The sequence below is a fragment of the Lolium rigidum genome, chromosome 3, assembly GCF_022539505.1.
Source record: "Lolium rigidum isolate FL_2022 chromosome 3, APGP_CSIRO_Lrig_0.1, whole genome shotgun sequence".
NCBI lineage: Eukaryota > Viridiplantae > Streptophyta > Magnoliopsida > Poales > Poaceae > Lolium > Lolium rigidum.
This window is the reverse complement of record NC_061510.1, coordinates 364,635,541-364,704,556: the sequence shown is the minus strand read 5'-3', so window position 1 is coordinate 364,704,556 and position 69,016 is coordinate 364,635,541. Positions and strand designations below refer to the sequence as shown.

At 44.1% G+C, this 69,016-nt stretch overlaps 3 protein-coding genes across 3 annotated transcripts; 1 reads left to right on the top strand and 2 right to left on the bottom strand.

The window, feature by feature from the left end:
- Positions 1-1,096: 1,096 nt before the first annotated feature.
- LOC124700463 lies at positions 1,097-1,550 on the bottom strand. Its single transcript, XM_047232589.1, has one exon. It carries the CDS (start codon positions 1,497-1,499, stop codon positions 1,194-1,196), a length of 306 nt encoding a protein of 101 aa, XP_047088545.1. The 5' UTR covers positions 1,500-1,550; the 3' UTR covers positions 1,097-1,193.
- Positions 1,551-9,017: 7,467 nt separating this feature from the next.
- On the bottom strand, positions 9,018-15,475 carry LOC124700462 (protein AAR2 homolog). The gene is made up of 14 exons (XM_047232588.1): positions 15,353-15,475; positions 15,195-15,277; positions 14,670-14,727; positions 13,946-14,005; positions 13,179-13,308; positions 12,831-13,057; positions 12,396-12,488; positions 12,233-12,304; positions 11,412-11,444; positions 11,144-11,284; positions 10,164-10,220; positions 9,714-9,800; positions 9,553-9,633; positions 9,018-9,398 (listed from the first exon to the last, which is right to left on the bottom strand). Exons 1-13 carry the CDS (start codon positions 15,446-15,448, stop codon positions 9,595-9,597), a joined length of 1,176 nt encoding a protein of 391 aa, XP_047088544.1. The 5' UTR covers positions 15,449-15,475; the 3' UTR covers positions 9,018-9,398; positions 9,553-9,594.
- Positions 15,476-36,934: 21,459 nt separating this feature from the next.
- On the top strand, positions 36,935-40,701 carry LOC124697351 (folate transporter 1, chloroplastic-like). Its single transcript, XM_047229956.1, has 11 exons — positions 36,935-37,046; positions 37,124-37,203; positions 37,515-37,591; positions 37,783-37,876; positions 38,098-38,188; positions 38,489-38,562; positions 39,267-39,377; positions 39,836-39,907; positions 40,001-40,021; positions 40,107-40,174; positions 40,569-40,701. The coding sequence occupies exons 1-11, from the start codon at positions 36,935-36,937 to the stop codon at positions 40,699-40,701; spliced, it is 933 nt and encodes a 310-aa protein (XP_047085912.1).
- The last annotated feature ends 28,315 nt before the right edge of the window (positions 40,702-69,016 follow it).

Here is a 69,016-nt window from a genome sequence, read left to right as displayed (position 1 = left end):
AGAACAATGCTAACCCTAACACATCTAATGATAACTACGTTGCTCGCCATCAAAAGCGCTTCGAGTACGAGCAACGCATGAACAACGTGGGGCTTGTGCTGCCTAGATCGCAAGATGCGATCTAGGCAGCATGTCGCTTACCCGATAGAAACCCTCGAGACGAAGGAGTTGGCGATGCGCCGAGATTGGTTTGTTTTTGGGGTTGAACGTGAGTTGTTGTTTATTCCATAAACCCTAGGTACATATTTATAGTCCAGGGGACTTTCTAATGTGGGCGTGCACTAAACCGTGCACGAGACAAACTCTAACTTTTAATCTAACATACAATCTACCATAAAGATACACGGGCAATTCAGCCCAATCCCTTCGTGTCAGGCCGCTTCAGGATTCCTCCACATGTAATCTTCCAAGCCCGGCCCACCTCTGGATTTGTCTAAAATATGGTGATAACACCTACCCATGCCCCAACCATAGCTGGAGTGCTGGACACACACAAAAAAATAAGCTTAAGATGAGTGATGCCATCACAAGTCTCTGCATAGAAACTGCATATCCGACCGTTTGCTACTCTCACCGCTCAGACAGCAAAGTACGTGAATCATCAGCTACCATTACCTTCATACCACTGTTAAACCTATCAAACTTAGATACCGGACAAGCCCGAAGATTGGGATAGAAAATCAAGCGTTAATACTGGTAGTATGTACTTAACCGAAGGCTCCACTAAGCCATGTGACGTAATCCTCCAGCCATGCCCAATGGAAGCAACCTCACCCAAATTCGTGTCAGCGGGCCAAATGCGTCAGGCCACCAGGGACACCCAGGAGCAAACGAACGCGCGCGGTAAAAAATAATTATTTTCGTGTCGACGGGTCGACGCAAATGAACACGGAGGGACCAACTATAGGCGTCCAATTTGCGTCCCCGCATTGAAGATGCCCTAATGTTTGCCGATCTTTGAAGAAGACTTTTTTTTTAATCCTCGAACAAGACTTTGGATGCTTGGTAGGTGCAAGCAAGAAAATCATGTTTATTTGATCAATTCCCACAAGGGCATAATAAACGAATGGTGTTACAGTTACAGACTTGTAGCTACTCGCCTACTGATAGGTCTCAAAAAATTCCTCGTCCCAAAGGTCTCTCCCGAAAAACTAACTCCTAGCTAGCCGTGGCTGCTCCGAGTCCTCAATTCCTCAGACGACCTCGTAGATGAGGACCTGCGCGGTGTCGAAGCCGAACCCCGACGGTTGCACGCCGGCGCTGAACCCCGTTTGCGATGTGGTGGCGAAGGGCCGGAAGGCAGCGGCGGCCGCAGCCTCGTGGTCGAAGCTGGCGGCGGCCTTCGGCCGATCCGTCGAGGCGCCCGCGGCCGAGGACGAGGAGGAGGAGGTTGACTGCGGTGGCTTGTAGTACATGCGGGCCGTCTGCGGGCAGTGGGAGTGGAACCTCGCCGCGATGCGCACGCCCATGTCCAGCATCTCCACGTACCGAGCCGCCATGGATCGGTCGAATTCCTGCTGCCTTTGGCCGTGTCTCTGCCGAGGGAACAAGGAGAGGAGCGGTGGCTTTGAGGTTGAGCTTGATCCGGCTGCGCTGCGTGTGTGCTTTGGTTTGGCACGGGGAGAAGGGGAGGAATGGAGGGATGGTTATATACGTAGCAGGGTTACGGCAGGCTTTGTGCGAGGAGGCACCGGGGAAACTGGGTTGGTGGTGTGTTTCGCGTGGCTTTCGTCTGGGGAAGCTTGACTTTTAAACGGGGTAGTGCTAGGCGTCGGTCGCCCGACCGCGAGCCCAAAAATCGGTTGCTGCTTTCACCATTGGATTAAGATCGTACGTCTGCAGTCAGTCACTTATTCACGTCGCTTTCCTCCTGTCCTACTTTCCTGCCGCACGTCGCCATCTACTGCAGGCTGCTTTTTTGGTGCACGTCGCCATCTAATGTACGCGAGAGCCCACCATCACGTGCCACTGCTAGATGTTTACAAAAAAAAAAGTAATCTAACAAGACGGGATATTTACAACAATACTCATGGTGACTTCAACAAAAGCAACACTTTAATCACTAATAATTTTATGGGCCAAAATATATCTTTACAATAAATCACCAATATATTTACAACAATAAATTAACAACAAAAGCTACATTTTTTTATTTAGATGTTCACAAGAGTTCCCATGCCAAAATATATTTACAACAAATGAAAAATATATTGACAACATTAATTAACAACAATAATAACAACTAATTTTGGTATTTACAACAATAGCTGGCAAAATTTTAACAAAAAAATTCCCATGCTAAAAATATGTTTACAACAAATCGACAATATATTTACAACATTAATCAATAACAAAAATAACAACTAGTTTACAACAATAGCCATCCACAATTTTAACAAAAAACAGTTACCATACCAAATATATATTTACAACAAATCACCAATGCATTTACAACAATAATTAACAAGAAAAACAACGATAAAACAAAGTTACCATACCCACGCCCCCACACGTCCTTTGACATCGCCACCAGTACCTTCGGCATCGGCGGTAGTACCGGCGTCGACATCACCACAGTGGTACTCGGTGGTCAGGGCATTGCGGTACCTGAGTAGTAGGAGGAGCATCGCCGGGGGAGGGGTAGGGTGCAGCTGGATGGAGAGCAAAGGCCATACTCGCCCGGAGGAGCTCGCCAGGGGAGGAACAGGGGTGGCGCGGTCGCCGGCATGCAGAGGCGCTGGAGCGGCGGCGCGACCGCTGGGGGGAGGGAAGGGCGGCCTGCTCGCCGGAGGAGGCGCTGGGCCGTTGGGGCGGTGCCGCGCTCGCCGGCAGAGGCGCTGGGGCGTTGGGGCGGCACCGCGCTCGCCGGAGGAGGCGCTGGGGCGGCGCCGCGCTCGCTGGCAGAGGCGCTTGCCGGAGGAGGCGCTGGGGCGTTGGGGCGGCGCCGCACTCAGGCAACAAGCTCGTCGGGGAAGAGCCGGACAGCCGGTGCTCGTCTGGGTATAAACTGGGACGGTGTTGGAGTTGGGATAATGAGGAGAGGAAGGAAGATTTATGTGGCCAGCATTAGGATAAGGAGCTGTGGGACCCATCCACGTGCAGGACAGAGCAACGACCGATTTTCTACCCTGTGATCGGTCGGCTGATCAACAGTGTTTTCCTTTTAAACGTGCCCCCGTTGCTCTCGGGTCGCGTTTAGGTCGGACGGCAGTGGTTGGGGCTGCAAAGTTAGCGCATGCTGTTTGACCACGCACGAAGACGCCGTGGCCCGACGCAACGACCACGTAAGTAAAAGGGCGCGTGGCCGCGACGCACTCAGAGCAATTTCAATAGTATAGCCAACTGTTGGCTATAACAAGATGTCATATCATTTGTAGTCATCATATACCAATACGTATACTGATAGTTATGCATAAGTAATGTAATCTTTACTTAATATATGCCACATTTCACTCTCATAAGGTGCTCTAGGAAGCGTGTGCAGAGCTGGCTATTGCATAGTAGCCCACCTCCCTTCTCTCTCCTCTTCTCTCTCCTCCAACTCATCTAAAATATATTATTTAATGTCTTATAGTCAGCTGACTGGACTCTATTGTACTTGCTCTCAGATGTGAACTAGTGAAGCCTTCCAGACGCACCCGGAGATGAACCGGCGAACAGACACTCTCCCAGCAAGTGCGAAAGGCCAAGGATGCGGTCGTGGCTGAAAGAGACCGCCTGGCCTCCTCACTCACTGGACCCGATCTTTGGGGACTAGTAATACTCCTACATAAGAGCATCTCCAGTCGCGTCCCCCAAACCGCGCCGGATTGAACGTTTGGGGACGTGTTTTGTTCGTGCCTCCTTTGGGGGACGTCGCTCCCCAGCCGCGTCCCCCAAACGCCGCCCCCAAATGAATATTGGTGCACAAAAATAAAGGTTTTCATTCAATTTTGATTATATATTACAAAGTTTGAATGAAAATGGCTAGATTTCATCTAAACCTAGACTATTGACCGCCCGGCGGTGCGTTCGACGGCCCCGCCCCGTCGTCGCCTCCCCTACGCGGCAGCTCCTGCTGCGCGCGCCTCCTCTCCTTGCGTTCGGCGGTGGCCAGACGGTGCCGCTCCCGCCGCGCGTCCTCCTCCGCCCTCGCTGCGGGCCGCACGGAGGGAGAGCTCGGCCGGCGCGACGAACCTGCGCCTCGTCGCGGGCACGGGCGTCGTCCTGGAGCTTCTTCTCCGACTCGAAGGACTCGACGAGCGCGCGTTGGCGATCGGCCGTCTCGTCCGGGTGCGGCCCGTCATCGTCGGACCACTCGAACTCGTCGTCATCGTCGTCCTCCACCTCGGTCTCCTCCGCCTCGGCCTCCTCCTCCTCCATTGGCGCCTCCTCCTCCACATCGCGGCCGGCGCCTCCGTCATCGCCGTCGCCAACACGGCGTCCTCCGCCGCCAACTCGTCGCCCGCCTCGCCGCACGCCATCGGCGCCGCCTCCCGCCGATGACGCTCCTCCGTCGCCGGCTGCTGGCCGGCGCTCGATCGACTCCCGCCGCCGGCGCTCTATCGACTCCCGCCGTTCACGGTACGGCGCCTCCCGCTCACCGCGCGCGGCGCCGGCGCTCGTCGGCCCACCGGCCGCTCCATCTCCGCCCGGTACCGGCACCGTCGCGCCTCCGTCTCGTCGAGGCGTCGGACACCGCAACGGTGGCGTCCTCGCTCGCTCCCTGCCACGCTGCTGCCGCCGCGGCCTCGCCGGCCGGCGGGGCCATGGGCGCGAACGCCGCCGGATCCGCCGCCGGCGCCGCCTCCCGGCTGGCCGGCGGGCTCTGTCGTTGCATCGTCTCCCGCCGCTGGCGACGGTGTGCACGCCATCGCTCTTCCCGGGCCGCTGCGAGGGGTCGATGTCGACCTGCGTTTCCGGGACTGCAAGTGGAGGGGACGGCGGTGGAGGGAAGTGGCCAGCCGCCGGGGCGGTTCGCCATTGCTGCCGGTGGTGGAGGAGACGGCGGTGGAGCGACGAGGGCTGTGTTTGTTGCCGGCGGGGTGTGGTGGCTACCGTTGAGCCGGGAGACCTTTTATAGACGTCGGCGTCGGGAAGAAAGCGCGGGAACAGCGCGAAGAGGCGGGAAGATCGCGCGGGAACGGGCGGTGGCCGGCGAACGCCGGCGACGCGTGGAGGCTGCGCGGCACCGACGAGACGTCTCGCCTGCCTCTCCGTCGCCATTAAGGCAAAGATGCCGCCGTGTGTCACTCGCGCGCGAATAACTTCCGTCGCGAGGTAGGCGACGGTTAGGTTAAAATTAACTGTGCCGCTGACGGGTTGGCCCCGCCACTCCCCGCCTCGCTTTTCGTTGTGTCCGGCGTCCCCGGAGCGTCCCGTGTGGGACGGGGACGGGCTCAGAGCGCCGGACACCGTATCGGGCCGCGCCGGACAAAAATGGGCTTAGGGGGACGCGGCTGGAACGCATTTTCTGTCCGACGCGCCCCAAATCCCTTTGGGGGACGGTTTGGGAGACGCGGCTGGAGATGCTCTAAGCCTGTCACTATCGTGTAACACTGGAATTGATTTCTCGCTGTCGCGCTCAAAGATAGCACGAATCACTACTCGATCGCTTCCGTGTGCATGTATCTCGATCGTGCCCTTAAGCAAACTTTTAAACATCTCTCGGTTTTTTCGGAAAGCTTTCAGCCGAGTTTGGCCTAATTTTTTATTCTTCTGAATTGGCAACTACTGAATGAACATTCATTTTCCACTGCAGTGCTTAAATTCCAGTCCGAGTCAGAAAAGAAGTCCCGTTCCAATGCGGCAATGCTTGCGGGTTCTAGCTAGTTTGGGTTCGGATCGGACTCGACTGACGCGAGGGTTTTATATACTACGTACTCGATACTCCTGCTGCCTCGCAGAGTCGCAGTACAACATTATATTCCAGCATAAGGCTCGATCAAATAGAGACATACGGTCGTGATGGAGGACGCGTTGATTCCGCCATGCATGGTCCGAGCTCCTTGGCCAAGTATTTGCCTACCTCGTAAACGCTGCTGATTGGGTCACCCGACTCCCAAGAGTTGCTGATTGTGCCCGTGCCCGAGCCGTCTGCCGCTCCTGGCGCTCGGCGATGCAAGACCACAATCCCCTGCCGGGCCAGCTACCTCCATGAGTGACCTTGCCGGACGGTTGCTTCTTCTCACCCGAAGGCTGGTCGCAGTGCTGGTCCAGTTCCTTCCCCAAGAACGCGAGGTGCATTGGCTCCACCGACAGTTGGCTCACCCTCGTTTGCGTCGATGAAGAAGACGAGATAATGCGTAGGTACGTGCTGCACAATCCTTTCAGTAATGTGACTATGCCGATCCCTGAGCTCGACACCATCATCGGCCATCTTCCTGAGTCCTTCAAGATTCGTAAGGTGCGCATGCGGTCGACACCTGACGATATCATTGTTCTCATGCCCAATTGTCGGAATTACCCTATCGTCTTGGTTCAGCGTGGGAAGGGTGTGTGGGTACCACCAGAGCAACCGACAGAGCCCTTCACTCGTATCGTAGATGTAGCCTTCCTTGGAGATACACTCTACGGGATCACGCAGGCGGAGGAACTCGTCTCTGTGGATATTGCCTTCGACCCTGACGGAATACCCATGGTTACCAATTCTCATTACGTCATCAAGTACAATGAAGTTGAAGATGAGAATAACAATTATGGCGAGGAAGATGTCGAGAATAAAACTGCGGATATTGATGAAATACTCGACAACGGGGTCCTTTATGAAAATGATGAGGATGACCACTGGTTCGTTATGACCACCACTTGGTACATCATCGAGACATGCGGGAAGCTTCTCATGGTGAGGCGGATGTTGCAATGCTCTGAATACCCTGGCGAGCACATTCGCGAGGTGGAGATTCTTGAGGCGGACCTAAGCTCACAAGAGTGGGTGCCACCGACGGATGGGCTAGACGGCCATGCGATTTTCATCAGCAAACTCTTTAGCAAATCCATCCCGGCTGGTGGCGAGATAGAGGAGCATGATGTCCACTTCATCGACACGGATTTCACATTCAACGTGCGATCCCAAATGATCACTATCGCACCGCATTACAACTCAGCCGAATATTGCACGCTTTTTCCAGCCTTGGAAAGGCCAACATGGATCTTCCCTCCGGAGTTAGTGGTTTGAGAAATTTCTTAACAGTTAGCTATGTATTTATTTTATGTCTTTCAAGAGTGAAAAAAAAGAGACAAGTAGATTATCCAAAAGGTATTTTTACGGTACATCAAATAATTCCGAGCTGTTTATTATTGGTGATCCGATAGTCTAAATTGTCAATACTACACTATATTTTATGTACTACTAGCTAAGTGGGCCGTAGGTTGCTACGGTCATTTTTTTACACGTAAACATAATGATGCATGTTAAATTCACACCGGAATGCTCTCACTATCACAATTGTCCATGTCCACCTCATGGACATCAGTGACATCCTCTTAGTATATCCAAAGTTTAGAGTATAATTTATCTCATATAGTCCGTAGTTGAGTTAATTCAAGGCTCCGTAGGGATTGAAGGAGTATATGTGTCCGGGAGTCAAACTGTATCTTCCTTCCTTTCATTTTCCTTTTTCTCATAGCACCTATCTTTCCGCAGGCGTATCCATATCAACGAGCAAGCCTGCCACTTTGACCTAGTTTTCCTAGCTATATCGTTTCCAGCTATAGATTGTCATAGCTCCCCCCGTTCCCAAAATGTTTTCAAATCCTAGATGGTAGCAGTACAAAAAAAAAGGAAAATCAATATATACTCCCTCTGGTTCATATTAATTGACTCTAATATGGATGTATCTAGACACATTTTAGTTCTACATACATCCATATTGAAGTCAATTAATATGAATCGGAGGGAGTAGTTATTTTCAAATCCTCCTCTGTATAAACCTCATTCTTTGGCATATAGTTCTCAATGGACTAATAACAGCAAATATCTGACCAAGCGAATATGAGTTCCGCAACAGCGCTCAATCAGAAACTCTTGCCTCTAACAAATTGAAACACTTCACCATAGGATCATGACCTGCATATATGATTGTTTTAGAGAAGATATCGAAATACCCAATATGGCCCAGGCAACGAAAGACCGTCGGCTGGTGCAGGATCAATGTAGAGCTTGGTCTGACCTTTTCTTTACGGAGCTTGGTCTGACTTCGATAATGAGGAAAGGAAAGACTTTTTTTTTTTTTTTTGAACATAAAAAGGTCCCGAAGGACCAGGAGACACTGCCTTATATATTTTCGGTGGGATTACAGCTTACAAGCAAACCAGGCAATGCATTTTAATTTGATTGGGCGCTAATGAGCGGGCAGGGTGCTCACCCTAGAAAGGTTGATTAGTTGGCCTATTTTTTTTTACCTGTTTAATTAGCCATTTAATTGCGCATGTATTTGTTTGGGTGTGTGGTCGTATTTTGAGGTCTTGCCTTTTCTGTGTGCGGAGAATATGTGTTACTTCAGATGCAGATCGACAGTACAGATGCTTTGGATGTTTGATGTCAAACATGTTTAAGGACGTCTATGTACTATCTATACAAAATTACATATGATGCTAGCCGTCCGATCTCCTAAACCATAATAATATAGTACTGAGGTGTATGTACTGTATAATTTATACACACACTCTGTAAATTTCCAGTACAAGACCATAGTCTGTCTACACCTCAGTCTACATGGATTTTTTCTACAGTATCTCAGTTGTATGACCTGGATCTAATCTCGATTCCACCCGACACTCAAAAGGATCTCAACACTCCGGGTATATTGATTTAGAGATAACAAAAAATTATAATATTTTCTCTTCTGATGTCAAGATGATGCCACTGGCCGGCAGAGCCGATTGTGTCAACCTACCTCAGTGTAGTAAGAAGCTAACTGAGGGAGTAAACGGGACAGCTTTGATGGGGTAGAGAAGAGCTTAAGCTTCTTGGGTAGAGAGAAAATAGAGTAAGGATATATCGCTGAAAAAAAGGTTCACTTATATAGGCTGCCCAAGCTTCGCACGCTTCAGGAGAAAAAGTTCAAGTTATTACTTTACACATAGGTAATCATCAAGGAACACAAAGAAACCAGAAAGTGAAACAGGGCATCTTGGTGATCAGAAAGGGAAGGCCTAAGGTCATTACAACGGGGGGCAAATATGGAAGTGAAGGTACAGGGTTCGACATCCGAACAGCGGAGCTCCAAGATGATACACTGTCTTGAGTTGCAGCTAGGATGTCTCAGCTCTTTGTATATTTAGAACGATAGTTTCAGGAACCATTAATGTTGCAAAGCAGGCATCCAACTTAAGAATCCCTTACTAATCTCCATCTCCAAGATCCAAACATGTACCCAGCTGATAAGGTAAAGCATGTCCTCCCATAGTACGCCACCCTACAGATTATAGAAGCAGCAATAAACCTTGGTTAGCAGCTGCCAACATCCCAAGGTTGCAAGAAGCAAAATAGACCATCTCAAGGTGCAAGAAGCAAAATAGGCTGCTTATCGAGTATCAGTGAAAGGCGATAGGCGCGTGTTCAGTACATACCTGTCATACCACATCCTCGAAAAATTTCACAGAATGTCCGTCCTACGACAACCCGTCCATCTCCACGACAACAGGAGCAAACTGCGTCAGGAAGAAGAGAAGAAACTCAGTCAAGTGCTGCAGCAGAGAAATGCTACTGCTCATTTGCTCTCCAGTTTTACCTCGTCATCTTCGTCGATAAGGTTCACTGCACTGTTCTCGAGGTCCCATCCGAACGTGGTTTCCAGGAGTGTCTTCAGCTTCCTAGCCTGGATACCAAGGGAAGACCTTAGAAACACCCATGTTTTTTTAGAAGTTCTGTGTGCAGTTCACAGCAGTACATGGTATTATCCAGAACATTTTTTCAGCGGCAATGGTGAGGCTACACTGGTTGAATGCACTTGTTATGTCCTCTAGATATTGATGTTGTATTTAATGATATTGGCACTGATTTCCAACTTACTGGTCTACAACTTCATCATACATGGATGTCAATCCAGTGTCTTAAATAGCTGAATCACAGTTCATGCATTGGCTAGTAAGATAATAGAAAACAAGGAGCCGGTCTCGCTTATGCTGCTAGGGTGTCTGTAAACAACTAAAAGATCAGAGGACAAGGTTCGAATGCTAACCCATGATAGAAGGTCTCCATCCACAACTGGGGCTTCAAGTATTACTGCCAAGAAATCCTGACAACAGCAGTTGAGAGAAATAAAGTTGCTAAGTCTCAGTTAATTGAAATTTTTGTAAGGCTAAATCGATTCGATAAGCGCAAATGTAGTTTATAGAAAAATGCACCTTGCACTTTCTAAAAAAGTTTGAACGAGTGGAAAAGTGTAACTGTAATTTTGTAAATAGTGTGAGCAACAGTTTAATGAAAAAGTGCAACTTGCTCTTTTAGAAAGTTCAACTAGGTGAAAAAAGTGAAAGTTACACAAGATGAACTTTATATTAGACTATGGTTGCACTTTTATGAATTGATTGAACAGTATAAGATATCAAACTTTGATCTGCCACTGCCAGTCATAATTTCAGAAAGTATGAAAAACAAAATTAAAATTGTTTTTCTTTTTATTTCTGTATATGGGCCAATTTAAAACACAAGGACATAATACAGTCAGAAACTAGGACATGATGAAAACTATCCATTTGCTTGGTGCATCTTACTAAGACGGTACTACACCAAAAGAGCATAAGCATGGCACAGTGATATATGACAATCACTCCAAAGTTAACTTATTTTTTTCCACCACGAGTTACATCAGATTAACCGCTCTACTAGTTTACAAAATTACAAGGTGTTGCAGTATGTCGGGCCAGAAGTTGTTGCATTATGAATTAAACACAAATGACAAAACTGGACAGTAACTATACTGAGCAATTAATTTCCCTATTCAGAACAGTATCAATATTCAATAGTGGACAAGGAAAAAAAACGAGACCCTGCAGTCATGAAACTAATAAGAAGCGAACAGCATTGCCAAAACAACATCAAAAGCAATGATATACCAGGATAAACAAATTATTATCTTCAGTGGTGTGTAAAACTACATATCGTGTTACCATCAGGAAGCGAACGAAATTGTCCAAATAAAGACTACAGTAAAATTACCTTGGAAAGACGGTACAGAAATATGTCTCTTGAAAACCACGCTTCATCCAGAAACAAAGAGTTGCCCTTGTCCTCACTACTTCTGGAATCATGTGTCCGTTGAAAGCCATGCTTGAATTGATAGTAAATAACCCTAATAAACTGCACGCAACAAATAAGTGGCAAACAGAACTCCTTTTAGTCCTTAAGGTTTGACTGCATTCCCTGATAACTTCAACAAAGAATACCTCAGGTACAAAAATAAACAAAAAATATGGTCACAGAATACCTTCACAAACATTTGTGTCCGTGCATGAAGTGGCTGCCAGGGAGAAAGAAACAAAGAGTCAACTAAGAATGTACTGGCATGTATTACATAGTGCAGATGTGCAATAGATTCTCATGAGGATCGCATGAACTATGAAGTGCAGTGCATCTCCTGATCTCTTTCATTCCATTTTCCCACAATCCCCGCATCAAAATACCCGGATTAATAATGAGCTGTTAAACTTGAACACAACATACTCAGTTATTTCATATAGAAGCACAATGACTCAGTTAAACCAATATATTCCCTGAGATGGTAGTTCAAACTACAAATTATGTTGCTTGCCTAGCCTTCTCACTTCAAATAGGAAAGAAGTAAAAAAGACCTGGTCGCAAGCAAATCACTGATCGATAATGTCAAACTAAGGGCAAGAAAGGAACCAAAAGCATTTAGGTTAGACTCACCATGATAAGATTTAGCCCAAGTATGAAGATATTTAGGTAACATTTATTCGTAAACAGACTGAATGCCACGCGGTTTCTAAACTGTTATGGGGTTGTATACCAGAACCTGGTCAGTACCAATTTTCACTCAGAAACTTGGTTTAATATCTCAAATTTGAAATTCGGTCATTCTTTAGTTTCCAACCTACTACTATTCCTTGAATAGAAAAGGAGGTCAAATGGGATCATTGGTAGCCAGCTGATTCACATATGATTTTCCGAACCCTGAATAGTAAATTAGTAATACTACAGAGGAATGGGGTATATACAATTTAACCATCAAGATTTAAGGAGCAAGAGTTACAACTCTGTTTGAGATTTTTTTAAAATAGTACTTACAGCTTCGCTACAGCTCAAAAGAAGACTGACTAATGCTTTCCACTGCATGAACGCCTCCAGTGACTGCCCCATCTACACAGCTCGCATACATAATACATTAGAGAATAAAGCTGTATCATATGTAAGACGTCTTCAAAATATTGTTTTGTTTGGTCTGTAGTACCATAAATGCTATGAAAGAGAACTGCAGCTCTCCCAAGAGCAAATCTTCTTGGTCTTGATAGCTTTTGGCCAAAACATTCTCCAGCAAGCTTGTCTGAGAAGTAGAACAGACATGTCAACAAATAATGGTATAATATGTTAACCCAGTGTGATGGTGATGTGATTGAAATGGGCAAAAAGCTGGAAACCATGTTTTTCCATGGCTGCTGGATACTGTACTAACTATAACTGCAGCTTGTACTATTCAAATTCACGTTGTATGTCCATATGTAGCGGCATCCAAGCATTTCAGTATTGAATTGTAAGATGTCCTCAAATCAGAAAAATTACTGCTCTAGGAAATTGATTGAGAAAAGATAATATACAAAACAAGATACATACTGATAAGATTAACTATGCCAGAGTATGATGCCAAATAACATAATAAGAACATTACTCTGTCCAAATTCAGCAAAGTCAGCTCATTCGCAGAGATATTCTTGTGCTTAACCGAAGCAGGGATAGTTGTGTAGTAGCATCCTCTCCGCTCAGGCTGTGCGGGAGAAATCTTTGCGAACTTGTCTTCTCTAAGTTGTTCCATCAATCGTCTCTCCATATCAGTTTGGGGAGCTCTATCCATCCATGATGTCTCCAATGCAATTGTAATTTCCCCTCCGATTGGCTCTGGACAAACCAAACACAAATAATCACTAGTTCATTAGTTGGTTCTATTGAAAATATCATAAGTACGGCTGCTCCATAACTATTGAGGATACAAGGAAAAATGAAAATGCATCACACATACCAAGGCGTTCAATGACACTTTGTGACACGTAGCTTGAAAGTTGTTTCCAGTCTCCAAAAGTATCCAAATTGTATGGTCCAAGATGATCATCAAACTCAAAACACTTCACTGCTTCAGAGTAACTGATTTCCTACCAGAAAACAAAATTTAGTATTCCATTCAAAGAGAAATCAAGCACATCCATCCCCACTTTAAGGGATTGTTATGCTATTTCGGTCAATAACAGGAAGGTCAATTATGTTGAATATGTTGCTATTTTGAGACATCCGGACACATACAGTTTGTGTAATCTGTATTTCATATACTATCAATACAACAGCTGCAGGGAAAACAATTTGAACATAACTTAGGTAAATTTTGTATAGTCTATCATATTAAATTATCATCTGGTGCAGAACAAGCGGATTAGGCACGTATTACTAATCCAACTGAGGCAATGCATCCTCTGAGTTCTTATCAAGTTATTTGTAAAGTTCCAGGTCTAAATTTACAAGGCATGTCGAACATTAGCACCTAGAGTTTTACAGTTACAGTGCATGACCCAAATTCAAGAACTACAACAACTGCTGGACTTGGAGCTGTCATACTAATATTTTGCAAAATGCAGTATGCTTATCCAGTTATCCTAACACAATATTGCCTTTTAACACCCGTTGCCATCTCATCCAATATAATCTCAACTGATGTACTATGCATACGTTACAAAGATATGGGAACACAAAACAATAATGTGGCCTAAACCGTATCAATGTAATCTGACATATAACCTCCTCTTCTGATAGTTTCACTAATCTCTCCTCTTGAGCATGCCATTTTCGAACGACCACCTGGACATATAAGGCAGGAGATGAGTACATTAAAGTAATTAACTGTGTGTAATTATTATAATTTCTTGACAGAAAAATATCCAACCACTCAAATTCAAAAACATAATGAGAATCCTTGTTTGGTTCTGATGCTTTACAAGTATAGTACTTTTCTATCTATTTTCCACCCCCACCACTCCATAGACAGGAAATGTGAAGCTTGATACATAAATAAACAGGAACATTATGCTTTATTTGAAAATGAGCTATCCGATTCAGACATGGATATACATATGTATAATATATCAGTTCCCAATTCACGCTAAAAGAAAGAAAGGCAAAACACTCGACATGTAGTATACGATAGAGAGGAACAGATGAAATAAATGAAATACAGTTATTTTAATATTACTACCCTTAAAAGTAGATGCTTTACATTGAATTGATACGATGTTCACTTTTTCCCTATCTAAACCAGATAAGATATTACTAAAGTAGAGTTTTACATGGATTTGATATTCTATTTATATTTCCCTACCAAAACCAGATAACAAGCCATGTGAGTCATTGAGCTAATAGTTCATCTGAATCCTTTCATCGAACAGGTCCCTTACAAAAAAAAAAATCTGACAGTAGGTGAGCCTTACGAAGTCACTGAACTTGCTTCGGGATAACAGGGGGATACCTCAGATGGGTGAGTAGTAAGAAAGAATCCGACAGTAGGTGCGAACTCGCTCCCGTGCCTAGAAGAATCGTAGATAGCAGCGAACCCATCAATACAGGAAATCAGAAACAATGGCATCATCCATACCAGAAACACGTTTACCATCAGAAAATATGTAAAACTGGGAGTAAAATGACCAAAGCGTGCACATAAATTTTCAGAGTCTAAACACAATCGACAATAGTTTTCAGGATGTCACAGGAACAGGTTAATGGATGGAACGGAACAACAAAAGGGCAGCATGGTGTTGCTAACCAAACACTCCATAAAGCACGTTTTTATCCTCCCTCGTATGAATATGTCGATACAACAGGTATGCATCATATCTAGACTGTAGCATATTCTCACCAAAACCGCTGATACTTCTCCAGCAGTTAAAACTTTCTGAGATAGTAGGAACAGCTGTGCATCAAAATCACTACTACCTAAAAAGAAAAAGAATTGACTGTAGTACGTATTACACTATTACTGAAGCATGTTTTCTACCTGCTGGGGGAGCAGTAGTAGACGAAATGCGGCCCTGGAGGCACCATCTTGATCCCTTTGAACCTGGGACCGACCGAGAACACCTGAAGAAGCACTTGGGTGTCAAGCCCTTAACCAATCGACGCAACCATGGACGAGCGATATCAGAACAGCACTACCTGCGTGTCGAGGCCGAGGATGGTGTGCTGGGGCACGTCGAGGAGAAGGAGGGTGACGCCCTTCCGCGCCAGCTCCGTCGCCGCCTCGGGGTCCATCCGCGCCGCCGCCGCCGCGCCTCCCCCGCTGCTTCCCATGCTATTCGCGCTCGATGTGGTGGGTCGGGACCCCTCGGGGCAGCGTGGAGAGCGCGGCGGCAGGGGAGCGCGTAGCACGTCGGACTGCGCCCGGAATTGTCGCCGGCTCGCCAACTTGAGGCACGGGCGACGCTGCTCTGCAGGAGAAGGAAGAGAATCCCTGAAGTGAGCCGCCGCCAGCCCCTGTCTTTGCCTCTGTTCTCTCCTTCGGGGGTCGGTGCCTAGTGGCTGGTCAACAGAGTCAATTGTATGGCACATAGGATAAATATTGAGCGAAGTAAAGAAAAAGATGAAAAAAGACTTTACCTTCTCTAAAAGATCATCTTTTAGCATACAATTTCTCTCACCATATATTTAGGATGTCTCATTACTAAAGATAAGATTAAAAAATAATTCATTGTACATCATCTTTGTTTGTTATATCTAAATTACGTGGCAAAAAGTGTTAAGACGATCTTATTAATCATTGCACATGCCCTAATACTCCTTCCCACCAAATTACGACGACTTCACGTCTATCTACTACAACAAGCTCTGCTACGATAAGCTTTGCCTGACTTCGGCGATGGAGGGGCGAGGACATCGGCGTGCCTTCGGCTCGTGCTAGTGTATGTAATCGTCGCTACCAATTTGTAATTTTCTTTACCTTTCAGGCTATTTATACTATTGTTGATGATTATTAATAGATCGGTTGATTTTTTGCAAAAAAAAAATTACTTGTTGGAGATTTAGTAAAAATGTTGTCTAAAATCTATCTATATTTATTAAATCCATGAGACTTAACTTGGATAGAAGGAATTAACATAAATTTGAGTTTTAAAACTAATTAATAAAAATTGAAATTCCAGAAATACAAAATGTTCTCCATGTCTATATTTAAGAGGAATCTTCCAAAAAATATTTGATTTTTGCTAAGAAAAAACATATACTACAAAACTTAAGGCTTCCTCTATTTCATAGGATAGAAAAATCATAGGAATATGAGAGACATGAGATTGAAATATCATGCCTAGTTGAATTCTATGAAAAGATGAATTATCTTTGATTGCATCAAATGAATTTTTCATGAGGTATGACCTATTTTTTAATAGAATTTGCACCATTATATTTTTATAGGACACAAATTCTATATAATTCTTGTACAAATCATAAATCATACGAATCAAAAGAGCCCTAAAGAATCCTGGTAAGAATTGGGCAGTGTCTAGATGATTGTCCCTTCGTTCAACGTGAGGTCTTTAGCTTTTTCTTCGTAAAAGCATGTATCTAGACCCGTTGTAGTGTGTAGATTCACTAATTTTGATTCGTATCTAATTTTGATGAGGGAAGCCGCCGCCCAAGGGAAGCCGCCTCCTCTCCACGCCGACACCGTCACGGGGATCTTCATCGCCATCTCCAACTTGGAATGCACCTCTTGATCAATATCCATAGTACCTCTCCATCATTTCCCTACGGTAATCTTTTGGCAAACCTGATGTGTATTGCAATTTATCATTTTTTCATGATCTATTGTGTTTTTATGTCTTTGTTTGAGTAGTGACTTGTTCTTGGCAATTGCGAGATACTGATGGCGTGTAACTCACACGTTCGTTGGGAACCCCAAGAGGAAGGTATGATGCGCACAGCAACAAGTTTTCCCTCAGAAAGAAACCAAGGTTTATTGAACCAGGAGGAGCCAAGAAGCACGTTGAAGGTTGATGGCGGCGGGATGTAGTGCGGCGCAACACCGAGATTCCGGCGCCAACGTGGAACCCGCACAACAAAACCAAAGTACTTTGCCCCAACGAAACAGATGAGGTTGTCAATCTCACCGGCTTGCTGTAACAAAGGATTAGATGTATAGTGTGGATGATGATTGTTTGCAAAGAACAAGTAAAACAAGTATTGCAGCAGATTTGTATTTCGAGTATAAAAGAATGGACCGGGGTCCACAGTTCACTAGAGGTGTCTCTCCCATAAGATAGCATGTTGGGTGAACAAATTACAGTCGGGCAATTGACAAATAGAGAGGGCATAACAATGCACATACATGACATGATGAATATAGTGAGATTTAATTGGGCATTACGACAAAGTACATAGACCGCTATCCAGCATGCATCTATGCCTAAAAGTCCACCTTCAGGTTATCATCCGAACCCCTTCCAGTATTAAGTTGCAAAGCAACAGACAATTGCATTAAGTATGGTGCGTAATGTAATCAATAACTACATCCTCGGACATAGCATCAATGTTTTATCCCTAGTGGCAACAGCACATCTACAACCTTAGAACTTTCTGTCACTGTCCCAGATTTAATGGAGGCATGAACCCACTATCGAGCATAAATACTCCCTCTTGGAGTTAAGAGCAAAAACTTGGCCGAGCCTCTACTAATAACGGAGAGCATGCAAGATCATAAACAACACATAGGTAATAGATTGATAATCAACATAACATAGTATTCTCTATTCATCGGATCCCGACAAACACAACATATAGAATTACAGATAGATGATCTTGATCATGTTAGGCAGCTCACAAGATCCGACAATGAAGCACATGAGGAGAAGACAACCATCTAGCTACTGCTATGGACCCATAGTACAGGGGTGAACTACTCACTCATCACTCCGGAGGCGACCATGGCGGTGAAGAGTCCTCCGGGAGATGAATCCCCTCTCCGGCAGGGTGCCGGAGGTGATCTCCAGAATCCCCCGAGATGGGATTGGCGGCGGCGGCGTCTCAGTAAGGTTTTCCGTATCGTGGCTCTCGGTACTAGGGGGTTTCGCGACGAAGGCTTTAAGTAGGCGGAAGGGCAACGCGGGGGCCCACACGAGGGCCCCACACACCAGGCCGGCGCGGCCAAGGGCCAGGCTGCGCCGCCCTAGCGTGTCGGCGCCTCGTGGCCCCACTTCCTTTCCCCCTCGGTCTTCTGGAAGCTTCGTGCAAAAATAGGACCATGGGCGTTGATTTCGTCCAATTCCGAGAATATTTCTTTACTAGGATTTCTGAAACCAAAAACAGCAGAAAACAACAACTGGCTCTTCGGCATCTCGTTAATAGGTTAGTGCCGGAAAATGCATAAATACGACATATAATGTGTATAAAACATGTAGATATCATCAATAATGTGGCATGGAACATAAGAAATTATCGATACGTCGGAGACGTATCAGCATCCCCAAGCTTAGTTCTGCTCGTCCCGAGCGGTGTAAACGATAACACGGATAATTTCGGAGTGACATGCCATCATAACCTTGATCATACTATTGTAAGCATATGTAATGAATGCAGCGATCAAAACAATGGTAATGACATGAGTAAACAACTGAATCATAAAGCAAAGACTTTTCATGAATAGTACTTAAAGACAATCATCAATAAGTCTTGCATAAGAGTTAACTCATAAAGCAATAAATCAAAGTAAAGGTATTGAAAAAAAAAGGAAGATTAAGTTTCAGCGGTTGCTTTCAACTTATTATAACATTTATATCTCATGGATAATTGTCAACATAGAGTAATATAACAAGTGCAATATGCAAGTATGTAGGAATCAATGCACAGTTCACACAAGTGTTTGCTTCTTGAGGTGGAGAGAGATAGGTGAACTGACTCAACATAAAAGTAAAAGAAAGGTCCTTCGCAGAGGAAAAGCATCGATTGCTATATTTGTGCTAGAGCTTTTATTTTGAAAACAAGAAACAATTTTGTCAACGGTAGTAATAAAGCATATGTATTATGTAAATTATATCTTACAAGTTGCAAGCCTCATGCATAGTATACTAATAGTGCCCGCACATTGTCCTAATTAGCTTGGACTACCGGATCATCGCAATACACATGTTTTAACCAAGTGTCACAAAGGGGTACCTCCATGCCGCTCGTACAAAGGTCTAAGGAGAAAGCTCGCATTTTGGATTTCTCGCTTTTGATTATTCTCAACTTAGACATCCATACCGGGACAACATGGACAACAGATAATGGACTCCTCTTTAATGCATAAGCATGTAGCAACAGTTAATGTTCTCATATGAGATTGAGGATATATGTCCAAAACTGAAACTTCCACCATGATTCATGGCTTTAGTTAGCGGCCCAATGTTCTTCTCTAACAATATGCATGCTCCAACCATTAAGGTGGTAGATCTCTCTTACTTCGGACAAGACGGACATGCATAGCAACTCACATGATATTCAACAAAGAGTAGTTGATGGCGTCCCCGTAAAACATGGTTATCGCACAACAAGCAACTTAATAAGAGATAAAGTGCATAAGTACATATTCAATACCACAATAGTTTTTAGGCTATTTGTCCCATGAGCTATATATTGTAAAGGCGAATGATGGAAATTTTAAAGGTAGCACTCAAGCAATTTACTTTGGAATGGCGGAGAAATACCATGTAGTAGGTAGGTATGGTGGACACAAATGGCATAGTGGTTGGCTCAAGGATTTTGGATGCATGAGAAGTATTCCCTCTCGATACAAGGTTTAGGCTAGCAAGGTTATTTGAAACAAACACAAGGATGAACCGGTGCAGCAAAACTCACATAAAAGACATATTGTAAACATTATAAGACCTTACACCGTCTTCCTTGTTGTTCAAAACTCAATACTAGATATTATCTAGACTTTAGAGAGACCAAATATGCAAACCAAATTAGCAAGCTCTAGGTGTTTCTTCATTAATGGGTGCAAAGTATATGATGCAAGAGCTTAAACATGAGCACAACAATTGCCAAGTATCAAATTATTCAAGACATTTTAGAATTACTACATGTAGCATTTCCGACCATATAACAATTTAACGAAGAAGATTCAACCTTCGCCATGAATACTATGAGTAAAGCCTAAGGACATACTTGTCCATATGCAACAGTGGAGCGTGTCTCTCTCCCACACAATGAATGTTAGGATCCATTTTATTCAAACAAAAACAAAAACAAAAACAAACCGACGCTCCAAGCAAAGTACATAAGATGTGATGGAATAAAAATATAGTTTCAGGGGAGGAACCTGATAATGTTGTCGATGAAGAAGGGGATGCCTTGGGCATCCCCAAGCTTAGACGCTTGAGTCTTCTTAAAATATGCAGGGGTGAACCACCCAGTGGCGGAGCTGGAGCTCGAGTCACCCTGATGCACTACTTAGTATAGCAGAATTTTTTAGCAACAATCTACACTATATAAGTATGGTTTGTAGCTTGTAACAAAGATAATTTGGCATACTGTATAAATAAATAAAAGTGCGTACAATAATAATGAAATAAAAGATAAAGTTACTAAAATATTCCTTGCATTTCCAAATGCCAAAGTGGATGATTAAACGCCCCAACTACTAATGCTCAAGAACCTACAAGAAACGGAACATACTTAATTTTAAAATGGGAGATAGTATAATGACGTAAATTATAGTACTCCAAGTAACTAAAATGTTCACATTACCTTTTTTACTTCTTTAGTACATTCGACTCTTCAAAGACATGAAATACTTGACCACTTGATCATTGGTGACCTTCTTCATTTCTTCTTTCTCCACATAACAAATAACATCATGACTCAAGCTATCATCATTGAGACGATTGCGCAAAAAAGTTTTCACCAATTTCATGGCTGAAAAACACCTCTCAACTGTAGCAAGATGGCAACAGGCAACACAATCACTAGTTTCAACAACCGATAAAACAAAGGATACATAACATGCCTCCTTGTCTCCACCATTTTTTTAGAAAGCTCAGTGATTGTTTCTATGTGGGAAAAGCTATCATCTGTGCGTACATCAGCAATATAGAGGCGTAGATCCTTATCAAGATCCCTCAGTTCTCCAGAATTGAAATCTTGAGGATATAGTTTAGCCAAATTTATCAAATTCTCCAAATTAAAATCACGAAATGAGTCTCTTGGACTCAAAGCCGCCGACCAAACAAGAAGGTTGGAGGATGTCTCACTGAACCGACCATCAAGCTCTTGAACTAGCCAATCAAAAAGATCATTGAAACAATCAACTTGATAGTGATGTTTGTTAGAAATTCCAGTTACATGTCTTCTCTTTTTTGGATTTACATAGGCTTCTTCCATGTCCAACTCTTCAATATCATGTTTCTCACAGAAATTATGAACTTCATCTAGCAGAGATTCCCATCCATTTTCTCTAAGTTCATTCAAAACATCTCTTGTTGACTTCACACATTTCATGGCATTTACAATATCTTGATCCTTCCGCTGCAACGCTAATGACAATGTGTTTGTAGTTGTAAGAATTGTCAACATGAGATGCAAAAAAAAGACAAAGTCAAAAGACTGAAAGTACACGAGAAGACCATTTTCTTGGTCTCTATTTGTTCTGTCAGTGTCTTCTTCTCCCACAAATTCTAGAACTTTAATAACTGAATAGAACAAGTCAACCAAGCTCTTAAGTGTTTTACCATGAGAACCCCAACGAGTGTCTCCGGGTCTCTGAAGGCATTGCTCTTGATTCAGCCCTCAGTGCCTCGTTGTAAGCTGCCCACAACCTAAAGCTTTGCTCATTTCTTCAAGATTGATATCTCTAATCATGTCCCCGCGCTTGCGGATCCACCCACCACATTTAACAAGGTAGTAATCATACTAAAGAAATTACTAACTTCTTTATGCTTTCTTACCACAGACCACAACAACTAACTCGAAGCCGGTGAGCAAAGCAATGAACATAATAAGCTGTGCTATTTTCTCTCATTATCAGTGATTTGAGGCCATTGAAATGACCTGACATATTACTAGCACCATCATATCCTTGTCCTCTAACTTGATTGTAACTCAGCTTATATTTTGCAAATAGAGAATCAATTGCAAGCCTTGAGATATGAAGAAGTTGTTTCTTTCACATGAATAAGACCAACAAAACTTTCTTTAGAATCCCCCGAACTATCAACATACCTCAAGGCCACCGCCATTTGTTCTTTGCAAGAGACATCCCCGGATTCATCAACAAGCAAACAAAACACATTATTTTGAACTTCTTTCGTAATAGATTGCACTATGAAATGTGCAAAACCTTCAAGCAATATCTTTCTCGGACCTCCTGGACAACCCATCATAGCATTCTTCGCAAGATCTTTTCCCATAGCCTTGCCTAAAACTGGATCATGCTCGGCTAAGAAGTCACGAACTTCCAAGAAATTACCTTTATTGAAGGAGTTCTTCGACTCATCATGGCCTCGAAAAGGTAATCCTTGCTTGAGCAATAGTCTAGCTGTGTCAATTGAGGCATTTAGTCGAGTAAAATAAGCTTTCTTGGCAGCATCAGCTTGAATGTTAATGGCAACATCAATGTGTTGATCTCTTCTTAACAAATCAACACATTTTTTCATTGCTTGATTATGCACACTATCGACATCACCAACATGATCCTTTAGCCTCGCCTTTCATGTGCCAGCTTGTCCCAACCATTAACAACAAATGCCTCGTACCCGGCTTCTTTCTTGCCGCCACGGTCCCTAAACAAGAAACAACAAAAACAATATGCTTTGTTCTTCCATTCACTGTATTCAAGCCAGCTTCCATAATCATCAAACCAATCAGGATTGAACCTTCTCCTTTTTTCCCCAAACGGTGAGTATGGAAAAGCAATATCTCTTGGTTGACAAGGACCATTAACCAAGTACTTTCTTCTTACAACTTCTTTCAAATTGGGATGATACTTTTCTATCAATTTCCTCTTGCCTGGATCATACTGAATTTCCTTTTTCCAATTCAGCTCTTCTGGAACATCTTGCGCTTTTCTTTTGAGAAGAAATCTGTCCATTATATATCTACATTTTTTTGACAAATAATTGCTTCACATGAGACTCGAAAAATTGACAAAGAAAATGTTGCATCGTGCATATTCGTACTAGCCACAATTTTTGGGGGTTTCATTCATCTAGACTAGACATCCAGGAAACGTACACAGGCGCTGAACGTACATAGACTACTAGCACTCTAGCAGAAACTCTCGTACAAGAAATATTAAGAAACTGAGGGAACTACCGAGTTGATTCTAAGCAGAATGGTTAATTGTTGGAGTCAGGGAACTCCTACCTGGGCGGTTGGGAGGAACTGCCGAGCAGCACGGTGATCGCCTGCCTGCGCCTGGTGGAGGAGCTGCGAGCAGCACGCCCGCGGCCTGCCTGCCGCCGGCGTCCGCGCGATGGGGATCGGTCGCCCCGAGATTCCTCTTCTTTCCCCGTTGATCGATGAGATCGAGAACCTGGGCGGAGAAGCGGAGACGTCTCTGTTCTCGTACGCAAACACCGAAGACCGAACCGTCTGTTACGAGAGTTACGAGACGAGAGGAGATTTGATAAAATGGGCCTGCTAAGTTGGAGCGGCCCGCTTGTCCCGCTCGCTCGGGATTAGGCCAACCCTGATGCACCAAAACTAGCCCACCCTGATGCACAGGCCTTTTTCTGATTGTAAGTGCTTCTAAATTTTTTTTTGGACCCGTATTCCTGTGCATCAGGGTCAGCCCAATGGGCTCCGCCCCTGGAACCACCGGGGCATCCCCAAGCTTAGAGCTTTCACTCTCCTTGATCATATTGCATCATTCTCCTCTCTTGATCCTTGAAAACTTCCTCCACACCAAACTCGAAACAACTCATTAGAGGGTTAGTGGACAATAAAAATTAACATGTTCAGAGGTGACACAATCATTCTTAACACTTCTGGACATTGCATAAAGCTACTGGACATTAATGGATCAAAGAAATTCATCCAACATAGCAAAAGAGGCAATGCGAAATAAAAGGCAGAATCTGTCAAAACAGAACAATCCGTAAATATGGATTTTATTGAGGCACCAGACTTGCTCAAATGAAAATGCCCAAATTTAATGAAAGTTGCGTACATATCTGAGGATCACGCACGTAAATTGGCTTAATTTTCTGAGCTACCTACAGGGAGACAGGTCGAAATTCGTGACAGCAAAGAAATCTGAAACTGCGCAGTAATCCAAATCTAGTATGAACTTTACTATCAAAGACTTTACTTGGCACAACAAAGCACAAAACTAAGATAAGGAGAGGTTGCTACAGTAGTAAACAACTTCCAAGACTCAAATATAAAACAAAAATACTGTAGTAAAAACATGGGTTGTCTCCCATAAGCGCTTTTCTTTAACGCCTTTCGCCTAGGCGCGTAAAGTGTGTATCAAGTATTATCGAGAGATGAGGCATCAACATCATAATTTGTTCTAATGATAGAATCAAAAGGTAACTTCATTCTCTTTCTAGGGAAGTGTTCCATACCTTTCTTGAGAGGAAATTGATATTTAATATTACCTTCCTTCATATCAATGGTAGCTCCAACAGTTCGAAGAAAAGGTCTTCCCAATATAATGGGGCAAGATGCATTGCATTTAATATCCAAGACAACAAAATCAACGGGGAAAAGGTTATTGTTAATGGTAATGCGAACATTATCAACTCTCCCCAAAGGTTTCTTTATAGCATTATCAACAAGATTAACATCCAAATAACAATTCTTCAATGGTGGCAAGTCAAGCATATTATAAATTTTCTTAGGCATAACGAAATACTTGCACCAAGATCACATAAAGCATTACAATCAAAGTCATTGACCTTCATCTTAATGATGGCTCCCAACCATCCTCTAGCTTTCTAGGAATAGAAGTTTCAAGTTTTAGTTTCTCTTCTCTAGCTTTTATGAGAGCATTTGTAATATGTTTTGTGAAAGCCAAATTTATAGCACTAGCATTAGGACTCTTAGCAAGTTTTTATAAGAACTTTATAACTTCAGAGATGTGGTAATCATAAAAATCCAAACCATTACAATCTAAAGCAATGGGATCATCATCCCCAATGTTGGAAAAAATTTCAGCAGTTTTATCACAGGCAATTTCAACAGTTTTAGCAGTTTCAGGTAATTTTGCGCGCTTTGCACTAGGAGTGGAAACATTGCCAACACCAATTATTTTACCATTAATAGTAGGAGGTGCAGCAACATGTGGAGCATTAGCATTGCTAGTGGTGGTGATAGTCCAAACTTTAGCTACATTGTTCTCTTTAGCTAGTTTTTCATTTTCTTCTCTTTCCCACCTAGCATGCAATTCAGCCATCAATCTTATATTCTCATTAATTCTAACTTGGATGGCATTTGCTGTAGTAACAATTTTATTTTCAATATCCTCAGGTTTAGCAGCCATTTTATTAATTAAAGAAGATTGTGACGCGGACATGTATGAGATTCGGTTTTCAGCATTTGCAAGTTTAGTTTGCAACCCGTAAATCTCCATATTCAGATTTTCAAGTTGATTTCCTATATTCTTCAACAAGGTAGATTGTTCATTCATAGTTTTAGTAAACAATTTATTTTGCTCATATTGTGATTGCATAAAGCTCTTGGTGGATCTTTCAATTTCTAACATCTTTTCTTCATTAGGTGAAACATATCTACCATAAGAGTTACCATTAGCAGGATATGGCCTAGAATTTTGAGCTACCAATGTAGCTAACGGAACATTATTAGGATCAACATTAGTCCTATCATTCACAAGCATAGACATAATAGCATCAATCTTATCACTCAAGGAAGAGGATTCTTCGACGTGAATTTACCTTCTTACCTTGTGGAGCTCTTTCCGTGTGCCATTCAGAGTAATTAATCATCATATTATCAAGGAGCTTTGTTGCTTCACCAAGAGTGATGGACATAAAGGTACCTCCAGCAGCTGAATCCAATAAGTTCCGCGAAGAAAAGTTCGACTCCCGCATAAAAGGTTTGGATGATCATCCAAGTAGTCGATCCATGGGTTGGGCAATTTTTAACCAAAGATTTCATTCTTTCCCAAGCTTGAGCAACATGTTCATTATCTAATTGCTTGAAATTCATTATGCTACTTCTCAAAGATATAATTTTAGCAGGGGGATAATATCTACCAATAAAAGCATCCTTGCATTTAGTCCATGAATCAATACTATTCTTAGGCGAGAGATAGCAACCAATCTTTAGCTCTTCCTCTTAATGAGAACGGAAACAATTTTAATTTTATAATGTCACCATCTACATCTTTATACTTTTGCATTTCACACAATTCAACAAAATTATTGAGATGGGCAAGCAAGCATCATCGTAACTAACACTGTGAAAATTGCTCTCGCATAACAAGATTCGAGTAAAGCAGGTTTAATTTCAAAGAATTCTGCCGTAGTAGCAGGTGGAGCAATAGGTGTGCATAAGAAATCATTATTATTTGTGGTTGTGAAGTCACACAACTTAGTATTTTCAGGAGTGGCCATTTTAGCAGTAGTAAATAAAGCAAACTAGATAAAATAAATGCAAGTAACTAATTTTTTTGTGTTTTTGATATAGAGTGCAAGACAGTAAATAAAGTAAAACTAGCAACTTTTTTTTTGTGTTTTGATATAATGCAGCAAACAAAGTAGTAAATAAAATAAAGCAAGGCAAAAACAAAGTAAAGAGGTTGGATTGTGGAGACTCCCCTTGCAGCGTGTCTTGATCTCCCCGGCAACGGCGCCAGAAAATATGCTTGATGGCGTGTAACTCACACGTTCGTTGGGAACCCCAAGAGGAAGGTATGATGCGCACAGCGAGCAAGTTTTCCCTCGAAAAGAAACCAAGGTTTATCGAACCAGGAGGAGCCAAGAAGCACGTTGAAGGTTGATGGCGGCGGGATGTAGTGCGGCGCAACACCGGAGATTCCGGCGCCAACGTGGAACCCGCACAACACAACCAAAGTACTTTGCCCCAACGGAACAGGTGAGGTTGTCAATCTCACCGGCTTGTCTGTAACAAAGGATTAGATGTATAGTGTGGATGATGATTGTTTGCGAGAGAACGAGTAAAACAAGTATTGCAGCAGATTTGTATTTCGAGATAAAAGAATGGACCGGGGTCCACGAGTTCACTAGAGGTGTCTCTCCCATAAGATAGCATGTTGGGTGAACAAATTACGATCGGGCAATTGACAAATAGAGAGGGCATAACAATGCACATACATGACATGATGAATATAGTGAAATTTAATTGGGCATTACGACAAAGTACATAGACCGCTATCCAGACATGCATCTATGCCTAAAAAGTCCACCTTCAGGGTTATCATCCGAACCCCTTCCGATATTAAGTTGCAAAGCAACGAGACAATTGCATTAAGTATGGTGCGTAATGTAATCAATAACAACATCCTCGGACATAGCATCAATGTTTTATCCCTAGTGGCAACAAGCACATCCACAACCTTAGAACTTTCGTCACTCGTCCCAGCATTTAATGGAGGCATGAACCCACTATCGAGCATAAATACTCCCTCTTGGAGTTAAGAGTAAAAACTTGGCCGAGCCTCTACTAATAACGAGAGCATGCAAGATCATAAACAACACATAGGTAATAGATTGATAATCAACATAACATAGTATTCTCTATCCATCGGATCCCGACAAACACAACATATAGAATTACGAGATAGATGATCTTGATCATGTTAGGCAGCTCACAAGATCCGACAATGAAGCACATGAGGAGAAGACAACCATCTAGCTACTGCTATGGACCCATAGTCCAGGGGTGAACTACTCACTCATCACTCCGGAGGCGACCATGGCGGTGAAGAGTCCTCCGGGAGATGAATCCCCTCTCCGGCAGGGTGCCGGAGGTGATCTCCAGAATCCCCCGAGATGGGATTGGCGGCGGCGGCGTCTCAGTAAGGTTTTCCGTATCGTGGCTCTCGGTACTGGGGTTTCGCGACGAAGGCTTTAAGTAGGCGGAAGGGCAACGCGGGGGGCCACACGAGGGCCCCACACACCAGGCCGGCGTGGCCAAGGGCCAGGCCGCGCCGCCCTAGCGTGTCGGCGCCTCGTGGCCCCACTTCCTTTCCCCCTCGGTCTTCTGGAAGCTTCGTGCAAAAATAGGACCCTGGGCGTTGATTTCGTCCAATTCCAAGAATATTTATTTACTAGGATTTCGAAACCAAAAACAGCAGAAAACGAGCAAGCGGCTCTTCGGCATCTCGTTAATAGGTTAGTGCCGGAAAATGCATAAATACGACATATAATGTGTATAAAACATGTAGATATCATCAATAATGTGGCATGGAACATAAGAAATTATCGATACGTCGGAGATGTATCAGATACTTTGTGATGGTTGCATATAAGTACTTGTTATCTTCTATGATGATATCTTGTACTGATATATGAGTACACATATATGTTGGGGAATGCATGAGTTTGTCACCGTTGCACGATGATAGGAGGACCGACAACTGGAGCTTGACAACAACCATGTCCAATTCTTAGATTCATGTTGTATTAATTCATGTTTAATCAACGGGGGTTATAAATATGGGCTTCTTTAAACTTTCAGCGGTGGTTAGACTTTATGTCTTCGTAATTCCTTTGTTTGCTCATACCTATGGCCTTAGGATCAATCACTAGTGCTGTACTTATTCATATCTATGGCTACACCTATCTATGGCTCCTCTCTAGAAGAAACAATAAAAATACTACAATGAGCTTCACTAATTGTGACAACCACAAAAATGAAATAGTAATTTGCCTGAACAATTACTCCCTTGAGCTACCTCATCTTGATCCACGTCACCTCACTTCACTTACTATACTTTTCTTGCGTTAGTTTTAATCATTGCATTTTATTTTCAGCAATCATAGTTTTATAGTAGAAACATCTACACTCACAACTAGATCATAACTTTGCATAGAAGGCCATATAAGTGGGTTATAGGGCTTTAGAAAATAGATAGTTTACCTTCAACTCATCGTGGGTTCGACACTCAAATACTTATCGAATTGTATTGCGGTGATCCCCTGCACTTGGGGGTTATCAGCCGCACGCGCTCAGCCGCGTATCCGCCTCCTTTGGTCGGCGTCGTCATCCACGACGGCCAGCGGTCCACAGCTTCCGCTCCATCTCGGAGGACGTCGGGGTCGCTTCAACGTCGCCGCCCCAAGGAGGAGGACACTGCAAACTCACCACCGCCTCCCGCCCGCGAATAAGAAATTGTGGGAGATGGAGGCGCAGGCGCAGGCATCCTTCCGTGGCGGCGATGACCCAAAGGAGTTCCCGGGGTAGCACCTCATCGTCGGTCGGTCCATCATGGAATACTACCGGAAGATCACGCTCAACCGGCGGCAATCGTAGGTGTGGTCCGCCATGGACCACGACGAGAACTTCTTCAACCTCACCGGTCCTTCTCAGCTGCCGGTGCCAAAGGAGAAGGACGACAACTGGTCCTTTGACTTCTCCGACGAGGACGGCGGCAGTGATAGTGATGACGCAGACAACCTCGACTACAATGCCTTTCGGGGGCGCCGCTAGTTTAGTTTTTAGAAGTTTTTGGTTCAAATTCAAGTCACTTTTGTATAAACTAGTCTAAATTCATATGAATTTCGTTTTTGTAATGTTTTTTATATTCCAATTTTTTGGGGGGCAGCCGTATGGAGGACGCCGGTGTGGGAACAACATCCTCAAATAGAGGATAATGTGCCGGTGCCCCTTTGGGCAGCACCGGTGGAGATGCTCTAAGTTATTTCTCAGCTAGCTGGGAATTACAAAATATCTGTTGTAACACCATTTGCAAGTATAATTTTTTTAGCAGCAACTTTGTTTTTAAGTGAAAATCTTAGTTGTAATTTTATTTGTAACTGGAATAAGTCTGGGTTGCAATCACTGAAAAATAACTCAGTCCAACTGGAAAACATCTAAGCTGCAACGCCACTTGCAATAAAATTAAGTTACAACCTCACTTGCAACTAGAATCTCAGTTGCAAATCTGCTTGTAACTGGAAAAAATCTGAATTGCAACCCAAAAATTATCAAGTCACTTAAATTTATGGAATAGAGTGATATTAAATATATATAAATGCTTCACTCATTTGTAGGAGCAAGTCCGTACCACAAATCATATACAACATTGGAGCAAACCAAATTAATCAATGATAGTGAGATTGGCTATATTGTTAGTCTCTATGATGAAAGCTCACATGGTTGTACCTGAGGTTGGGTGGTTAGGAGGATGGTTGTATCCCAGCCCACCAGAGTTCAAACCCCAGGTTTGATATCTGTGTGTCTCATAAAAGGTGGAATATTCATTCAGTGGGATGCGACGTTCCCGTCGACAGCGAGGCGCCTATGGTGACTTCGTCAATTTCAAGATCCAATCCCCCGGCTCAGTCTTCCGAAGGTGCTCATAGGGGTGAGTGTATGCGCGTGTATGTGAGCGTCTGCGTTTGTACTGTGTTTCTCAAAAAAAAAAACAATGGTAACAATTTTTTTTCTACTTCCTCCATCTGATGAAAGTTGTCTTAATTTTGTCAGATTTCTATCTGTCAAAGTGAAGATATTTTTTATTGGATGGAGGAAGTGTTATCCACAATTTTTTTTTTAAAAAAAAACTGACATGGATAGTCGTTTATACCAAAGGCACCTTGATGATCCTAGCAATTCAAGTAGTGTGTACGAGGCATTTGGAGAATATATAATACCTTTTTATGATAGTTGATAATTAGTAATTCTTAATATCGAGTATATATAATGTATCCATTGTTGGATTACTATTGAACTCATTTAACTTATAAGGCATACAAAAGGCCGGTAGACACAGTCAACTAAACGTTCCAATTTATAATCTAAAAGTTTCTATAAATATTTCTTGCACAATTGTATAGTAAAAATCTCCTATTAAAATATTTGTTCGGACATGCGAAATAGAGACACGTATATATATCACACAAGATACATTTGTTTAGGCCAATAAAGTAAAATAATCGATGCACATTGCAATGAAAATAAAGCAATTAATATTAGTAATTTTTATATTGAATTAAGTACCATGTAATGAGGTGGGTATGATTATTATGACTATATTATACAATAAACCAACTTATAGAAGAGTATAAAATTTTAGTGTAAATTGTATTTATTAAACTTGCCCCAGCTCCAAAATTTATTTGGACCGACGATGCGCCCTACTCATCCAGACGTAAGTCTCATCCATTCAACTCTTTGGTTTTGCTATGTCGTTGTCATGCGCAAAAAACAAAACCATTTTTCTTCTTTTCTTTTGCAGTCTTGTTTCCGTGTAGCCAGAATCCCTACCATCCTCCCTTCAAAAGAGTTTCATGGTTTCTTAGTTTTTTTGTGTGAGAGTGAGATATCCTGTCTTTGATCTTTAGGTTTATTGCTTTATTCTAATCACGCGCACATGTGCTGAACACACACACACGCATACAGATCTGATTGTGTGCGTGTGAGATTTTGCACACCCCCCAAAAATTTGTTGTTTTTTTGTGTTGCGTTTCGGTGGATGGATTTTAGGAACAATATATACATGTAGGAATGCTGTAATTTTTTCTCAATTCCTTTCTCTCTGGTCGCCTCCAAATAATGTCCTTTCCTTTCTTCCTTGCCGTTCAATATCGGGACGTGACACAGCCGATCCAAAGTATGCTGCCTTCCCTCGTTGGTGCTTGTCGTCCACTCGCAAAGCCTCGTCGTCTCCAACCCAAATCAGTGCACCTTCTATACAGTACCAGCCATCTCTATCCCTAGTCTTTGTAGTCATGTATTTCAGGCTTCACCCAATCCCTTTTACGGATGAGTTCACTTTTTCAAGGTAGCCCATTATTTCGTATGCATATACAAACTAGTTTCTGTTCGACCTGCCCACCATTCTTTGCATAGTTTCAAAACATGAAAATAGACATACTAAGAAAGAGGCGGTCATTGAATGTTGTTTCTTGTTTTGGACTAAGATCAAGTAATCTTTGTTCAATACTATTATCAAGTAAAGTACATGGTAATTTGGTACATTGGTCTTTGAAATTTTGTAAGTAGTATACACTCGAAGATATTGAACTCTGAACTTGTTATTTTCTGTTCACACGTACTGATGCTAGGATCTACTTATAATCCAAGTTTTTTATGTTTGAAAATAATCCAAGTTTCATTTTGAAGCTTGCTCTTCCTCTTGAGTTTTACTATACTGTCACAATTTGCATAAGAGCTTTAGTTAATCCATTGCACAAACTTGTATTGGAGCTTAAGTCTATATTGTTGCAGAAATCCTATACAAGAGCGGTAGCATATACATGCCGGAGACCATCGAAGCACAAAGTCCACAACTTCCTCCTATCTAGCCTTGATATAGATAGGCTACAAGATTAGAAAGCTAGTTTTGATCATAGAGCACAATAAATGGAATCATATTCAGATATTACAACCCTAAGATACACTCAAGTGAAAACTGTATCTAAACACCTACTTTTAGATACTCTGTTAAGGTCCTCTTTTCCAACTTCACACTGGGGTTAGCAGTCCATTGTACATGTTAAGTAATCCGTTAAGGTGATTTGCTAACCCAATTTAATTTCATTTACAGCTACACCTACGTGCGACCGGTCTACCAAGCCAACAGGGTCAGCGACATCACAATCTACAACTTCAATGGCGTTTTCCTCGGCGCGATGATGTGGTTGTTATACGCCATCCCGTCCAAGCACCGGGACATGCTGACAATGGTGGTGAACTGTGTTGCCATCACAGCGCATATGTTGTACATTGTCGTGTACCTCAAGTACACAGTCAATGAGAACTACATCTACTCCATCGGTGTCGCGCTGGTAGGAGGGACGGTTGCCATCGGGGTTGTGATCTTTGTCGTCCCGGTTGTCTTCCTCGGCCATACATGGAGCCTGAAGACCGTCGGCATCACTGCATTGATGTTCGGCACTGCCATGTTCGTCATCGGGATCATTGATGTGGTGAGTACTACACTACTACTTCGCCTCTCCTCCCTCTTTTCTTCATCTTTGTTGTATCTTTGTATGTTCAAACAATCTCCATCATCATTGTTTAGGTGACCAGTAAAGAAGCAGAGATCACCGTTCAGTTTGCTTAAGCTCTTCGCCAACCTCACTGCCGCATGCATCTGGACCGGGTTTTCCTTCATGTTCCACCCATCAACGACTATGTTGTGGTACGCAATGCGAGTACAGGCTATATATTTCCCCGATTCAATCTTGCTTCCCAATCTCCGTACACTTGCATATTCCGATGATTCCATGTCTTGTAAAACATGCAGGTCCCAAACATCACAGGTGTGACGGTGATTATCGTTCAGATCGTCTTTCATGCCGTGCTCAGTTGGAAGGGGTGCAACAACCGCATTGGAACAACCAACCGAATGCTATCAATAGAGCATAGTCATGGTTATTTTCACCCGTCGTCCATGTATTGAGCCAAACTTCAGTCGTGTTTTCCACATGTTTGCTTCTGTATTGAGCAAGAACTTCATTCCAGTAGTTACTGTTTATTTCCATATGCACCGCTCATGTGTTGAGCGTGAGATTTTCCTATATGAGTTCAATAGGCGGCATGAATTTGTTCTTTCTCCTGCATATCATGTGGAAGCACAATTTTCATTGTTTGATGGTCTGTTTGTTTTATGACTACGAAATAAAAAATATTATTTTTACACAACTTTGACATCCTGTTGACAAGGTTTAGCATCCATGTATGCATATAATAGTAAAATGGCTTTGTACGGTCAAATTGATTCGTCACCAGTGTACACCAGAACAATTGTTCCCGAGTGATATCCTGAAGAATGAGGGGGAAAACCTAAAAATACTACGATAGCACTATGATTTCCAAAATGACCTATTTGTTATACTGGTACTTGCAGCGAAAAATAAACAGTACTAGAAATCCAAACTTTTCCGAGTATCACAAATACTCGGTAAAGGTGGAAACGAAAAAGAAAACTCAGCAAAGCTGACTTGGCAAACTTTTCTTTGGTAAACAAACTTTGCTGAGTGGTTTTTACTCGGAACTCTTCAAAGATTTTACTGTGCGCCGAATCAACTCCTCGGCAAAAAAAGCAACTTGACAGCCTGTGACGGAAACAACGTCGCCCTAATGAGTGTGTCTAGTTGCGTTGGCTTTGCCGAGCATAGCACTTGGCAAATTTAATTGAGAAGAACAAAAAAATGTTGCCGCTAGCTTCGCATTGTGCTTGCTCGTGGAATCTTCATCCACCGTAGGTGTCACACAGTCGCACCCTGATGCCGGTGGCCCGGGAAGAGGACCTCTAGTGACATATGCATCCGCCGCTCCACCATCAAGGTCGAGGTTGTGTAGCTCGGCAGAAGGCACCATGGCACCATTGACGTGTCGCAACCCCGTGTCCCTCGCATCGACCATGGATGGGCTACGCCCCTGCGTCTCCCGCGCTGAGATCGCCATGCCACCGTGATGGCCGCTCCACCATCAAGATTTACGTCCGCAGAAGGAGCACCACACCTGCCATAGCTAAAAATGGTCAGCTACAGAATAAAGAACAAACATGTTGACACCTTCAAAGAATGGTTGCGACCGCAAGTTTAGATAGTTTAGTACTCAGCTGTGTGCATCGATTGATGCAGAGGCTGGGGAGATACCCCCATTTCGAAAACAAGATAGTTTAGTACTGGTTTTTGTCTCCTTCTTCTTTTTTATTTCCTTGTACCTTGTAAATGACTCTTTTACTCATTTATAAAAATTGCAGTGGGAGCTCTCTTCCACTGTTTACCCTAAAAAAAGGAGCACCACACGTCTACAGAAGTAGCACCTTGGAGGCGGTTGTCTTGCCACCCGGAGGAGTGGAAGATCCCCCCCCCCCCCACCTCGGCGGTGGAAGGAGGTAGGCCGGCAGGAATAGATGGGAGAAGAGACCTACGCGATATGTCAGAAGCAATGGAGAGAGGGGCAGTATACGTATTCGGAAATTCAACATTCTTGGGTAATTTATTTTATGGGAACATGCTATTTCATTACTCAACCAGTGCAGTAAATCACTGGCAACAATGTTTGTTACACAGTTGGGGGCAGAATCCTCCCAAGAGCAGTTAGACATATCTGACAAAAAAAGCAAAATTACACACACGCCACACGGAATTTGACAGAATCAAAAATTAGCAAGCATTTGTTTCTGTAGCATCCCTCACTAGGGCACCAATGTTTGATCTGTCATAGCCTAGCTATTGAGAGCTTTCACCAGATTTGAGAAGTCTGAATTGAAGATGATGCGCCTAGCTCTCGCGTTCTTTGTCCCTTCGATAACGCGGAACAGACTACAGTCTCAGCGTGCAGGGAGTCACGGAGATGACAAGCCACTCCAATCCTACATGAATTCTTTTATTTGATTCTACCATTGGAAAAGAAAAAGAAGTATGAGTGCATGTTAGGTTTCCTATGAAATCTAGTGCAAATGATTCCTTAAGAAAAAATCCTCTAAAACTTCCTACAAATCAAATAACCATCGTAGGAAAATTTTCTATGCAAATCATTTGGATCAAACAGCTCTAGACAGAAGGGAAGGAGACATGAAACTACTTATTTTAATAGATGCAGAAACACGCTCAATAAATCAATGCCAAGAAAGGAACAAATCAAAAGAGACAAAAGGCGAGACTAAAGGCTTTTATACTTACCTATTTAGTTTTCTTATCTGCCTAAAGTAATCCACCGGTGGATGATGCTCGCCAGTGGCAAGAAGGTTTTGTGGCGGTTCTCGCACATATGAAACAAGGTGATAGATTGGATGCTCCCGATGTTGATGATGTGTCCACGCTCGAAGGAACCACCGTGTTTCACCTCGCCTCCGCCTGTGGTGGCACCGACAAGGTTGTGCGCCCATGAGGATGCACCCTAGACCTGCCAAGGTTCTGGACTAGCGGCGAAGATTGCGGTCGTATGCATGTCGAGTTTGCCATGGAACGAAATCGAATACCACCCGTCAGTGTGGACTTTTGGATGAGAACCACTATAAAATCGGAGGAAAAAACTGTTGTGACGGGTGCCCGCCTATGAAATTTCTGTGCCAAATTCTCCAATTTTGTTTGATGTCTGTGCCAAATTTCTCAAGTTTTTCTGTCTATATTGAACAGGATTGGTGCAGTTGAAGGGTAGTTCTGTATATTCATATACCCATTTCCTATTTAGATGCTGAAAAATCTGTCAAAGAAATCAAAGGGGGATATCATATACCCATTTCCTATTTAGATGCTGAAAAATGTGTCAAAAAAATCAAAGGGGGATATCAGCAACAACACAGCTGAACTGGGGGTGTTGGAAGTGAGCCAGGGTTTATTTTGCCCAGGCGAACGAACAGGGGGGTGATAATCAATTCCCCTGCTTCTCTTCCGTGTGCACACCTGTTCGGAGAGGCGGCGGCGGAGGTAAACCTCCCAGCCCGCCCCGCCGTCGTCCTGCTCCGGCGAACCCTCCCCCCTCCCCCGTCCTCTCTCCCAATCTCACATTCCCACCTGTCCCATCTGCCCAATCCGGCCCGCCCAAACAGTGAAAAGCTGCTGAGGTGGACAGTCCGCGCACGATTTGTCAAACCGAGAGAGTTCCCAGAAAAGTTCTCGCCGCTGCGAGTTCCCAAAGCGAAGCGACCACCTCTCGCCCGAGATGCCGTCGGCGGAGCCGTGGACCTGGGAGAACGCCGCCGCCGGAGCGACCGCCGGCTTCGCCACCGTCGCGGCCTTCCACCCGCTCGACGTCGTCCGCACTCGCTTCCAAGGTAACCCCCCGCCCCTTAAGCCCTAGGATACGCAGAGCCCGACCGCTAACCCTGCTGCCCTCCTGCTTCGTGTTTAGTGAGCGGCGGGAGGGGATTGTCCGACCTGCCGCCGTACAGGAACACGGGGCACGCTGTATACACCATCGCACGATCTGAGGTGGGGATTCCTGTCGCACTATTTTATCGTTTGGTGGACCGTTTAATTTGTCAAATTCGTCCGTAGCTTCAATCAAACCTTAATTGTAGGTTCACCTGCTATTAATCCTGTTGGTTATTGGGCAATTAGAAAATACGATTCCTGTACTTGGACTTTCTTCTACTTGTTACTCCCTAATTCATCTGTTGCTTTATTAATTTCTGGTTGGCGAATTAAATGGTTCAAACATTTTTTTTTTGTAAGATCGTAACGAATTTGGTTATTCTGGTATGTTCAAGTATGAGGTGTGCTGATCTAGCTGCTTGGTGTAGGGCCTGAGGGGACTTTATGCTGGCTTTTACCCTGCAGTTCTTGGATCAACCGCTTCTTGGGGGCTATATTTCTTTTTGTAAGTCGCATTTGTTCATTCTGCTGAATAGTTCTAGTGTGGGGTGTTTGATGCTTTATTGCAGTGCTGAACTGTACTAAGTAAGCTGCTAAGTTCAGCATTAAACTCCATGCTATCGTTTACCAATTTGGATGCTCCTTGTATAGGACTGGCATTTAAAAGGCTAACTTTAAGAATGTTTGTTTTGACAGTTATAACAGAGCTAAACAAAGATACTCTCAGGGGAAGGATGTTCAGCTCCGTCCATTCGACCATCTTGTCTCAGCGGCAGAAGCAGGTGCTTTGGTTCGTACAGTAACTCCTAATCACGTATCATTTTGTGATTTTGTCAGACTGAGACGAGTTCAACAAAAATTGTTAACATGTAGTTAGGCCTTTGCTAGCATGCCTAACCTGGCAGTTCTTTCTTACTACAAACATGTGTTAGTGTCATTTGTTCACCTCAATTGCCTTCCCCTAAAATGTAGCTTATCCGTGACAAAGGTATTTTTCTTTTCTTTGTACAGGTTTGCCTGTTTACAAATCCCATATGGCTGGTGAAAACACGAATGCAACTACAGACACCTGGACATGCTTCACCTTACTCTGGATTTTCTGGTAATATATGGTTATAATACCATACCTCTTATCTTCTGAGCATCATATAGCAATGCCTAGCATAGTAGAGTTGTGACTTTGTTTTCTGTTGCAAATGAGTGGCTTGTGCTATTATTGGTTCTGTCTGAAGCTGCTAAAATCATGCTTATTTACATTTGTTAGTGTAAAAAAGAACAATTCATAACTATTTATCCTGCTACGAATTGTTTTTGTGCAATCTTCTCCATGCTCAGATTTCTTTTGATCTGTACTTAGTTCAAATTTTCTGTGACTTTGCTTATTTGGTTGCTGTGAAGCCAGATGCTTTGAGAACTATTCTGAAAGAGGAGGGATGGCTAGCACTTTATAGAGGGATTGGACCTGGACTTATGCTGGTATGCATCCTTTAAATTAAATGTTGTTTAGTTTTGTTCTGCTTTTCATTAGAACCAAATTTAGTCACCTAACTATTAGCACCATGCTGATTTAAGTAACACTAGATACATGGGTGCGATTCCGTATTGAGCTGTCCTGGACTTGTAATTATATAGTATTTTCTGTGACCTCAGTGTATTTGCCCTTGACCTAAAATTATATCTTATCACTACCACTCATGGTATGAATTGATTTCTTTTAAGTAGCATCATATGGTTTCTTGAGGCATGCCCTATTAGACTTCTGGGTATGTGCTCTAGGTAATATCTTTTTATGAGGCTCAGACTGGCGCCTTATTATTTGGATCTTCGCCAGCCATGCTTTCCTGTTGCCATCTTAATGTCAGAAAATTACCTTGTTATGGATATCATTCTTACAGTTCTCAGGGAGAAAAGGAACTACAAAGGTCTGAAAACAGTTATTTGTTTCTAGTTTATTTAAAATGCCTGTCAATGTCAGTGTTCGCCAAACAGTGCTAGTAGGAATTTGGTCGTTATAATTGTGGTTAAGTATTTACGTAGAGATTATGCCTATACTAGTTTCAGTAAGTAAACATGCATATGTTGGAACTCTTTAGGTTCTAAAATTCTATTTTTTATTTTACTCATATATGGTTGATAAAAGCATGCATTAATATATATATTTGCGGTGTCATGCTTCAAAGGTCACCCATGGTGCGATACAATTCACAGCTTACGAGGAGCTTCGCAAGGCTATGATATTTGCCAAAAGTAAACAAACAAGGGCAGACAACGGAGGCAGTGAGGATTTATTGGTACCAACTGTTACATGTGCTCTTTCATTAAAACATCTAGTTTAATTTGGTACAGTATTGACAGGCTTATATTCCACTGGATAATTTAGTTCTGATATTTATTTGTTTTCTTAAACTAGGTTTCTTAACCATTTACAACCAAACTTTTTCTGATGTTCTTTCTCTTTCGGCGTGCCTAAATATGACACAACTGTACTGTGAAACATAGGAATCTTTTCACCTTGTTATGAAGATTATCAATTAGTCCAATATAGGCTCTACATAATATATCAATATTGCTTCTTAGAAACCACATTTTCTGCCAAAATACATATAAGAATATGCTGCATAAGTTGATGTAGGGCAGTTGATATTTTAGAGCATTCTGGTCCATATATATGCCTGCTTTAAAGTACATTCACTATCAGCTAGATAGTTAGTTAATTTATCTGATATGCATTTGCCTTCATTGTCAACAGAATTCCGTTGATTATGCGGCACTTGGGGCTGGTTCAAAATTATCTGCTATTCTGCTTACTTATCCTTACCAGGCAAGTTTTATGTTCCGTTTCTTCGCATCAACTTCATAAATGTATGCTACCGCCCTCTTACTAGACATTCCAACTATCGTTTTGGAATTGCAGGTTATCCGAGCCCGCTTGCAGGTTAGTTGCACAATTGAAGCTCTTCATCTCATTTCTTTGGAGTTTTCACCGGTATCAATAATAGTTCTTGTGTGCAACTTTTCAGCAACGACCTGGTAGTGATGGTACCCCAAAGTACTCGGACAGTTGGCATGTAGTAAAGGAAACTGCAAGGTGAGAGTTATAGCTTTGGTGTGATGGTGTTGGTAAATCTTCAACTAGAGAAGTTTAGGACTTTAGGTGGCATTGCTGTTTAAAGAGTCTGATGTCAAACAAGGTTTACCTTCTTGTTGTCTTATGTGATATGCACTTTACCCATGTAGGAGCTTGCTGTCTTTTTGTATGCTTGTTCTATACTTTACCCATGTATTGAGTTGCATTTCTGCTTGTCTAACCTGGCGTCACAGCGGAAGTAGTAATAATGTTGTCAAGTATATTCCCATACTTGGCCAGATAGCATGCCATGTTCTTTATTGCAACATTGCTGGAATACACTAAGGGTGTACTGAATGTTGGCTGTGTTCAACTTTGAGCAACACTAACAACTGGAATTCAATTTCTGCTGCAGGTACGAAGGTGTCCGTGGATTTTACAGGGGCATCACATCCAACTTATTGAAGAACCTTCCAGCAGCCTCCCTCACGTTTGTGGTGTATGAAAATGTTATCAAACTATTCAGAGCATCCAAGGAGAAGACATAGTTCCAACCCAACTCAACCAAGGAGAAAACATAGAGGAAAATAGGAAAAGAGAGAATTGTTCCATCCAAAATTCCAATTACATAATCTGCTCCCGGTATTCCGAGTTCAACGTGAATACGTGATATTCTATCGCAATTCTTAGTTCAGGTGTTATTCAGTTAACACCAACAGATTTTGTTTTGACAAACATTCTTTTCTTCTTTTTTTGCGAATTTTGACAAACATTCTTTGTAGAGGAAAATCCATTTACTATCTCTGCAGTAAGGAATAGCTCGATCGTGTTGTCCAGTTGAGAATAGTACTCTCGAATACACTTTGTAGAGCTGCTGTGTCACGGTTGAACACGAGATGTTCATGGTGTACATTTTCAGAACACTGTATAGCTTTCCTTGCAGATAGTGCTGCATACATTATCAGTAAAAGCTATTTAATTGGATTCTATATCGCAGTTCTTTCACGGACTTCAGAGTTCAGAGGGATCTTGTCCGATTAGTCGATTAGACATGCCCGCCGTAAAGGAGCACATCCTGCTCAACCATCCCGTAAACAGATACTGGCGAGATCCAGGCTGCGAACTCGTGTGACTCGCCACAGCCAGCGGCCACGCTCCGGCTGCTCGTCGAGCTATGCAGCGACCACGACGTCGGCCTCGTGGACGTCGAGACGATGGAGGACGTGACCTGCCACGTGCCGCTCAGCGACATGGGACGTTGGCAGGGCGCGGCGGACCGGGCGTTCGAAGACCTGGTGGCCCGGATCGGCAACACGACGCTGCGCCCGGAGGTCACGGCGCAGATCACGGCGGCGGCGTTGCGTGTCCGGGAGAGGTGCGGAGAGGAGCATGACATGCTCGGCGGCGTCGGGTTCGGCCTTCGCTTTATGTCGTCGCGACGCGTTCGAGGAGGAGTCGGACTCTGATCTGGAGTACCACGACGAGAGCGCGGGCGTGACATGGAGATGGAGTTCGGGAAGTTCGGTCTGAGCGGCGCGCGGAGCTGGCGAGACGAGCAGAGCGTCGCCGATGACGACGACGGCGAAGGGTGCGGCGCCCAGTTCTTCGTGCACCCGTACCACGGCGCCCTCGTGCTGGAGGCGAGGCGACCCCGCTGCTCTCGAGCTTCGAGGCGCACTCCGACGGGCACGAGCTCACCGATCAGGACGAGCTGACGTCGTGCGACATAGATCGCGTCGTGCGCAGGGCGCTGGACGGCGGCGGTAGCGTGGAAGACGACGATGCCTACGGCCGTGCGCTGGCTGGCGGCACGCCCGTGTCATGGTGGTCGCGCGCCACCGTCAGGGCCGTACCGCAGGCTGCACTTCGACCGCACAGAGCTTCCAATTTAGAGGACCTCCAAGTCGGAAATGATGAATGGCACCTGGGTGCGCGTGCACCCATTTACGAAAAGTTTAAAAAAATGCTATTTAAAAATTTCCAGAAAATGTTAAGTAAATTTTTGCATGTAGATATTATGTTGATACTTACTCGTGTGTATTTTCACGAAAAAATATCATTGTGTGTGACCTACACAAAAATGACAAAATGCAAATTCCTATTCTGTGAATAGTACAAATTCCTGTTCACTATTCTCATTTGGACATTTTGTCATTTTTATGCAGGCCACACATAATAGTATTCTTTCGTGAAAACTCACACGAGTAAGTATCAACATAATATGTATATGCAAAATTTTACTTCACATTTTTTTGAAATTTTTAAATAGTAATTTTTTAAATTTTTCGTAAATGGGTGCGCGCGCACCCAGGTTCCATTCGTCCGGGTCGCACTCCAAGTACGTTAAACTAGTACTCCATTAAAACTAGTCGTAGTGCTAGTATCTTAATTAGTATCATGCATATTGGTCCCATAAAAATGCTGATGTGGCAGCTAATTAAAGAGAGGAGAGGAGATTAGAGTAACATAGGTGGATTCCGTATCATAGCGCATATTACGAGAAAAGTTAATGCCTAACAAATCTTGTACTACATAAATTTATACTAAGATTTTAAAAATAATAAATATAGCATATCTATGATAGTACTTCATGATACCACCCACTATAGAGATAGTATCATACACAAGTATCATATGTATGATACTACTACATGATACTTAGCACTATGGCCAGCCTAAGACAGTAATAGTGCTTAGGAAATTTGCAATCGCATTAACTCCAAAGGCTCCCAAGCCACCCATGCCTCTTTACCCGTATCTTTTCTTTCTCTTCCATCACGAGTACAGCTAATTCAGTTAGTCTTCCAATGAATATTAAGATTTTGTCTCAAAGATTTTTATGAAGAACTAATTGAAGATTCATTTTTGAAAGATGGCACGTTTCGACTAAAAATTAGCACTTTTGAATTCTTAGATTGCTTTTTCACATGATGCACTTCTTTTAATTTATTTTACTACATACTACCTCCATTCCTATAAATAAGATGCACACACATTTCAATGTGAACCTTGACCAAATAAATAGAACAACAATATCACGATCATATAATACATAAGCAACATTGTTAGAATCGTGTTGGAAAATACTTTTTAATGATACCAGTTTTATATCAAATATTTTTTATGTACTTCATCCTGAAAAATATGTTTCAACTTCATCAAAACTTGCATGTATCTACAAATTAACTCATCTAAATACATGTATATCTAGATAAAATTGAAACATCCTTTTTAAATAGAGAGATATAGATTAATATTTGTCAAAGATAAAATACGAAAAACAAGGCGCATTGTTTATTGAAATGGAGTGAGTAGTATATATAAAATCATCTTAGTTGCCAATGATCATGTTGAGGGTCTCTATTTCTTGTTTTGCTCAGGGCCTCCGTATTCTCAGGTACGACATTGGCCACCATGGTCAACCAGGATATGCAGTCAGCGAGGCAGCAACATCTGTCGAAGTCGATAGTTAGTTAGAGCATCCCCAGCCGTCTCCCTAACGAGGCCCCATGATGCCTTTTTTTTGCATCCGGATGGACGAAAAGGGCCCAGTCGCGCCCCGGACCCTCGTTTCCGTCCGGATTTGGACTTTCATCCATCCGGGGAGCCCAGGCCATCCCCGACCCCGCGGGGAGCCCTCCGGGACTCCGGGCGAAACGAAAGCCCGGGAAAAGCCGAGAAAACTTCCCGCGTGGCTGGTGGCCCCAACTTGTCGGCGAGAGAGGCCAATCGTCGTTCTCATCGCATCGTCTTCCGCGCGCTGTAAAAGCCTGCCGCCGGTCAGTCTTTGTCGACCGTGTAGCTTCCATCCGGCGAGTTAATGTCGTCGCCTCGGTTTCACGTGCACCGACCTCTATTTATCGCCTAACTAATGCGTCTGGCCGCAGTCACCACGCCACCGTCTCCCTCAATCTTCCCCAACCTCGAGCTCAGCAATCACAATGGCGAACAACGACGACGCTTCCAACAACGGCTTCGGCCGCCGCTCCCTCCACCAATGGGAGGGGCGGCTCCTCCAGATGGCGGGCTACCCGGCGCCGCCGGACTTCCGCGTGCCGGGAGGATGGCGGCTCAGCATGGGCGGTGTCCCGATCCCACCTCCGCTGACAACACGCTCTGCCCTGGAGGCGGAGATCGACGCTATGCTCGTCACTCTTAGTGATGAGCAGCGCATGGAGCAACACTACTGGCCAGACAACTACGACGCCTGGACGGACTTCTTCCGGCACAGGTATGAGCGTGAACAATCGGCGTATGATGGCCCTCCTCCTCCTCCAGCTAGGAACAACGCCGCCTGCCGCGGTCGTTGGTGGAGCGCGCCTGGCCGCACCCTCGCCATAGTGCTCGCGCACATCGAGGGTGGGAACTCCCCAGTTCGGGGATGCTGCCGCTGGAGGCGGCTACCGTGTCGCATCGACATGGTAGTTCCTGGACGCCGAGGAGGATGGCGCCGTCATCCTCCTCGTCAGGGTCGAGGTCCGCGTCCAGGTCCGGCGGATCGGCGCCTCAGCCGGTGACACCGCGCTACCACGTCAAGCAGGAGGCGGCGTCTCTACCACCGACACGAGGGCGCATCAGCGGCGCCCTCTTCATCCGCGACCAGCTGTCTTCTCCATCACGCGAGCGGAAGAGGAAGTTCGCGAAGAAGGAAGCCGCCGCCACCGCCGCCGCCAACCAGCTCGCCGAGGAGGAGGCCAAGCTCGCGGAGGACGTTGCGATGGAGGAGGCGATCGCCAGGTCGCTGAAGGACCTAGTGCCCACCGATAACACCCTACCCATCGACGCTGCGCTGGAGTGGTCCAGGCGGGACTGGGAGCGCCAGGAGGCGGAGCAGCACCGTCGGCTGCTGGGCCTGGCCGCCGCGCGGCAACTCGCCGTCCAAGCCGCCGCACCAGCCTCGGCAAAGAACGCCACGCCCAGGACTGCGCCTCTGATTAAACTGGAGGAGAGCAGCGACGACGACCTCTACCAGCCGACGCCGCCACACGCCGGTGACCCTGGCCAGGGTTCTAGCAGATGGTACGAGGCGCCGCCGCCCGAGGACGCCTGGAACTCCAGCGACGACGACGACGACAACGACTACATGGCCTTTGTAAGGGTACATTGCCCCTATGTGTGGTTTTGGTAATTAATGACAACCCCTATGGACTAATGTTTTCATTGAGTTTATATGAAGGAATATTCCATAGGTTCTATTTGTATTCCATGTGTTGGATTCAAGTATGGATGCCATGTAAATAAAGATACATCTTGTGTATTGGCATCAAGATCATCGGTTTGAAGATATATATGTGATATGATCAAGAAGAAGAAATGAAGATGGAGTTCTTATGTGGAACTCAATATTAGCCATGCTCTATCTTAAGTAAGTATGAGAAGATACAAGGTTGAGTTGGGCAAGTTCAAGATGAGCATCTCAAGTGGACCACATGCTTGAAGCTTGCCGTCCATTTGGTGATAATGGACATGTGAAGATGTGCATCAATGGAGCTTTCCCATCATAGTGTATGTGGGAGCATTTGTGAGTCTTCACGAAGTAACATTGATCAAGTGAGTCATTCCGACTTGAGTGAAGCTTGAAGAGTTATCATCAAGATCAAGCGGGATGCGCAAGGCAAAGGTATGGCCTTGATAGGTTTTCCTTTTACCGGTCTCAAGGTGGTTGATGAGAAACCGGATTATAGGATATATAGCCGCACTATTAAGAGAGGCTTTCGGTTGGGTAACTTGATCACATCGTCTTAGGGAGCTCAATACTTTCAATACTTTGCATATCCTTATTTCTTCTTGGTGTTTCTTGGTGTGAGGTTCTTGTGCTTGTTGCTAGCTTTACAACAAGCCCAAGTTCATCGAAAACGGAGTTTGCATGCATCTTCTATTGCGTTTTCGAGGTTGGGTGATTTTACCAGTTATTCATGATATAAGGTTCTATCTTTTATATTTATGATAAAATCCCCTCCTATAGATTCTTGAGTTCACACTTTCTATTGGATGGCATTTGTTGTTATCTTCCAAACAAAATTGGTTTCATTCAAATCGGAGTTCGGGAGCATTAGTTATTAAAGAAAAAGGAAAAAGGAGAAAAGAATAAAAACAAAAGAAAAAAAAGGGGAGGGGCGGCCGGCCGACCGACCGGCCTGCCGGCCCACACGCTGGCCCACCCGGCCGAAACCGGCCCAGGCGCTTGTGCCGACCGGGCGGCGTACTGTGGGCCTCCTAACCTGGTCCGGCCCAGGAGCCGGCCGCCGACCGGCCCGCCCGACGCTGGCCCCGGCCTGACCGGCCACCCCGCCAGCTGGGCCTCTCCCCCGCGCGGCCCGCTTACCTGCGCCAGCTGCTGGTCTAAATCCCGCACAGTGCGGTCGCCGCCCCGCCCGGCCAGTGGGCCGGCCCGACCGGACGCCCAGCCGGGCTGCTCAGCTTCATTTCCGGTCAGCCGGCCTGCCTGATGGCGCGTGATGCACACGTTCGTTGGGAACCCCAAGAGGAAGGTGTGATGCGCATAGCAGCAAGTTTTTCCCTCAGTAAGAAACCAAGGTTATCGAACCAGTAGGAGATGAAGGCCACGTGAAGGTTGTTGGTGAAGGAGTGTAGTGCGGCGCAACACCGAGGATTCGGCGCCAACGTGGAACCTGCACAACACAATCAAAATACTTTGCCCCAACTTAACAATGAGGTTGTCAATCTCACCGGCTTCTTTGTAAACAAAGGATTAAACGTATGGTGTGGAGAATGATGTTTGTTTGCAAAGAACAGCAGAGAACAATGATTGCAGTAGATTGTATTTCAGATGTAAAAGAATGGACCAGGGTCCACATTTCACTAGTGGTGTCTCTCCAATAAGATAAATAGCATGTTGGATGAACAAATTACAGTTGGGCAATTGACAAATAGAGAGGGCATAACAATGCACATACATATCATGATGACTAATATGAGATTTACTTAGGGCATTACGACAAAGAACATAGACCGCCATCCAACATGCATCTATGCCTAAAAAGTTCACCTTCGGGTTAGCATCCGCACCCCTTCCAGTATTAAGTTGCAAACAACAGACAATTGCATTAAGTATTGTGCGTAATGTAAACAATACAAATATCCTTAGACAAAGCATTGATGTTTTATCCCTGGTGGCAACAACACATCCACAACCTTAGAACTTTACGTCAGCTGTCCCAGATTCAATGGAGGCATGAACCCACTATCGAGCATAAATACTCCCTCTTGGAGTTACAAGTATCAACTTGGCCAGAGCCTCTGCTAGCAATGGAGAGCATGCAAGATCATAAACAACACATATATGATAGATCGATAATCAACTTCACATAGTATTCCATATTCATCGGATCCCAACAAACACAACATGTAGCATTACAAATAGATGATCTTGATCATGATAGGCAGCTCACAAGATCTAAACATGATAGCACAAGAGGAGAAGACAACCATCTAGCTACTGCTATGGATCCATAGTCCAAGGATGAACTACTCACGCATCGGTCCGGAGGCGGGCATGGTGATGTAGAGCCCTCCGGTGATGATTCCCCTCTCCGGCAGGGTGCCGAAGGCGATCTTCAGAATCCCCCGAGATGGGATTGACGGCGGCGGCGTCTCAGTATGTTTTCTCGTATCGTGGCTCTCGGTACTAGGGTTTTCGTGACGAAGAGATTATATAGGCGAAGAGGCAGAGTCGGGGGACGCTCGAGGGGCCCACCCCATAAGGCGGCGCGACCAGGGGTGGGGCCAGGCCCCCTATGGTGTGGCCGCCTCGTCGCCCCTCTCCGTCTCCTCTTCGGTGTTCTGGAAGGCTCCGTGGAAAATAAGACCATGGGCTTTTGTTTCGTCCAATTCCGAGAATATTTCCTGTGTAGGATTTCTGAAACCAAAAACAGCAAAAAACAGGAACGCAAATCCGCACCGCCGAGGGATGTAGGGCCCAGATGGCAGCCTCTCTGGCATTGTTTTTTTTCTCAATCGCGCCATCTCGTTCAACGTTCTCCGATCGAGCCGTTTACGATGCAGGATCATGGGTCCCGCATGTCATCCTCTATGAACCAAAATTCTTTCTATTCTTGGATTTTTTTGACCCCCGATTTACGGCTACTTCCTTTTTCTTTTGATCCCTTGCCGCCTTGGAAACGTTGAGACCGCTGCTGCTAAATGGGACCCGCATGTCATCCTCTATGTGCAATCAACTTTCTTTTCTTGGAGTTTTTTTGGCACCTCAAATTTGGTCACTTGCCTTTTTCTTTCGATCCCTGCCGCCTCTCAAACGGTGATACCAGCTGCCACTACTCGGGACCCGCATGTCATCCTCTATGCACTATAAAACTTTCTTTTCTTGAATTATTTTTGGCACCTCATATTTGGTCACTTACCTTTTTCTTTCGATCCCCTGCCGCCTCTCAAACGGTGATACCGCTGTCGCTAAATGGGACCCGCATGTCATCCTCTATGTACTATAAAACTTTCTTTTCTTGGAGTTTTTTTGGCACCTCAAATTTGGTCACTTGCCTTTTTCTTTCGATCCCTGCCGCCTCTCAAACGGTGATACCGCTGCTGCTTACTTGGGACCCGCATGTCATCCTCTATGTACTATAAAACTTTCTTTTCTTGAATTATTTTTGGCACCTCATATTTGGTCACTTACCTTTTTCTTTCGATCCCTGCCGCCTCTCAAACGGTGATACCGCTGCTGCTAAATGGGACCCGCATGTCATCCTCTATGTACTATAAATTTTTTTTTTCTTGGAGTTTTTTTTGGAACCTCAAATTTGGTCACTTGCCTTTTTCTTTCGATCCCCTGCCGCCTCTCAAACGGTGATACCGCTGCACTTAGTCGGGACCCGCATGTCATCCTCTATGTACTATAAAACTTTCTTTTCTTGAATTATTTTTGGCACCTCATATTTGGTCACTTACCTTTTTCTTTCGATCTCATGCCACGTTTGAAACGTTGAGGAACCTGCGAGGCTCATGGGACCCGCATGTCATCCTCTATGTACTATAAAAGTTCATTTTCTTGGTTTTTTTCACCCTCCGATTTTTGGCAATTTCTTTTTCTTTTGATCCCCTGCTAGCCTCTCAAACGGTGATACCGCTGCTGCTAAATGGGACACGCATGTCATCCTCTATGTACTATAAAACTTTCTTTTCTTGAATTATTTTTGGCTGCTCATATTTTTTCACTTGCCGTTTTTCTTTCGATCCCCTGCCGCCTCTCAAACGGTGATACCGCTGCTGCTAAATGGGACCCGCATGTCATCCTCTATGTACTATAAAACTTCCTTTTCTTGAATTATTTTTGGCTCCTGATATTTTTTCACTTGCCTTTTTCTTTCGATCTCATGCCACCTTTGAAACGTTGAGAGACCTGCTGGCTCATGGGACCCGCATGTCATCCTCTATGTGCTATAAAAGTTTCCTTTGTTGGATTTTTTTCACCCTACGATTTTTGGCTTGCCTTTTTCTTTTGATCCCCTGCCCCTTTGAAACGTTGAGTAAGGCTTGTTGGCTCAAGGGACCCGCATGTCATCCTCTATGTCCATCAACTTTCTTTTCTTGGATTTTTTTCACCCCCTAATTACTAGCTACTTTCTTTTTCTTTTGATCTCAAGCCGCATTACAAACATTGAGACCATTCTTTGCAAAATGGGACCCACATGTCATCCTCTATGTACAATAAATCTTGGATTATTTTTGGCTCCTGATATTTGGTCACTTGCCTTTTTCTTTTCGATCTCATGCCACCTTTGAAACGTTGAGTAAGCTGCTGGCTCATGGGTCCCGCATGTCATCCTCTACGAACAATAAAAGTTTCCTTTCTTGGAGTTATTTTTGACCCCTAATTTCTGGCTATTTGCCTTTTTCTTTTGATCCCCTCCCCCTTTGAAACGATGAGGACGCTGTTGGCAGGTCGGTCCCACATGTCATCCTCTATGAACAATAAAAGTTTCCTTCGGTGGATTTATTTTTGACCCCTAATTAATTTCTGGCTATTTCCTTTTTTTTCTTTTGATCCCCTGCCGCCTTGGAATTGTTGAGAATGCTGCTGCCTCATTTTTCTTTTGGTCTGTGCCGCCTTGGAAACGTTGAGACCGCTTGCTACAAAATGGGACCCGCATGTCATCCTCTATGTACAATAAAGTTTCTTTTCTTGGATTATTTTTGGCTCCGATATTATGTCACTTGGCTTTTTCTTTCGATCTCATGCCGACTTTGAAACGTTGAGGATGCTTGCTTGCCTCATGGGTCCCGCATGTCATCCTCTCGGAACGATAAATGTTTTCTTTTCTTGTATTTTTTTACCAACTGATTTTTGGCTTTTTTTATTTTCGATCCCTGCCGCCTTTGAAACGTTGACGACGCTGCTGGCTCATGGGTCCCCGATGTCAGCCTCCACGTACAAGAAACATGTGATATTTTATTTTGCAGACAATAAACGTTGTATTTCGCTCTGAGCTATTGCAAACGGATAAATTAAATCTTTATATCTACATAAACAAACTTATATGTTGAATCTCCTTGTTTTTTGTTTTTGCGAAGCATAGGACTTTCCTGTTTTTTTTTTTTTGAGAAAAATTCGACCTTTCCTGTTTTGGAGTGGGCTGAAATTGTACGAGTCAAAAGGCCCAGCAGGATAGTTCGAAGGCCCAGATGTCCAGATACAGCCCAATTGAAATCTTTCTTTTTTTTGGATTTTTTTTCACACCACGATTTACGGCTACTTCATTTTTCTTTCGGTCCTGTGCCGCCTTGGAAGCGTTGAGACCGCTGCTATAAAATGGGACCCGCATGTCATCCTCTATGTACAATAAAGTTTCTTTTCTTGGATTATTTTTGGCTCCGATATTATGTCACTTGCCTTTTTCTTTCAATCTCATGCCGACTTTGAAACGTTGAGGAAGGCTGTTGGCTCATGGGTCCCGCATGTCATCCTCTCTGAACAATAAAAGTTTCCTTTGTTGGATTTATTTTTTCCCCTAATTTCTGGCTATTTGCCTTTTTCTTTTGATCCCTTGCCCCCTTTGAAACGATGACGACGCAGCTGGCAAGTCGGTCCCACATGTCATCCTCTATGAACAATAAAAGTTTCCTTTGATGGATTTATTTTTGACCCTAATTAATTTCTGGCTATTTCCTTTTTTTCTTTTGATCCCTGCCGCCTTGAAATAGTTGAGGATGCTTCGCTGCCTCATGGGTCCGAGCATGTCATCCTCTCTGAAAGGTAAATGTTTCTTTTCTTGAATTTGTTTACCAAGCGATTTTTGGCTTATTTTTTCTTTCGATCTCCTGCCACCTTTAAAACGTTGACGACGCCTGTCGGCTCATGGGTCCCCAATGTCAGCCTCCCCATACTGCAAATCCTCTTTTACGCAAAGGTTGTATTTCTAGAGAGATAAGGTGGATTCGAATCTGCCATGGTTCGAGCGGCTCGGGTAAGCCTTCTTGCACTCGATTAATGGAAGTAGTGTATAGCAAGGTCAAGACATGTGGCTCGGTGTAATGAATCTATTTGAATCATGTTGTGGGTTCAATGCGATAGTTCTCTAACAGGTCGGCCAAAATAGAAATTAAGTTTTTTTCTAAAACGGAAATGCAAATTAAGATGAACACAAACATTAGTTATCATAATAGGCGATCATACATACATACTTGCTAAGAGCAAAAGCTTGCCAGAGTTTTACCACCCATACAATTAATTAGCGGTTCGAGATAAGATAACCTTATATAAGTATAACTACAAATGCATTTGCTAAGGGCTCATGGGGCAACGAGAACTAGACAACCGCGAACTTTATGACCGGCATGTCACGGCGGCATCGAAAGATCTTGACCTTCAACTTTGATCCAATGCGAAGTTTGGCACCGTCAATGAACTTTTTCCACCTGGAAGTAACGAGCCAAGCGGCCATACGTGGGACCGACGGAGTACCGTCCCTCCACGGTGAGACCTTCACTCTCCATGACGAGGAAATCTTGCCCCTTCGGCCAGCATTGAGATCCTTGGCGATACTTTTAGGCAATTTCTGATTCAAAGCAAGAGATACCACCAAAAATTAGTCAATGGCACCAATGCACTCGAACCATGTGAGACTTTGAGCGAGAGAAGACATCAAGATAAGAGCGAGTTATGCTTGTCATATACTCACGAACATAGCCTTCGGATGCGTCCTGGTCACCACACGGGTGGCCACGAGCAATGAGCTGAGACCTCGGTGATCCGGGTCGGGGCAGAGTGCGGGAGCTCGGGCTGGTACACGAGCTGGTGCGCGATGCGGGAGACTGCGGGCGGGTGCGGTAAGCGGTGCCTCTAGAGGAACCGGTCGCGTGCGAGAGGCTCGTTGGGCGAGGTGCGGTAAACGGTGCGGCTAGAGGAACCGGTCGCGATGCGAGAGCCTGCTGGGCGGGTGTAGTATATGGGGCCTCTACGGGAACCAATGCTGATGTAGGGGACTGCTGGGTAGATGCGATGAACGGAGCCGGTACGGGAACCGGTGCTGATGCGGGAGAGTGGGAAGCGGTGCCGGTCTGTCGGTGTGGTTGCCCTTTGTGACATCCGCTCATGTTCCATCGGGGGATCTGCGGCTTTGATCATGTTAAACCCGACAAGCTAGAACAGAGGGAATGGTTTAGAACAATCGCTCGGAAACGATTATCAAAAGATATGAGTAGAAAAAAGTTACATATTATATATTTGGAAGTGTCTCCAACTCTGTAAGTAGTTACGTATATCACGCCGTTTGAGTTTCGATCCTCAGCTCGTCGCCCTTCTTCAGACCGTAGTCAAAAGCAAACTTTCTCCAATCATGTCCATACAAATATGTGATGGACTGCGTCTTGTAGACATACACCTCATAGACCGTGTAGGTGTTCATCAATTTGCCATTGCCATGCATAGTGAAAGACCCTTAATGCGGACACATCTGGTTAATCATAGGACGAAGTTCACAAGGTACAGTCTGCATGTGAAAATTGATACAAATGTAAGAAGAAGGAAGACTAAAAACAAGACTTTACTATATGCCAATTCATGCTAAACCACTGAGAATACATACCTCTAACTCTGTGAAGGAGCTAATAGAAAGGTAGATAGAGCCATAGGAGGTGTTATATGCGGGGTATGTACATGGGCCCGCCATATTCCCGCAAGCTCGGCATCGGGATGGTGAAGGAAACATGGGAGGTACTACGGGTGCGTAGCGCCGAATGTAAGTGGAAGAATTAGGTTGTGTAAAGTGCATAGTTCAGAGCAATGCAAATGTTGACAAGCGAGTGCATAACACTATGTTACAAAGCGAACGGTGAAAAATTAGTGTATGATGAATATAAGCATGCTAATTTGGTGTTTCCGAATTCCAAAAAGCATTAGAGCAGAGCCGGTGATAATATCGGACATAAATCATGGCATGTATATGTGGCTTAAGAAAATATACCCGAACCCTTGGATGGTTACGGCCCGGCTGGTCCTTGGACTTGAGCTTATATAAGCATCCGGAAGGTGGGGCGACAATAACTTGGTGGCGGCCTCTGCCGGATGCCTCATCGGCAGCGAGTTGCAATCCTTTTGACCAATGAAGGGTTAGCGGTTTCGATCGCATATGAAAATTGAAGAGCAACGGACATCGGCGGTGATATATAAAATGAATCTATGAGACAACGATGCATATAGTCGTTGGATGTAAGTGTAAGAATAGGTGTGTGTGTTTCGAACTATTGGTAAGCATTAGACAAAGCCGGCAATAAACGAGACAAAAATCAAATCATGTATGAGGATTAAGAAAATATACACGCTTCCGAAAAGGGTACCACCCAGTGGCCCGTGGCCTTGTGCTTGAGGAGGTTTTCAGAAGATGGTGGCGGCACCATCGTCTTCACGAGCAGACCTCATCGGGATCATTTTTTATCCATTTGAGTAGAGGCACGAAGTTTCATCTGCATATGAATAGCAACGAGAACTCATCATTGATATTTAATAAATCTATGAGATAGGCCGATGCAAATAGTGCGGGTGTAAGTGGAAGAATAGGGTTGTGCATAGAGAACGAGTTGACAACAATGCAAATGATTACAAAAGAAGCCAATGGAAATCAACGGTTTATATCTTGGATGAGACAGATCGAAAAGTGAAAAATTAGTGTATGATGATTGTAAGCAAACGCAGTCGTTTCGAACTTTTGGTAAGCATTAGACAAAGCCAACGGTAATTAAACGAGATAATAATGAAATCATGTATGTGGATTAAGAAAATATACCAGATTCATTAAAAGGTCACCACCCAGTGGCCCATGGCCTCGTGCTTGTAGAGGTTTTCGGAAGATGGTGCCGGCACCATCGTCCTCACAGCAGCCTCATTAGCCTCATTTTGCATCCACTTGAGTAAAGGCGCGAGCGGTTTCAGCCTGCATAAGAATGGGAACAGATCTCAGCGAGTGATATTGAATGACTCGAGACAGGTCGATGCATATAGTCTTGGATGTAAGTGGAAGGAGTATGGCCGTGTATGGACAACGAGTTCACAACAATGCAAGGGTGTGTTTGGTTACGAAACGGCGTGGAATGGAATGGAATGGTTCCATTTCGGAGGAATGGAATGGTTAAATTTTTGTTCGGTTGGGATAAATGGAGAGCGAGAAGAGATCGAGGTTAAACTAACCATTTGTCTCAAAATTGTAATTAACAATTGCAAATGACATTTTAATCTCAAAGTCGTAATTAACGACGCCTAATGGTGCTCTTTTAATCTAAAAATCGTAATTAACATCATTTTTTGTTGGGTTAGGGGAACTGGAGTAGATGAACATTACTGTATGATGATTGTAAGCAAACGAATTTGGTGTTTCTAAACTTTTAGCTTCGAGATCTTATGGGTTTCAACTCTAGCCTACCCCAACTTGTTTGGGACTGAAAGGCTTGGTTGTTGTTGTTGTTGTTGTAAACTTTTGGCAAGCATAGAAAAAACCGACAATAAACGAGAGAAAAATCAAGGCATGTTTTGTGGATTAAGAAAATATACCATATTCATTAAAAGATCACCACCCAGTGGCGCGTGGCCTTGTGCTTGTAGAGGCATTTAGAAGATGGGGGCGGCATCAACATGCGGCAGCCTCGATCAGCCGCGGTTTTGATCTTCCTTTTGAGTAAAGGCCCTAAAGTTTCGATCGCATATGAATAGCAAAACAAAAGGCAGACCTCAGCGGTGATATTGAATTGCTCGTATGAGATAGACTGATGCATATAGTGGATGCTCTTAGCCTTTTGCGGCGTCAACACTAGCTATGGACGGACAAAAAACTAGTTAACTCAGCTTTGTCTAGATATGAATGTACTACCACCATCCAAAAGCTTAAGCCTTATTTATTTTTGAGAAATCAAAACAAGCAAAGTTTGACCAAAATTTTAGAACATTCTATCAACAAATATAATATTGTGTAGATACGTAGTAGGAAAATATATTTTATTATCTATTTAATGATATTAATTTTGTATTTTGCATGTTACGATTTTTGGTAAAAGCTTAGTCAAACATGGTATAGTTTGACTTTCTAAAAATAATATAAGCCCAAAGCTTTGGGATGGAGGCGATAGTATCTAGAGCTAAAACACATCTAGATACATCCGTATCTACGGATAGTTGAGTCAATTAATTTGGATGCGAGGGAGTATCGGATTCGGACTACATCATGGTAAGTTGGTTAAAAAAAATTACCCACAGGCGGTCCCCGCCCGGCTCGGCGATGGCATTTCGCTTCTTGTGCTGCGAGATCGGGCCATGCTCCTGCAGCGGGTGGGGCGCTATTCTCGTTCCCCATAGCCTCGGCCACGGAACCTCGGAGGTACCAACCCGATACGAGAGAATATAGAGCATGGTGTCACGGAGGCTTTACGCACAAACAGTGAAGACATGTGCTACTTTAAGCATATTCCGGAACGAGGAACAGATTGAGGATGCGAGAGAGACACTTAAAAGGTAAAGAGTGGATAAGCAAACGGAGTACACTGCTTCGCGGTGGGGACGCAGCTCGAGGCTCAGCCAACCGCCCACATGCGTGGTGGCCTTACGCTCCATTGCCCCCACCGCCGAGGTCTTACCTTTCTGTACAAGCCGACAAAAGATACGGTGAGGATCAGCGAAACTACAAAGGTTGCAAATGTCGACAAATAAAGGAAGAACACCCCAATCCAAGCAAAGGTAGCCCCCGCCCCCACCCCCATCAATCACTCCCGGCTCGAGGGTGACCGGAAAGACGCCCCTTCGCCCAGAATAGGAAAGAGATGCGCAAGATATCGAGGAGAGGAAAAAAGAACCGATCTCGAGAAAGGAAAGAACATTACTAGTCCTACCTAATCCGCTTGGTCTAGATGCAGCTTGCCCCTCCAAGCTGGATGCATGGACGGTGGAGGCGAAAGGAGGGGATCGAGCTAGCGGCTTGCATCCGTCGGCAATCGGCACTCGATCGGGAGAGAAGGGGTGCTACATAAAGGGAGGGGTAACATATTTTATTACACGGTGAACTTACGATGTGACTAGTCATTACATGTCTCACTGAAACTAGGGCCCATAGCGTGGCACCCCAAATTCACTTGAAGCTGCCCGGCGGGACACATTGGCGCGTCAAGAACCCCCGAATTGTAGCGGGGAAATGAAACATTTCACAAAAATTCGAAATTCAAGCACACCGCCACGCGCCAAGCACGCGGCTGTTCCTTCCTCTTCCTCGGTTCCTCCTCCCCTATTCGAAAAAACCCCAAATCCCAAGCTCAAACCAAAAAAAAAACAAATCCCACGGCCGCCATGCATGTCCTCGTTAACCCGGCCGGAGATCGTTCCCGGACGATGCGGACCCCCGCCCGAGATCCGAGAATTCCGTCCACCTCGAGGCAATGCGTGCTGTCTCGCAGCAGCGGCTTGAGGGCGCTGAAGAGGAAGTTCCGCCGGAAAGTGCTCATGGCAACCGTGCAAGCTCACCGGCGTGCTAAATCCCGAGAGGAACTGGTCAAAGCTTTGCTATTCGCCACACACAAAAAATTGCGGGCCAAGATCTGGTCAAAGCTTCGTCGATGGCTTGCCGCGAGAGGCTTGGAGTCCAGAGTCAATAAACTAGCTGCTCGAGGAGCTGGGCGGTTTACACGGATTCATATTAAGCGACTCAAGTTTGTTAGTCTAGTTAACAAATGCATCTAGATACATCCATATCTAGACGGAATTGAGTCAATTAATATGAATCGAGAGGGAGTACCTGAAAGTGTTTCATGCTACCAACTAATGCGGCGGCGGGAATCCGCTGTAGAAGTAATTGTGCTACTACTCATACGATGAACTGATTGTGTGGGTGTCGAATTGTGCAACGCGATCATCCACTGAATGCTTAATCTAGCGCCAAAGGCGTACAAATCATAACATACTAAAGCACCAGAACATAAGAGTACGAATCATAAAGTAGCTCAACATTTTGCATCAGGGCTGGGTGGTCCTGAGACTACCGGGACGCCCACGATGATCTCCGGGTGTGCATCCTCTTCAACGCAAAGCTGTGTACTCGGTCCACGGCCTCCTTACGTAGCTCGGATAATCTCAGGTGCAGGACCTTCGTCTATGAGAGGCTCATCATCAGTACCATCCACAGGTGCATCAGGGCTGGCTGGTCTTGAGACTACCCGGACGCCCCTGATGATCTCCGGGCGTGCATCCACTTCAACGCAAAGCTGTGTACTCGGTCCACGGCCTCCTTCGTAGGCTGGATAATCTCGGGTGCGGGACCTTCGTCTATGAAAGGCTCGTCATCGGTACCATCCACGGGTGCATCAAACGGAGATTCATCTTCAAATCTCCCATCAAACTGAGAGACCTCTTCAACTCTATGCTTCTGCAATTAGTACATCAACCGATTAGACAAACATCTAAGGGATGCAACCTGAACAAATGCCGTTTTACATATTTACCTTCTCATCTGGCACATCACATGTCCCAGAGCTGAAACCCGTTTCCTGAAGCAAGCGCTTTTTCTCTCCTTCCCGTCCATCCATCTGCAACAAGTTAAATTTGAGTACAGAACCTTGCACAGCAATGCAAACTATTGATTGAAACAGCGGCAGCATCAATATAAATAATTAACTACATATGCCGACACACATACGGTGTGAGCAAGATCTGCTTCTCCTGCTAAAGGATCATTATATGGTTCACCATGCTAAACCCGCCTAACATATGTGCGGTCCATCCCAAAAATGTGTAAATGATCTGCCACTACGGGGTGAGGCCTCTTCTCACCATTCATACATGTGCAGCGCGGGCAATACACGTCCAGGTTGTGACCTTCATGAGCTCTAATAAACCCCATAAAGGGTTGAACACCATTTATATATGAAGGGGAACATAAGTGTCCATGCGAGTATCCAAGTTCAGTCCATCCGTTTAATTATGAGATACGGTGGTTGGTGATTAATTTAAGGCGAAGTAGGAAATGTATATCAATCGAGTACAAAACTATACTACATGATTATGCATTTCAGCAATCATGTCGAGTACAAAACAAAAAATGCCCATCGACATTTTAGCAAACAGATCGTGTACAAAACTCTGCCATGGCATTTTAGCAAATTAACGGATCGAGTGCAGAACTGACTCTATATGCCCACGCAAATGAACAAATTGATCGATGACAAATCGAGCGGAAAACTATAAAGTGCCAATTAGTTCGAGCGTACTGACGATTTTTTTAGCAGCATCAAGAAAATATAAATCGTTAGGTCGTCTTGCCCGATACATGATTGAGCTAGAGATAGCAGCCCTACCGTGGATCAACTTGACCGCCGGTGCGTCTCGAGAAGAACGACGGGGAGGGAAGCTTCTTCTTCGCACGGACGGGACGGGGAGGGGAAGCTCTTCGCACGGACGGGGATAAGTTGTGTAGGGGTGGGTGGGGGGTCATGCGGCCGAGCCGCCGGGTGATAATTAAATGGCGTTTAATGGAGTTGCGTGTGTAATTTGCCGTGCACAAGGTTGAGGAATAGGCGGTTCCCTTTGCCGCGCGCACAATTCAAACTATCCCGCCCATGTAGTTGAAATTCGCCATATTTTCGTTAAATCGACATAAAGTCATGTGAGTGGGGGAAAATTAGTAAAGTTGCTTGAAAAATAGTAAAACTCCGGAATTATCCTTTAAATATGCTCTACTTCGTGTGGAAATCGGGGTGTGGAAGCATGTTGAGCTGTTTTATTTGTACTTTCTTCATTAAAACTCCCATTTTATGCACTTTGGATGGAAAGAAATCATTTGTACATAAATTTTGACAACGCCATTTGCAAACACTAATTGTTTTACATGCCAAGATGCACCCATCCACCAAATATATATGGGGCAAAAGTTTATCACAATCTAGCAGATATGCACAATTAGTGAGGGACCCCTTTTGATTTTGTGCAATTTCCACTAATTAGGTAGAGAGAAGGGGTTAATTAATTAGGCCATGTTAGGGGTTATGTGTTTTAGATTAGGTTGTGTGGATTCAAATACAACTTCTTTATTTGTGTGCTATGATTAATCAAAACTAGATCGATCGATTGCGCACACATTATTAGAGGCGCATGCCTTTGCGCACAAAGTGCATGTGTGTGTTGTTGGCCACCAATTAACGAGAGAGAGAGAGAGAGACAGAGAGAGAGAGGTAGAGAGAGATCTACATACGAGAGAGCGATTGAAATCCCCAAATTAAACACATATATATACATGCATGGCACATTTAATTTAATTAGAGGACCGCGAGCTAAGGCACCAGCGGCTCGCTTGATGCACAATTAAGTGTCATTGGCCTATATATATATAGGGTTTAATTAGGGTTTAGGGTTTAGGGTTAGGAGGTTAGGGTTTAGGGTCTAGGGTCTAGGGTCTAGGGTTTAATGTTTATGGTGTTTAGGGGTTTAGGGATTAGGGATTAGGGTTTATTTAGGATTTAAGGTTTATGGATCATCGATCGAGTGCGCACACACACATTATTAGAGGCACACGCGCCTTTGCGCATAAAGTGCATGTGTATATGTGTGTGTTTTTTTGGGCAACAACGATATATAGATGATCGAGAGAGAGAGAGATTGAAATTCCCAAGAATATGTTCAAATATATATTAAACGCAACAATGGAAACGCAAAGACACTGCAATATTGTTTGCCAAAGAATTTGGAACTCATCATTTCATCGTTATAACAAGATCATTGTAATGCGCACAATAAGCAAACAAAGAGTGCATGCCGCATACCAACAGCCAATATAACAGAGCATGTTAGAATGAAACAGCAGACTTACTACTGTCGAGTCCCATGCAAACCAACATGTTCGGGGAGTACAAAATTGGCATGAACAACATAGTAGCGAGGCTATAAATTTTGTAACAACGATCGAGCAAGATGAAGTTATGATGGCTACATCTACGAGAGCGAGGGAATGTAAACCAAAAATAGAAGTTACGATGGCAAAAGCTAAAGAGGAGGGAATGTGAACCAACATGTGCCAAGTGCAATTACTTAATTTTGGCCGTGAACTAAATAATACTCCTGAACTTATAGTGAAGGGGATGCAAATCAAGATGTTTCGGGATATAAACTTGTAATGAGCAACACATAGAGGATAGTTAATGCTGGAGCTTAGGATGGACCGGATACGGAATATAGTGGGATCACCTGTGAACTTGTATAAGAGGGAATGCAAACCAATATGCTCAGCTTTCCATATGTGAGCGTCATGCCAAGTCGGAGAAACAAGTCAATAATGCAGCTTTTGAAGAACAAGATGGCACGCAAAATTATTATCTAGTAGTATGACAAGTTTATTTGTACTACAGGCTAGATAGCGAAGTGATAGCATGCCAAACTAAGTCCTTACTTTGTTAGCTTACAATGAACTAGATACAAAACAATGGCATCACCGTAGTACAGGGAATGCAAGCCAACATGTTCATGGAGTAAAAAATTGGCACAAACAACATAGTAGCGAGGCCATAATTTTTGTAACAACGGTCGAGCAAGATAAAGTTATGATGGCTAGATCTACGGAGCGAGGGAATGTAAACCAAATATAGAAGTTACGATGCCAAAAGCTATAGAGCAGGGAATGCGAACCAACATGTGCAATTACTTAAAATTGGCCATGAACTAAATAATAGCGAGGATGTTACTATAATACCTATAATTTTTGTAACAACGACTGAGCAAGATAGAAGTTATGATGGCTACATCTACGGAGCAGGGGAATGCAAACCAAAATGTTCAATCGCTTAAAGTTAGCAATGAAGTAGAAAATAGCAACGTGTTACGGTCATAGCTAGGAATGAACTAAAAGAGCTTCGAGACAAACAAGCATCCGAACCCGAACATGGCGCTAAAACAAGGGACTTACATTAGGAGAAGCACTCGTGGGAGTCACAGCAGATCTTCCTGGGGTTGATAGATCCGGTGATGAAGTACGCTACATGTGCTACTTGGGGTTGGAGAGACGGCCATTACACTTCATGATTACTCATCTCATCTGCAAAAACGTAACGGCGCGTCGTTAGCACAAACAGGTTCCCCCAAGATTAAACAAGAACTTGCAGGTAAGCAATAGAAAAGCGACAGTAGAAGAGTTTAGATCATGCACGGCGCCGGTGAAGCAGATCCGGTTCGTGCACAGCGGTGTCGGTGAGCAAGATCCGATGCGGTGGACGACGGATCCGGCGAAGCGGCTCCGGTGGGGTGGACGATACCGCAGCTGAAGCGACTACGGTAGACTGCTAGATGAGCATATGGTTTCGAGGTTCGGCGGGGATGATCCGATCCGGTTGATGACGGCGTCGATGAAGCGGCTCCGGCAGGCAGCCGGATGACGAGGATCGCGAGGGCTCGGGTAGGCCAGGGAAGTCCGACGGGGATGTTCCGGTGCGGTGGTCGTGGAGGTGGGAGAGAGGGACTTGGGAAGTTCCGGTGGGTGGTCTGAGGGAAATGAATTTTTTTTGGGAGGGTTTCCGGGCTAGGGAGGTGGTGATCCAAAAAATGACGGGCAGACCCCCCACCAACCGACTTTGCTGCCATCTCCACAGGGGTAGAATGGGAATTTGGAAGCGTGTGAAATTTTTGTATTTTGTAGGCGGGAAGTTTTGCCGCTATGAGATTTTGAATTTCGCTAAGGTCCAAGTATAATGATAAAAAATTGTGAGACCGTACTAGTACCTTTGTTCAAGGCCGAGTGCAAAATCAAATCATCGTCACCTTGAATATTGGTCACTACCATGGCCATGATCTATCTCTGAAATTAGCGTATCCGCTATATCTTGCAAAGTATAATGATAAAAAAAATTGTGAGACCGTACTAGTACTTCTATTCTAGGCCGAGTGCAACATCAAATCATCATCACGTTGAAAATTTGTTACCATGATCATGATCTATCTCTGAAATTGGCGCATCCGCTATATCTTTCAAAGTATAATGATAATAAAAATTGTGAGACCATACTAGTACTTATGTTCAAGTTCGAGTGCAACATCAAATCATCATCACGTTGAAAATTTGTTACCATGATCATGATCTACCTCTGAAAATGGGCGCATCCGCTAAAACTTGCAAAGTATAATGATACAAAATTGTGAGACCGTACTAGTACTTATGTTCAAGGTCGAGTGCAACATCAAATCATCATTACATTGAAAAGTGTGTTACCATGATCACGATCTATCTCTGAATTTGGCGCATCCGCTAAATCTCGCAAAGTATAATGATAAAAAAAATTGTGAGACTGTACTAGTACTTCTGTTCAAGTTCGAGTGCAACATCAAATCATCATCACGTTGAATTTTTTTTTTTTGAGAGAAACTGTGAAGCATAGCCTCACAGCAATTTATTTAAAATCAATGAACAAAGAGTCCAAAAAATTACATATGTACAAAACAAAGAGAAAGAAAAAAGAGAAAACGAAGCCAGGCTACTAAGGCAATGAATCAATCCAGGCTTTCAGCTGAGGAACATGCTTTTGTTTAACCCTATGCTGATGCATATAAACATCATGAATAAAATCTCTCCTCCAAGCTCTAAAAGATGGCCTTGTGTCTTGGAAGATTAAGCCATTTCTTTGCTTCCATATATGCCAGGCTGCTAAGATAACAACCTCAGTGAAAAAAGGCTTCCCAAACTCCTTCCTTGCATATATGAATTTCTCCTCAATTGTGTCCCCAACTGACCAATCAATCTGCAAGTAATTCCAAACCCTGATGCTGAAAACACACTCAAAGAACAAATGTATCCTGTCCTCATAAATGTGTGAAGGACAAAGAACACAATGATACTCATCTGTAACATTCCAATGTCGCCTTTTAATCATGTCCTTTGTATTGAGCCTGTCACTAATCAGTAACCAGGCAAATACTTTTATCTTCAGCAGACATTTACTATTCCATATCCAACCATAAACCCTACTGCAAATAAAACCCACGAAGCTGTATGCCGAAAAACGTTGGGCAGAATAAGTTCCATCCTTCCATATGGTTTTCCATTCATCCTTACCATCTGGTTGTATCACCACACTTTGGATCAATTCTTGCAGATCAACAAGCTCCAAGGCTGCCTGCTGTGACAAGGGCCTCTCAAACAAATCCGTGATGTCAGGAATTAGTAAGGCTTCCTTGACAGACAAGGTCTGGTTCACTGTATAAGAATAAAGTCTGGGAAATCTTTCCTGAGGACAAACACCATTCCATTTATCAGCCCAAAATAGAGCAGTAATACCATCCTTTATATCCACCGACGTCACAGACACCGTAGAGCTCGGATAACTTCATCACATCCCTCCACCGGAAAGACCCACATAGCTTGGAAACATGCGGCACCCCCTCCGGATAATAATTCCAAACCAAATTTACCCATGGCAAATTCTCACGATTAAAAAACTTATGCAAATGCTTTAGGAGAAGTGCCTCATTCACGTAACTTGAAATCCAGAACCCCTAAGCCGCCATTGCTTTTTGGTTTACATATCATTTCCCATGAAGCCAACGACTGACTAGTAGTACATTCCCCCTTCTTCTTTCTCCATAAGCACTGACGGATGATTCTATTCAATTGCTTAATGATGCCAACAGGGATACTCAAAGTACAGAGGAAGAAAATAGGGATACTCACGTTGAAAATTTGCTACCATGATCATGATCTATCTCTGAATTTGGCGCATCTGCTAAATCTTGCAAAGTATAATGATAAAGAAGTTGTAAGACAGTAGTAGTACTTCGTTCAAGGTCGAGTGCAACATCAAATCATCATCACGTTGAAAATTTGTTACCATGATCCTCTGAAAATGGGCGCATCCGCTAAAACTTGCAAAGTATAATGATACAAAATTGTGAGACCGTACTAGTACTTATGTTCAAGGTCTAGTGCAACATCAAATCATCATTACATTGAAAATTGTGTTACCATGATCATGATCTATCTCTGAATTTGGCGCATCCGCTAAATCTCGCAAAGTATAATGATAAAAAAAATTGTGAGACTGTACTAGTACTTATGTTCAAGGCCGAGTGAAGGATCAAATCATCATCATGTTGAAATTTGTTACAACGATCATGACATATCTCTAAAATTGGCGCATCCGCTAAATCTTGCACGTGGCGCATCTCGGTGCGAAGCAACAAGCCGGTGCTATCAAGGTTGAGGCGTCGGTAGCGTCATCGGGCTCTCCTCTTTTGATAGATCTTCTACATGGCGTGGCGCACCGCCCACCGAGAAGCGGTCACATGTGAGATCGAGGTGGAGACGTCGCCGGCATCCTCGAGGCGCGACCGCCCTTCTACGAGCCAGAGTCGACTCAAGGTATGAATCCATGCGGCTGTCGCGTCCCTTCGCATATGAAGTGGGATGCCTTAGATTTATTGTTCTTCTCTTACGATTATTTCTAGCCGGACATGTGTGCTCTTTCTCTGAATATATTGCTTGAAAAGCTAACCAAGTTACTTAAATTCACTTCGTTCTTAATCTTGCGTGCTAATTTTGTTATTTTTGCTGACGGTGGTGCGCGCAAGGAAATTTATTTACGGGTGTCTTGAGCTGTTAGGCCTAAGTCGAAATCCTCGGCTAAACAAGGCCTCAGCTTAACACATAAAAAGGTGTTCAATCTCGCCCACAATGTCCTCTTCTTTCCTCTTCCTTTATTGGAACTTGTTTTGCGGACAAGGAAAGTGGCACGTGTAATGTGAGTAAAACCCTCTTAGCCAAAATCAGCTACGAGCAAGATTTTATGTATTGTAGATTCCCCAATTGACTCTCATCCCCAATGTAGTCTTTTTTATGTCAGTATAGACTTCTTTCCTGGATGTATACTATCGTACATGGCATGCATTTGCCTAATGAGGAGCATTGTATTGCCATTCTAGCCAACCTGATCGATCTGTCAAGCTTCATGCACGAGATGCCATGTTTAATTTACTCCCTCGCTCCGATCCATATTTCTTCGTGTAAAATGAATGTGAATCGGAGGGAGTACTCTTCTTAGATAGTACTATACCGGTTCAAAAAAAAGTATTGTACTACTACATCACAAATGCATCAAAAGAGTACTACATCACAAGACCACCACGGTTGTACTAGTAGAGTTTAATGCTTAACTTCCAAAGGGAATAAGATTACACATATGAACTTTAAACAGGCGCTGTCCGATGTCTGCTTGTTTGGGAGCACAACATAAATAATACTACCCCCGTCCATACATAAGTGACTAAACTTTGTCTGAAGATGGTTTCATCTATATATGTTTTTAGTGTGTAGATACATCCGTATCTTGAAGGAAAAAGGTGAGCCGCTAACTTTTTGAATAGAGTGAGTAATACAATTCGGATAAGCAATGGTGTAGTAAAACAAATACTCCTGCCCATCATAAAACAAAACACGGACTGACTCAAATATATGTACGAGATCACAAAAAAGGTTTCATCAGAACCCGAACATATACATGCAGAGATGACCGTTTGATCACATAAAACAAAGGTTTCGTGGCATATTTGTGCCCCCAAAACAAGGAGACGTAGGACAGCGCCAACGTACTAGCAGCTAGCACTATGGAGCTGCAGTACAAACAAATGGTGCAGCGACATTTCCACCAGAACGAAAACTAAAAGACATCGGACCAAACAAAAGCTGGGCTATCACTTCTTGCCCAAACAAGCCTTGCTCCTTCATATGCGACTTCCTTTTCTCTTATGGATGTTGAACTTTGAATTAGATGGGTTCCTGACAGCGCGTTCTTTTTCGTGTCCTTGATGTTGCACTCTGGATCAGGTCGGTTACTGTCAGGAAATGAACAAATTGATCAGCAAAAGTCATATGTAAATGAATGCAAAGGTTACATATGAATGACTAACCCGGTCTAACTGAGTAGGGATGTAAAGTGCACCAACGTCTAGCAGAATTGTACTTTCTCCACTGCCAGTTGCTCATATCTAATTGGAATACTCCCTCCTTTGCCCGTACAACCAGCTCATTTTTGTCCTCAAATACGCAGAGTAACCTTACTGCATGTTTCCAATTGTATGGAAATGATGTGTCAAGGCCAAAAAAAGTATCCAATTCAAAATTTATATGACATGTCCATGACTCGTGATCGCCTGTTGATGATCTTGTACTGGCCCATGTTTGTAGGGTGAAGTCTCTTATAACAGCAAGGGCAACATCTCCATTATGTCCCTTGAAGATGTGAATGTTAAGCATGAATATATCATGCGTCTCATGAGGGCACTGAATATATTTCAGAGCCTTCTTTGCATGGTCAAGCTCAATGATATATCTAGACTTCGTTGGCCAGTACAAAATACCCCCTATGAGAGTTGCCGGTCTACGGTCAATCTCCGACAGCATCGGAGTTGATCGAGCTAGAAACTCCCATTCTTTTGAATCTGGTGAGTAGATATGAGCCTGTGCATCGTAACGTTTAGTTGTTATCCAAACAACCGAGAACTTGCCACAATGTGTAAACGGTTCAGAGTTGTTTCTCGAACAGAGAATTGAGCCGCTGCTTTCAATTGTGTGATTGCGCCACAATGGTGGTTACTGGTATCGCTGTGAGAACTTGCCTAATTGGATCCCGGAGTGATATATACCCACTTGGATACATTAGAATGGAGTAGCACCATACCATCGCGGCATCCCAGGACATAGATTTTGGGACCGTTCACTTGAGACGGGATTGCCAGCATCTTCAAGATGGCCGGGTGAAGATCATGCTCTGTGATGAATCGATTGTCCTCGGAGTTGTTGGTGAAAAACCCTAGCAACGGGTTTCCTCCGTTGTGTGACACAGTTAGCTTTCTGAAATAATTGCTTCCCATACATTGCCTCCATGCTTTCTTGGTGCCTGATGCAGCTAGTAAGCAGGTTGGATGGGGAGGAAGCCTGACAAGAATCTGAGAGACTACATCTCCAGGCAGATCGTTGATTGTTGTGGGTGTCCTTCGACTGAAGATGGTAGGATTATGCAAATCGCACGATGCATCGTCAAAATTATGTAAACAGCACACTGCATCATCTATTTTTTAAAACAAAATGCAACATCTAATTTGACTAAGCAGCAAAATGCATCATCTAATTCATCATCAAAGTTTCCTAAACTGCACGGTGCATCAGCAAAATCAAAATAGTGTAAACAGCACAATGCACCAGCAAAATCAAAATAATGTAAACAGGACAATGCATCAGCAAAATCAAAATAATGTGAACAGCACAATGCATCAGCAAAATCAAAATATTGTAAACAGGACAATGCAATTGTAATCCTGTTGCATAATCAATGAAGCCCTTAATTTGCAAAAAAAAAAAACACCACAAAAATAGGACGCACCAACGGAAGGCAATCTCGCATATTATACCCTATATAAAATTCAATCAATTTAATGCCTCCAGATTTACTTGGCCACTGTTCATGAGCCAATTTCTATGGTTTTCATCCATACATTAAATGCCACGTGCACTATTTGTTTGCTTTACTGTATGTTCCAATTGCTGGTTAAATTTATTTTGCTTTTTTTACTGATGGGCAGGTGACCGGTTACCGGCAAGAACGGATCAGTGAATTTGCTTCCTGTTTTGTTAAGGCCTCCATCAAAGTGGCGGAGTCAAAGCGGTGCCCATGATCTCCACAATAGAACGGTCGCTTTATCCCGTGTCTCTTCTTCTCTCTTCCTCCCGACTCCCGAGTGCCTCCCTCCGTGTCCTCCGGTAGGGCCGGCAGCCCGGCAGCCTCTTCTCCCTCTGGCCGTCAGGTCGAGGCCGAGGGCGCCAACATCCTCCACCGCGGCGAGTCCGGCCTCCTTCTTATCTGCGTCGTCGTGTGCTTCGAGATGTTACTTTCGATATGTTACTGCTGAGCCGTCTTATTCTTGCGATAGGTCCTCCCGCCTCGCCTTCATCGGAAGCCAATGAAGCAGCGATGGACGCGTATGAGAAGAACCTCGAACAGGAGATGGAGGAGGAAGAAGAGGAAAGCCTGGAGCGGAGATGGAGATGGAAGAGGTCAAGAGGACGTCGGCGCCGAGGGGGCGGGCAACATAAGCGCGAGGTGCGCAGCGGAAAGGGGGACTCCGTCCTGGTGAACGCTCACAGCGGGACTGCTGCGGCGGACAGACTGCTGGACCCACACGGGGCGCCGCCTCTCTCCCTAGGGGAGGTCGCCGGCGTCACAATCTCCGCTGCTGCTAGGGTGGGGAGGGGGAATTTGATGATAACCACTGCCCGCGTGCCACCTCTTGGATGCGACCACTGCCCGCCCCTCATGGCGTTGCGTGTGCGACGACCGACCCACTACGCCCATGGCCGCCGCGCGGGCCTGCTGCCCGGGCCGATGTACTGCTGCGTG

Excerpts from the sequence above, each read along its gene's own strand:
- LOC124700463 (XM_047232589.1), bottom strand. The coding sequence starts at position 1,499 with ATGGCGGCTCGGTACGTGGAGATGCTGGACATGGGCGTGCGCATCGCG.
- LOC124700462 (XM_047232588.1), bottom strand. The coding sequence starts at position 15,448 with ATGGACCCCGAGGCGGCGACGGAGCTGGCGCGGAAGGGCGTCACCCTC. Across the intron at positions 15,278-15,352 it reads TCCTCGGCCTCGACACGCAG|GTGTTCTCGGTCGGTCCCAG; the intron begins GTAGTGCTGTTC and ends GTGCTTCTTCAG. Across the intron at positions 11,445-12,232 it reads TTTTGAGCTGTAGCGAAGCT|CCACTTCATGCACGGACACA; the intron begins GTAAGTACTATT and ends TCTCCCTGGCAG.
- LOC124697351 (XM_047229956.1), top strand. The coding sequence starts at position 36,935 with ATGCCGTCGGCGGAGCCGTGGACCTGGGAGAACGCCGCCGCCGGAGCG. Across the intron at positions 37,047-37,123 it reads CGTCCGCACTCGCTTCCAAG|TGAGCGGCGGGAGGGGATTG; the intron begins GTAACCCCCCGC and ends CTTCGTGTTTAG. Across the intron at positions 37,877-38,097 it reads CGGCAGAAGCAGGTGCTTTG|GTTTGCCTGTTTACAAATCC; the intron begins GTTCGTACAGTA and ends TTCTTTGTACAG.